The 72,089-nt window shown below is 37.4% G+C and overlaps 1 protein-coding gene and 1 long non-coding RNA gene across 2 annotated transcripts; one reads left to right on the top strand and one right to left on the bottom strand.

Annotated features, from left to right (window-relative positions):
- Nucleotides 1-13,694: 13,694 nt before the first annotated feature.
- Nucleotides 13,695-14,871, bottom strand: LOC127983374 (uncharacterized). Its single transcript, XR_008160436.1, has 3 exons — nucleotides 14,723-14,871; nucleotides 14,121-14,301; nucleotides 13,695-13,802 (listed from the first exon to the last, which is right to left on the bottom strand). It is a non-coding gene; the product is annotated as an uncharacterized LOC127983374 (long non-coding RNA).
- On the top strand, nucleotides 14,765-19,725 carry mycn (MYCN proto-oncogene, bHLH transcription factor). Its single transcript, XM_052585552.1, has 3 exons — nucleotides 14,765-14,910; nucleotides 15,509-16,159; nucleotides 17,999-19,725. The coding sequence occupies exons 2-3, from the start codon at nucleotides 15,514-15,516 to the stop codon at nucleotides 18,718-18,720; spliced, it is 1,368 nt and encodes a 455-aa protein (XP_052441512.1). The 5' UTR covers nucleotides 14,765-14,910; nucleotides 15,509-15,513; the 3' UTR covers nucleotides 18,721-19,725.
- Nucleotides 19,726-72,089: the final 52,364 nt, after the last annotated feature.

Below are 72,089 nucleotides of genomic sequence, written 5' to 3'. Positions count from 1 at the left end.
AAATGCAGAGCACCAATTCTGAGTATGGGTTACCATACTTGTCAAATGTCATGACTTTCACTTTTCCATATTTTTTTTTCCTTAATTGGCATATCATATAATCAACATAATTTTTTGTTTCTAAAATGGTTAGAAGAGGCAGTAGTTATGTAAGACTAAATGATTGTGTTTTTTGTTTATGCATGTGGTACAAGGCAATGAATGTGAACATGCAATGGTCTTTCCGCTAGTAATCCCAGCAGATTCAGCATCTTTCCAGTCCAGCTGCTGAGGCCAAAACACAACTCACTCTAAATCTCACACAAATGTTATGGTATGGCTTCAAAGAAAACTACTTTTAATTCTGTCTCTTGTGAACTTTCCTTCTGTTTCTCTTTTCCCCTCTCTCTCTGGGTGGTTTAAAGAGGTTTAATCATGCTGATTGCCATGATTATGGCCATCTCCCATGGGTCTACTCTCTGGACCTGGCCTCCACAGGAAGTCACACTGGCCACTGGCGATCTGTCTTCCTGTTCCTGCTCTTCTGCACACACACCCGACTGACCCATTCAGTAAAAGAACACACTTCCGCAAGCTTCCTATACTCACACACACTTCACCACCTCAGTAACAGAATCATTCATAAATCAAGACTTTAAGGTTTTAAAAGCATAAGGCCGCACAGTCAACTGCACTATTTTCCCATAAATTTCATTACAATTAAAATTTTCTTAGGGATAAAAACCTACCTCAACTACTATTCTAGACCTTTTACATTACTATAAGGTTACAATTAACTACAGAGAACTTAAATTCAATTACTATTTCCACTATTAATTTCACTATTTTTCACTATTACTATTAAATTCAGTTAACTATTATTATTAATACTCAAATTTAAGTTTCTATTTGCTGTTGAAATACAATCATTTACACAGTAGCTGTCATAACTTGTATCATAATATATTTATTTAAACATACATTAAATAATTAAGATATCACTAACAGGTAAAGTAAAATATAGTAAAGTAAATAAAATAATAACGTATATAGTCTAATATTTCACAAAATGTTTTTCACTAGACTTTATTTCTCTAGCAAATAACGAACTGTAGACACTGGTGACTTTCCTGAGGTAAATGAAATTCTACGTGACATTGCTTACAAGCTTTTTTATTGACATCTTTCCACAATTTAAACTGATTGAGCGATTACATGAGATGTTTGTTCATGTTCATTTCACGTTAAAAATAATAATAAAGATGAAGGGATAAACGCACTCTGTGCCGACATTAGAACTGTACACATGCGTATCGAACCAAAAAGTCCCATGCCGAAAGATTTCGGTAGGAATACATGTACTGTTACACCCCTACATTGCTTCCATTTTAGGGTTTATTGTTAAATTGTAATGGAAGCAAAGATTATCAATTGGATACGTTATGTTTATGGCCCCGTTTTCTTACACTGCAAGTGACTCAACTGTAAAAAGGAAATTGAAAATTCTCTGACTGAATTTAACTGAAGCCAGAATATTCCTTTTCTACAAAAATAGCACCAATCAAAGGCAGAGCATCAAGCTTTGCATTAATGTAATAAAGGTCAGCCGTACTCACTATGGGAGTTAACCAGACCTTGCTATGAGACGGAAGCTTTCTCAGTCCGTCTGTCTGCCTCTCCGCCCTCTTTCCTCTCTGTCTCTCTCTCTCTCTCTCTCTCTCTCTCTCTCTCTCTCATACCAGCTTATGTGAGGTTGGATAGTTGGCTGGGTAAAGCTGGCAGAGAGACAGGAATGCACAGAATGGGCTGTGAATCCAACAGGAGGCTGTTTGAAGCTCACACACATTCCTCACACACTCCGTGTGACCAGACGAGAGAAAGCCAATACTTGTCATCTCAGAGAAACTCAGACTCGTTGAATGGCTACACAGTGAAAGATGAATAGGAGCAATAAGGAAATGACTTCAGTCCAGAAGAATGTCTGATTTAATTGATTTTAGGATCACATGGTGATGAAGAAGGGGGGTCGGAATCAAGATGAAGACTTTTTGCAGAGGGGAATCGATGACCCTGAGAAGGTTAAAGGCCACCGGCTCAGGGCTAGCGCAGTCCCTCTGCACACAAAGCTCAGGGTTAAGAAGAGAAGCGAAGCTGACACATGAGTCAGGCTAACATTTGTCTCCAGTACGTGTACATTGGCATGTATGTTCCGACTGCGGTTTTGATTGGAACTTTGTGTGGTTAAGGTCGTGTTTTGGGTGTAAAGGTGTGTTCATGTTAATGTGAACTTTATGTAAAATGTTTTGCTTTCATTATGCAGGAATCATTGTTTACACAGAAGTCACTTTCACACCAAGCAACTTTCTGTTGGTCAGCACAGCGAATCTTTATGACCAACACGAAAACAGGATCAACACGAATTCCAGATCATGAAAAATCCTACTGAAACTTTGTAAAGTTTCAAAGACAAATGGTAAATGTGACCACACCATAAGTCATAATGAATATTAACCTACAGTATGTAGTGAGAAATTGAATTATATTATTATTAATTTTGGCTTAATGCAACAAATTTGGCCAATTTTTTATTTCTCTTTTTATTCACATTCTTTCCATTTACCATTAACTCAATTTACAAACAATTAAAAGTGGCTTCTAACAGCATTCATTTATAATGAATTTAATGGTGCTTTAGCTGTCTAATTGAAAAGTGATCCTATACTTTATTCTGACACCTATAGAGGGGGGTGTCGCAGATGACATAGCAGCAAATGCTTTTGGTAACCATCGATGCCATTGTCACATTGTGCTGAAAACTTTCTAACATAAAGCAGGTAATATTCAGCTAGTCATTAGTTTAGTTGCCTCCATGAATGGGTGACCCACATTGTGTAGTATAAAAAGTCTTCAAGTAAAAAAAAAAAAAAAAAAAAGGAGTTTAGTTTACAAAGAAAAATGTTTACAACAACTTTAATATTTTAAATTTCCCTCACATAATAAAAACATGTTTTGTTTGTCTTTGGATTGTGTAATGTGTATGAGACTTTGCTAGTGTGTGTGTGTGTGTGTGGGGGAGGGTCAGTTTAAACTGGTGACACGGGTCATCGGCAGTTCCTCATATCTGTCATCATCTATCTCCCCTGAGTCTGGGAGCTCAGCCTGTCCAGACAGATGGAGCGGCTTGTCATGTCTGGCAGGTTTCCTCACAACAGGTGAACACAGGGGACTCAGCGCCGGAGAGTTTTCTGCGTTTTTTATGTAAACACCAACACACACACAACATTATCAAATCTCATGCATTTCTTTCAGCTGACTGTAATTTTGCAGTTTGTTTTCTTAGACACTGTGTCAATGTCCATCCCAACCCATATACCTGAAAGAGCTATGTAGCTCTTAATGATCCAGCACTGATCTCATTTTTGTGTAAGAGTAATACATAATACTTGGTTTCATATAAACAATACGGATATTTTACTTAAGTTAGGCCAAGTGGGAACGGCCATCCAGTCAGGTCAGGAGAACAAAGGGCTTTCTTTGCTTTGTAGGAGAGGACATGGTTTGATCTTCATCTACATTCTTATGGCCATCTAGATGGGTAGTTTGTGTGTGTGTGTTGAGTGGAAAAAGTCCTGGACACATTCCTGTCAATACACTCATTTCACCCTATACATCAAAGTTCTTGTCCTGACAACTGTGGGGTGTTGCTTTGGAAGAGAAGAACATGATGACAACAACTGCACTCCACTGATGAGATAGATACACACACACACACACACACACTTAAGCCATTGTATGTTATTTGTGTCATGTTTTTGTGACTGTGTCAAGCCAAATTCCTTTCATCAATACTGATCAGACACACCTCTATTACACAATAATGGGACTTTGATTCATTTATTAAGAATTCAAATTCAGTTAATGCTTTAATATGGTTTTCTATAACATTTTATTTTTATTCTAATTTTATAAGATCATTTTTACAATGTAATATACAGAACAGAGGGAAAGCTGCATAGAAAAAGACCCTATGTTTCCATATGCTTGCACTCATAATAAGAGATTTCAACATGAAATCAAACATATATCCACAATTCTGAGCTATGATACAATATATATATATATATAAATTCAAATTTAAACTTTACACAACAATTCAGTTTTTTACTAATACTTTTATTTAGCAAGTGTGCATTAAATTGATCAAAAGTGATATTTAAGTCTTTCAGTATCATGTTTCAACAAAAATATTGGGCAGCACAACAAGTTTCAACATTAATAAGAATTAATAAGAAATGAACCTCATATTAGAATTATTTTCTGAAAGATGATATGACACTGAAGCCTGAAGTAATGGCTACTGAATATTCAGATTTGCCATCATAAATGACTATTTAAAATGTATAATTAACATTTACATTTTCGATAAAATTACTGTTTTCCAGTATTTTTTGTCAAATAAATGCAATCTTGAAGAGCACAACTTAACACTTTCAAAAACATCTCAAAATCTTACTGAGCCTGAAACTTTTGAACATTACTGCATCTCAACAGTTAACACATTTAAAACATTTCGGAGAAAGCCAATACATCTACAAAACATACTCTATGAGCTAAAAGTGAGCAATCTCAGAGCAAAAGTATTTCCCCCTGGGGCTCAAACAGCTGTAAAAATGGTTTCTAAAATGAAGTAATAAACATCAGACCACTTCAAGTCAATAAATGACATGACTACTCCAATTCAGTATTCAGTATGGTGCAATCTTCTCCATAATTCAGCCTGTGTCACAATGCTATACACACTCTAACACCAGCATTCACAGCACATCCAGTCAGTCTTGTTCTTTCACATCTTATCCTCTCTGATAAACAACAGACAAACAAGCTTTTCATCTTTAAAACTTACACAAAAAAAACGGCTCTTTACTTCTGTCTCTATTGGGTTCAGCGAATTCTTGGAAATCAAATGGAGACTTTTACTTAAAACTCCTGCCTCTTCTCTTCTCGCAAGCCTCTTTCAGGGAATATCTCAACAGTAACGCAAACCGTGATCAAATTGTTAAACTACCCAAGTCTGCAATCAAAAGTCGATGTGAACTCAAATTATTCTCATTAAGATTTCAAATTTTGTAAGACTGCAATTCATAAAACATCTTAAGAACGCATTGCATTTTTGCAACCACAAGGGGTGCTATAGCTTAATAAAGGCTATAAACTGATTAAATGTATACTTTGAATAGATAGTCCTTTTAAATAAAAGTTTCTACAAATCGCACAAATGTAAAATCAGGGCAAAGCAACAGTTTGCAGAGAATCTTGCTTAGCAAGTTACTTAAAATGTCAACCTGAATAAAAACACATGTGGTTTAACAGAACAGACAGTTGAAAGTAACTCTATCAGCCCCTTGAGAACTGAGGTTTTGTTACCACCACATCAACACAAGCTTGCAACGCGTCCTTCCAGGCTTTAGTGTAATTGTTTCAAATTGTTTTACAAGAAAAAACAGGCGACCAGACTAGCTCTCATGCGCTTTGCTTCTCTTTCATGTCTTGTCTCTGCATGCTGGTTCTTATTACAAATTGGATACTGATTTGGAGGGTTCTCAAGAGTATTAAAAGATAATTTAAGATAATTTCCGAAGATTATATTTTGATGTGTTGGATCCTTATTATGTCTTTTCACTTTCATCTTTGGGTTTGTGTGTTCGGGTTATTAGCTCCTGTTATTTTAGGTTTTTAAATACTTTACAAACTGTTCCAGTGGGTTTATTCTCACAGAGACATACACACAAGTATTATAAGAGCTAAAATTATGGCCGGATACGTTAGCTTTTAGAGGAGATCAGAGGTGGCAGGAAGGTGGCAGTCAGTCCAGACAAGAGTGGAGTTCTCAAAAGCCAGATAACCGACACACTCACACAATCTTCCTGTTTATGCCTGCCCTCACATCCCATTCACACTCTACCCAGCCCAAACCCGTAACACTTTCCTCTATGTGGACAATCTGCTCGGCTCTCACTGTGTCTTATCTCTCGCCTTCTCAAAGTTTTTGTTTCTCTCTCCTCTCTCTTTTTTTTCCGCTCCCACTTCCCATAAGCGAATGCGATCCGATGTGGGCAAGATTGGGCACGTTGGCAGGAAGTGTTGCAGTTCTGGTTTGGGCTCTTATTCTTCCTCTCTCTCGGTTTCTCAGTTTAAGGTGGTGAGATGTATGTCGGTGTTAGATGTACGAGAAGGGGGGACACAATGACACACTAATGGAGGCGCTGAAACATATTAACCATCCTTGCCTTTGTGATCAGGCAAATGTTTAGTCTCCTAATGACCCCCACTGATCCAAACAAACACTCTCAGATAAAGAGAAAACCGAGGGGAGGACAGAGAGAAAGAGATAGAGAGGGGTTGCCCCTCTGTGACCTCTAGGAACAAGCCATTGAGTTCAAGCGGGTCGCAGCCAGGGATAGCCTGTTTAAGTCTACAAAAAAACTGGATTATTACATCCTTAGTTACTATTTCCGAATCTTATCTTCAGCCCTTATCTGTAGGACATGAAGCCATGTCTTTTAAACCATATCATCAAAGTGCAGCACTTACTCATGTGTGGGGGGCTGCTTTCATATCTAGACATGTCTTATCTATTAGAAAACAAACATCTGTTATTGTTAGTGTTGTCTGTCAAACTGAAAATTCTGTCATCTTTTGCATCATTTACTCACCCTCACATCTTTCCAAATACATATGATAAGAATTATATAAGAATTGTTGAATAATGTGCTGGTCACTCTTTTCCATGCAAAATACTGGAGTTCCCAAGCTTAAAAAAGATACAAAAGCACCATAAAAGTACTATCAAAGTTTCATGGTCCATATTTCTCATGTGCTTTATTTGTGTGCTTTGTGTTAGAAACTATGATAATCTTACGTCTGCAGTTAACAAATAAGAACAGAATGAATAATTCAGAGCAGTTTCATGAACTGAATCAACTGATTCTTTAAAAAGGTCTCGAACAACTCACTTTCTCTAAGTATTTGAAGAATTTTCATCTGTTTCCCACACAAATGGCTTTAGATGACAAATAATATAGCAAAAAAGTCACCACTTATGATATTTGTGTGGTGCTTATTGTCATTTTAAAGCTTTTGAGTGTAACTATATTGACATTGAATATTTCACATTTAGTGAAGAAAGAAAGTCATTTGAGTTTGGAAGAACATGAAGGTAAACAATTACATAATTTTTTGGGAGCTATTTTATAATTACTCTTTTAATTATTTTTTTTTTTTTTATGATATTGGTTAATGGTATTTAATACAAATTTGATGATGGTATGTAAATAAAAGCAGATCAAGCAAAAAAAAAAAAACGTAAACATATGCAGACACACAAAGTTAACCTGCATTGACACGGGAGATTCATGGCAAGTTAGTGGATTATGCCTCATGGTTTTTACACTGCAACAATAGGGTCGTTAACCTGCCTGTCCAAGGCCAAATTTACACACACTCAGTTTACACACCGCCTTTAAAGCTTTCCGCTCTGGTCTATCAGGGCCTCTTAAACTGAACATATTTCGCCACAGCTTTAACTCAAACTGTCAGAGCAGTTAGACAAACAAGTTTCTAAAATGACTGACAGGTTTACTCAAGGGCCCTGGTTTTGTGGATCCATTCTCACAATGTGAACGAAATGGATAAGATTGTTCAGCAGACAGACAAAGATAAACACCACAGAGGCTTTCGACATCGACCTCCAAGCGTCCACAATACATTTCAGTGTCAGAATGGATAAACAAATGATTTACATCTGAGCATTTCCCATTAGTTCTTGAAAAGTCCCCATGTTGCAAGTGAGAGCTTGTGTTCAATTCCATCAAAGCAACAGAGACAGCATTCATGTGACAAGCAAAAATGTAAGATACTTTGTTTTATTATCATGACGGATTTATGTGGACATTTTGCATGAACAAACTGGTTGTGTGTGTGTGTGTGTGTGTACCTACTTAACTGTATTTTGGGGACAAATTTGTACCCAAAAGTGAGCTAAACCTGACAAAATCTCCTAAAACATCTCTTTGGATATGTCTGATTTGTAAAACTGGTAAACATTTTTTTTTTCTAACGTTTTTTATTGTCCATATATAAAATGTAAGATTAAAATACTTCTTTTGATACTTATTTTAGCAAGAATGGATTAATATATATATATATATATATATATATATATATATATATATATATATATATATATATATATATATATATATATATATATATATAAACACTATAGTGTTAGCAAAGATTTCTGTTTCATACAAATGATGAATTTTAAAAAATCTCACTGAACACAGATTCTGCATGGTAGTATATATATATATATATATATATATATATATATATATATATATATATTTTTTTTTTTTTTTTAAGATTTGCTATAAGGACTTAATATCAAAAATAATGTGAATAAATGTATAAGTATTGCATTTTATTACCATTTTTACAATACAGATGAAAACACTACATGAATACTGAAAGAATCCACTGAATTTATAGGTAAACTGGAATATTCCTATCTCTTAAGAGAGGTAAACCTAAGGTAGTCTCAAACTCGACGAGGGATGAAAATGGAAGTGGTGGTCTCTCACCTCCTCCACGAATATTTCTGCTCTTTTCAAATAAACTGGCTGGGGGTTCATCAAAGTCTCATTTGGGATGAAAACGTCTGTTCAAACAGGCCTTTGCGGTAATAAATCATTCTCAAATTGTGTGATACAGTGTGAAATACCAAGCACAGTGCAAACAAACCAATGAGCTTTTACACGGTCAATCACACACTCGTCAACTCTACCTGCAGTCTCAAATGCACGGCAGCGTGACCTGTGGAAATACCGGAGGGAGCAGAACAGCCTGGTGCCACGGGGTCGTTTAGGTTACATGCTTGTTGCTAGCCTGCCTTCAATTGTTGTTTGGACAGTGGCTTGAAGGATCTGAGCAGTGTTGAGAAAAAAGTAGGATGCTGAATGAGGCCAGGAGTGGAAAGAAAGAAAGAAAGAAAGAAAGAAAGAAAGAAAGAAAGAAAGAAAGAAAGAAAGAAAGAAAGAAAGAAAGAAAGACCCTATGTTTGGACTTATAGGGTGGCAAAAGATGGAATTCTTCAGCTGATGCTGTGGTAAAGACAGGAAAGAGTAGCAGAGATGTGAAATGAAGATTCTGTTTCTATTTCAGTCAGCTCTGTGGAATTTCCCTTTAAACTAAGAAGGGCTGCAGGATTCTTTAGCTCTATCTGTTATCTCTGTCCACTTTAACCAGAATGGAAATCAAACAAAAGCACACACCATATGTAGCAACATAAACACTCTAAAAAGACTCACACCCCTTTGCATGTACAGACATATACATATATATAGTCACCCAGAGAGATCTGAGACAGTCAGATTTGGGATTTGAAAATAAGACTATTACTATTATGAACCATATTAAAGACACATAGATAGATAGATAGATAGATAGATAGATAGATAGATAGATAGATAGATAGATAGATAGATAGATAGATAGATAGATAGATAGATAGATAGATAGATAGATAGATAGATAGATAGATAGATAGATAGTCAGACAGAGAGAGAGATAGATAGATAGATAGATAGATAGATAGATAGATAGATAGTCAGACAGACAGACAGACAGACAGACAGACAGACAGACAGAGAGACAGATAGATAGATAGATAGATAGATAGATAGATAGACAGACAGACAGACAGACAGACAGACAGACAGACAGACAGACAGACAGACAGACAGACAGACAGACAGACAGATAGATAGATAGATAGATAGATAGATAGATAGATAGATAGATAGATAGATAGATAGATAGATAGATAGATAGATAGATAGATAGATAGTCAGACAGACAGACAGACAGAGAGACAGATAGATAGATAGATAGATAGATAGATAGATAGATAGATAGATAGATAGATAGATAGATAGATAGATAGATAGATAGATAGTCAGACAGACAGACAGACAGACAGACAGAGAGACAGATAGATAGATAGATAGATAGATAGATAGATAGATAGATAGATAGATAGATAGATAGATAGATAGATAGATAGATAGATAGATAGATAGATAGATAGATAGATAGATAGATAGTCAGACAGACAGACAGAGAGACAGATAGATAGATAGATAGATAGATAGATAGATAGATAGATAGATAGATAGATAGATAGATAGATAGATAGATAGTCAGACAGACAGACAGACAGAGAGACAGATAGATAGATAGATAGATAGATAGATAGATAGATAGATAGATAGATAGATAGATAGATAGATAGATAGTCAGACAGACAGACAGACAGACAGACAGAGAGACAGATAGACAGATAGATAGATAGATAGATAGATAGATAGATAGACAGACAGACAGACAGACAGACAGACAGACAGACAGATAGATAGATAGATAGATAGATAGATAGATAGATAGATAGATAGATAGATAGATAGATAGATAGATAGATAGATAGATAGATAGATAGTCAGACAGACAGACAGACAGACAGACAGACAGACAGAGAGACAGATAGATAGATAGATAGATAGATAGATAGATAGATAGACAGACAGACAGACAGACAGACAGACAGACAGACAGACAGACAGACAGACAGACAGACAGACAGACAGACAGACAGATAGATAGATAGATAGATAGATAGATAGATAGATAGATAGATAGTCAGACAGACAGACAGACAGACAGACAGACAGACAGACAGACAGAGAGACAGATAGATAGATAGATAGATAGATAGATAGATAGATAGATAGATAGATAGATAGATAGACAGACAGACAGACAGACAGACAGACAGACAGACAGAGAGATAGATAGATAGATAGATAGATAGATAGATAGATAGATAGATAGATAGATAGTCAGAGAGACAGATAGATAGATAGATAGATAGATAGATAGATAGATAGATAGATAGATAGATAGATAGATAGATAGATAGATAGATAGATAGATAGTCAGACAGACAGACAGACAGGGAGACAGATAGATAGATAGATAGATAGATAGAAAGATAAATAGATAGATAGATAGATAGATAGATAGATAGATAGATAGATAGATAGTCAGACAGACAGACAGAGAGACAGAGAGACAGATAGATAGATAGATAGATAGATAGATAGATAGATAGATAGATAGATAGATAGATAGATAGATAGATAGATAGATAGATAGATAGATAGATAGATAGATAGATGTGTAAAGTCATCTACTTGCAAAGTTCCGGACACAGGAAACGTATTTCAAATATCTTGGATTCTATCTCACTAAATTCCTTTAGCAGTTGCTTGAACTTGCACTTGCAACCAACTGACTCATATGGAAACCTGTGCCAAATAGCTAATGGTAAAGGATGAAAAGATATATGATGACAGAGGGAGGGAAGTATGCCAGGAGAGATGGTATCTTGCTTTTATTCACTTAACTATACATTGACTATGAGTCAATGTAGCTGTGATAACAAGGAAAAAAATTAAACTAAAACCAAATCCACACGTACCCTTACCACGGCAGGACTCAATACTCATCCTTGCAGGTATGAGGAGTTATTTACTGGGATAGTTCCCTCATAAATGAAAACTGTCATAATTTTCTCACTTTCTTCCGCAAGCTGAGCACAAAAGGATAACATCTGTATACCTAACAAGCTATTGCATTACTTCAAAGAGGAGCCTGACAGCCTCAGCCCCCATTCACTTTCATTACATGAAAAGAAAGACTGGCCAGGATATAAAAAAAAAATCACTTTTGTGTTTCACAACAGAAAGTCATTCAGGTTGGAGCAACATGAGGAGAGAAAATGATGACAGGAGTTTTCATTTTTGGCTAAAATATCACTTTAAAACGGTTTTACTGTGTGAAGTAAGAGGCTAGGAGGTTGAAGGTTACTAATTGAATTCCACCAAACAGAAACAAAGTTGAATTCGCCTCTCATTTGTGAAGGAATTATGCCACTGTGGAGTCTGCATTGATTGACAGGTCTGGTGGTTAAAGGAGGAGCTGTAGAGTAAAGCAAAGTCTACTGGAGTTCTGAGTGTGTTTGTTCATTGAAAGGGAGAAAAAATTATGCGATCTAGACAACGGTGAGTGACACACAGGGAAAAACACAACAACAACAGATTGTATTAAAAGAAAAGCATTGTTGTTTGCAGTGTCTTTACACATTAATGCATGTATTTAAAGAGCAATAATTCAACCAAAGCACACAAATCAAAGTCAAGTGGACATCTGACACCTTTGAGGGTATAAACCTGCACATTTTGTGCACACTCTGCATACCAGAGCTGAGGAGCAGGCGCCCAGGCCTGACTTCCGATCGTGTGCACTATTGATGTCCTGGCCTGCGTGCTCTCATTGTCTCCCGCCATGTTGTCATTGAGGCTTTATGCTTTGCTTTTGTATTTTCTCTAAATATGAATGTTTTATCCAAACTGGCCCAATTGCTTAACCATCCATACGCTACTCCACCCTCCGCTTCGGTAAGACATGAAAACATGAGACTGAGCTGTATGAATGCACACACAGATCCACACACTCAGGCATCTTGACCAAGTATGTAACACTGGCAATTTCATATGTTTTGATAGGCAGATTTAAAACTGCCCGTTTTTAATGGAATAATACCTAAAGAGCCAAATGTGAAGCCATTATCACAGATGATTTACACTGAAAGCCATTTAAATGGTTTAAAATGAATCCATGAATCACCTTGATGTTTTTAACTGTAAATTTATAACTAGAAAAGAATATAAATCTGATTGAAGCAAACAAGGCCAGCACAGACAAATCGAACGCTGACTGACAGAACTAGACTCTCCCCTCCACACTCCCCCTCACTTTCACACAGGAAGCTCTTCCTGGGCTGAGGTCATAGAGACTGGGCTCTGGAGGAGCGCTTCAAATCCCAGACCCTCTCTTAAAGGCTCTGTCTTTCTCTGGCTGAATTCCCACAACAAACTGTTTTCACAAGAGAAGCAAACTTCTTCAATAATATGGGAGGCTGGGGCTAGTTGTCACACTGGGAAGTGGTTAGAAAGGTTATATCTAAATAACAAGAAGATTTAGTTTACTTTAAATACACATATATATTTCTACATGTTGGTTTCAAACATATAGTTAAAATAAATATTGGGAAAATGTTTGTATATTCTGTTCTTTAAGCAAACAAAGCTTACAAAGATCATGAACTATTTAATTAAATGCATAAGGGTTATTAAAATAATTTTCTTAGGTCTTTAAGAAAAGTTCTGAAATTGACTTTAAAACACATCCAATATAAGAAACAATAATTCTGCTTGACTTGCTATTTGTCTCATGCTATAATTTCAGTTCAATGTTTAAATGAATGAATAAACACTATCTCAATAAACAAATGTAAAGTGGACACTTTAAGACATCTTTGACTTTAAGAGTATAGTACTGTAAGATTATATTACAATAACATGTTATATAAATGTTATTAGGACAAAAAAAGGTGTTTTATAATTTCAACATGAATAAAAAACATGAATACGTTTTAACATTTGTATGCATTTTGAAATTATTGTAGGCCTAACCAATGTGCTTTGGACTTTTTCCCCCAGATATGTCAGGTCAATAAAAATAATTACACTTATGGTAAAGTTCCAAAGTCTTCAGGTAAAGCTGCAAGATGACTAAAATATAAACTCAAGAAATACTCACTTGATTTAAAAGTGACAACTATCTCCCCCATTACTTGTTGTGACCTAGAAGTGAAACGATGAGATTCGAAATTAATAAACAGAATTTTTACATTTTTTTTATATCATTGGGACTAAAATTTATTTTCATACTCCAAATACATACAACAACTCCTTTAAAGAGTGTGATGGATCAAAACGCCATGGCTTCAAACGCTGAGGCGGAGAACAATTACATAATAGCATCTTCTACCTACAACGCCCTTTCCACCCACCACAATCCCAACTTTAGAAGCAAATCAACACAATCTATATACAGTGACGTATCGACCGCTATATGATAAGAATTTTCGTGGATGAGCAGCAGCACAAAAGAAAACATACCTTGCTACTTGAATGTAAACACAGACATTAATCACGTGTCCACATGGCGGCAGAAGAGAGTCGACACGGTGATGTTATGCGGCTCGTCTCTGAACAATGAGATGCTGCTGAGTCGCTCTGATCCATTCACAACACGCTCCATCCTGTTTGAACGCTTATAGTCTGCAACTGCGTTTATGTTCTGAATAAAGCAAATTACACAGTACAGTAACAAACAAAAATAAAACCCATCAAGTCATTAAACTAAACTCTACTCCAGTCTCTTAAAAGTGACTTTTTTAAATTCAACCATCGTTTATACACCATCATGTTGTTCTAAACATGTTCAACTTCTTTCGTTAAACACAAAATATGTGTAGAGGAATATATAAAGGGACTCGTTTACTTTAACAGCTTTTTCTCACAATGAAAGTGACCGTGAACTGAGATCTGTAGCTTATTTTGTCCAACATCTCCTTTTGCGTTCCACTTAAGAAGTCACGCGTGTTAAGGACGTGATGATTTATTTATTTATTTGGAGTGATCTGTTATTTCATTATCAGCGAATTAAACACCTTAGCGCAAACTGATGCTCTTTCCATTGAAAATCAAACAGCACATACCTCGCCCGCGCCCAGCCCACCGGAGGAGGAGCCATGTTTCTTCTCTTCTAAACGCTAACAGCGAGAAAATACTTCACAGCCTCGAACACAGAAGCGCAGGACAGTCTTCAGTCGCTGGGGTAGATGTGCGACTCCAAACGGGGGCACAGTGACTGCGATAAAGAAGGGACAAGAAAACAGACGCAGAGGTAGGACGCTCACGTCTTTTAGCGTCAGTTAAACTAGCTGTTTCATTCACGCGAAATCTTGTTTCTAAACTATTTGCTTGTCTGCTCGACTTGCTATTGAAGGAGTTTGTGTCTTGTCCTATAATAACAGCGCAAAGTTTAAGTGAGTTAATGAAAGCTATCACAATAAACAATGTAGAGAGGACACTTCAGAGACATCTGTGGATTCAGACACTGCTGTACGGAACTTTATTACAACAAAATATTCTATTATAGTATTCTTTAATTACTTACAGATGTCTTTATGACAAAAGCTTTGTACAGGTTTTATTTATTTTTAGTAGTATTTAATAATTATTATTATTTCAAATATCTAGGCTGTTTGGTTGAAAGGGTGTGTTTTTAATGCATTTTCAGTTTCAAGTTTTTTTAAGAGTATTATATTGAATATTACTAATATCACACTACACAGTGAGATGATACTTTATTAGAAATTAGAATGAGAATCATTAATAAAAAAAATGTTTGCCTTTTTACCTTCCCAGTATCTTTTTGGGGACAAAAGCTTTTATTTTAAATGCTGTGGTGATCCTAAGACATCAGTTTGCGTCTTTCACAGGGAGAATGCCAGCTAAAACTATGAACTCCGATTTGGAGTTTGACTCCTTGCAGCCTTGTTTCTACCCGGACGAAGATGACTTCTACTTCTGCAGACCAGACGCTGCACCGCCTGGTGAGGACATCTGGAAAAAATTTGAGCTGCTTCCCACTCCTCCTCTGTCCCCGAGCCGGGCAGCGCTTCCAGGGGACCCAGGGGAGCTGGGTGCTGTGGCTGGGGATTGCTCTCTGATGGGATATGGATTAACAGACCCTTTGGACTGGGCTTCCGAGCTTCTGTTCTTACCAGAAGACGACATTTGGGGGGCATCAGACGGGGACCTTTTTGGCTCAGTTCTCGATAATACAGGCAATTCCATAATTATTCAGGACTGCATGTGGAGTGGCTTCTCAGCACGTGAGAAACTGGAGCGGGTAGTGAACGAAAAACTCGGGAAAGCCATCTCTGCTCCTACTGTTACTGAAGCTGGTAAAGACACGATAATCAAAACACCTGAAATGAGCCACTCTATACCAGAGTGTGTGGACCCCACCATTGTTTTCCCTTATCCACTCAACAAAAGAAACGGGAGCAGCAGCAGCCAAAGTTTAACACAGCTGAGGAGCCAACACTTGCCTCCAGTCAGTGCGGACGAGACACCAAGTGACTCTGGTAAGTGTCTCCTGACATGCCAGAAACTGTCACTGAATATGTCATGAATTATTTTTTTCCTATTTTCTAAAAAAAATCTGTATATGTATATACATATATATCATTTTTTTATAATTATGTTATATCATTTTTATTTTGTATTAATGACCATAAGCAATAAATTATGATAATGCTGCTGTTAAATTGTTTGGTAGTCTATAGTTTGGACTAGTTTGTGAGTGGTCATTGGGGTTATTGTTGAAGATCATATGACAGGCCCTGAATCGGATTAGTGTACGACATTCCAGACTGTTGGTCGCACACTCACAAACAGACACACGAGCACAAACATACACTATGTAGTAGTAGTGGGCGGCGATGGGGAGTTTATGTAATACTCTGTCTGCATACCCAGTAGATGGCGGTAATTTTTGATGTTGTCCATGATGTTGAGCCATTTGGCTGAATAGCTCATGATTAAAGATTTAATGCAGAGAATAACGTCACTGAGCCCTATTACACAGGAAAACATGTCCTTATCTGCCTTCCATTAATCTGGCTTAAGGCATGGAATCACAATCTAATTTGAGAATTTATTAGGTCACAGCATTGTGTTTCTTACGATATGTTTTGGGAAATAAATGTTATTTTTAAAAATGCTATTTTTATGTATAAATTGAGAGCACTTGATTGTTTAAAACCAAAGGCTCAGATGTTTGGGAGGGGGGTGTGAGCAAGGGCAGATTGCATAAAAGCCAACCCCCTAAATTCAGTGCCCCCCAATAAGTCGCTTCCCTTCGAAATGAGAACTTGTTTCAAATGCAAATCCCAAACGACAATCACACGTGGGTGAGAGAATAAGAGCTGGCACTGGGCACCAGCATGCGAAAAAGGAGGCATGCGCGTGCATCCACGAGAAAGGCAAACATGCCCCCCCTCCTTTCTGCCCAGTGGGCTGAGCTTGGCAAGCCGAGCATCTCCCATAGAGGTGCAGTGAATGATAATCACGAGAAAAAAAGACAAGGAAGGGGGAAAAAAGAGATGATGGGTCATCTCTCTTTACAGGGTGACGGCTTTGAACAAGCGGAGCCTTTCCTCCAGCTGTCTGCTTGGCGCCCCTCCAGGGCATCGGCTTAAGACGCCATCAGATCAGTGTTACTCGGCAAAGCCCGCGAATAATTGGACCACACGATTACAACGCTAGTTTTTCCCGCCAGTCCTGTTATCCCTTTTCGCGGCAAACCAGCGATGACTGTCTGCATTCTGTTGGAGACTAAATTGGCACATTTGGTCTCTCCTTAGTGCTGGCAGACAGTTTCCTGTAGGGATCTTTTCAAATGAGAGGCTGTGGGCTCCAGTAAATGTCAAACAGTCTTCATGTGTGGTTTAGCTGATAATCACATCCATTATCTCATAAACATAGCTCTCGGGCTTCACACTGAGGCCGTCTTGACATCTAAGCTTAACCTGAAATGTGTCACCATTTGAGAAAGCACCAAGCGGAATGTCTAACTTGACAGCAAAACAGCTTTTGTAAGAAAATATGACATGACGAAATGCTCATGTGCCTCGCAAACCCCATCATTAGACGCCATAAATAGAGGGTGTGTGTTAAAGTAGAAAGTCAAATCTAAGGTGGTCCAATCTGGGGAGAATCCAGCTCCTCTGTTTGACAGAGCATGTTCAGATGATTGCACTGAGCAATTGTCTCATCTGCCCACACAAAGACATTAACCCTAGCACACGCCCAGAGAAAACACAGGCATGTTTCCTTTAAGTGCACTTGTTCATACCTGTGCACCTCTAGAGGAATGGTTGCACAACAAACCTGCTAACCTAAATCTCTTTTTTTCCCTCTAGATGACGAAGATGATGAAGAAGAAGATGGTGATGATGATGATGATGATGAAGATGACGAAGAAGAAGAGGAGGAGATCGATGTCGTCACGGTGGAGAAAAGGCGCTCCATCACCAGCAAGATAACCAACACTGGTCTGTCTGCCGCCTCCAACCCTCAAGCGTCCGCAGGAGGGCGGCTGGGATCCGGGGTGAGCAAAGCCCCACAGGAGCTCATTCTGAAGAGGACGGCAGCAGCCTCCATCCACCAGCAGCAGCATAACTACGCAGCCCCATCCCCTTACTCCGACCAGCAAGACGTACCAAGCGCTCCCCCAAGCAAGAAACTCAGAATCGACAACAGCACTACAACTCTACGCACTGGCAGGAGCCAGAACTCTTCCCCAAACTCCCCTACTAATGGTGTACCAAGCCAGCGAATGAGGAAGAGCGACTCCAGTAGTCCTCGATGCTCTGATTCTGAAGACAGTGAACGCCGGCGAAACCACAACATCCTGGAGCGCCAGCGGCGCAACGACCTGCGCTCTAGCTTTCTCACTCTGCGCGACCAGGTGCCTGAGCTGGCACGCAACGACAAAGCGGCGAAGGTGGTCATCCTGAAGAAGGCCACCGAGTACGTCAGCTCCCTAGAGGCCCAAGAGCTCCGACTCCAGCACGAGAAAGACAGATTGCAGGCCCGACGACAAAAGCTCCTCCGCAGGCTTGAGCAGGCCAGGACTCGCTAACACTTAACCCTTGTTGGCCGATCGCTTTACAGCTAATTGTCGACGTCAAATGACGAACGACGGAACGCTAAGGCTAATGGCCTAAAATACATTCTAGGAACACTCACTGCTGACACTTTTTTGCACATTTTTTGACGCCGAGAATGTTTCAGGTTTACTTTGTCACCCCAATCACGCTACAATGGAGTTGGGTAAACCCAACTTCTCCTCAATGGAAAGACTCTCATAAACACAGCTAGTCTTCAAAACGTGATTGGGTCGACGAAATTTGTGTTCATGCCCTTCCTGCAAAAACAGACACTAAACAAATGACACGAGACACTACGAATGGCTATAATCTCTCACACCTCACCGGTGCCGAATCTCATGGATGTACCTCTGCGCACCTTGATGTCAGACACTTTTGTAAATAGATTAGATTTTAAAATCACATACACTCAGTCTGCCTTGTTTTTGTATATGATTATTGTCTTTTGGTTTTTATAAAGATGTCAAAAGCTGCCAATAACTAGACTGGAAGTTTATATACCTTTAACAAGTACTGTAAGACCTCGATTTGTGAGGATGTTTGTAATATAAGGACACATTGTTTTGTTTTTGGATTCTTTTCTGTCTTGTAATCTCTCTTATTATGACACGCTTTACTAATTCCTACATTTATGCTTTAGTGTGCTTCTGATACATACTAAATTTGATACTTATATATTTTCGTATGAAAATGAGTTCTGAGTAGATAACACTTTATCTTGTTTTTATCGTTTTTCCTACCTTAATTTCTTTTGTACAGAAAATTCTTTCATACTCCATTTATAAGGCTCCTATTCTTTGCTGTCTTTTTCTCTTTCTTTGTTTATATATTTGTAAGTATTGGGTTCATAGAACTGGGTCAGTGGGGGGAAAAAGTTTTTTTTTTCTCCTTTTCTATAATGTACATTTTAGTGCTGCAACTCACAGCACTTTGAAATACCTCATTTTGAAAAATAAATAGACATTTTGAAAACAAAAGAGCTTGTCAAAGGATGAGTGCTTCTGTGTCGCCACTAGTCCTGTCAGGAATTGAGAAATAAAACACTGAACTACATTTCAGACATGTTTGAAGCCTCTTTGTAGGCGGCAACATCCACATTTCATACACATCCTGAAACAACTCACTTAGTTATGACATTCAAGGGGATGTAAGTTATGACTTTGAAAGCAAAAACCCATAGTTAAATCATGCTGTCAAATAAAAATACCTTTCCCTCATTTCAAGCATAAATAACTGGACAAATCTAGTTTTTTTCTCAGTTTTTTACGTCAACATCAAGTCAAAACTGACTTTATTATAAGATACTTGAAACAAATCTAATATCTACGTACTTAAATTGACTCCTATTTAAAAAAAAAAAACATATTTACAGCATGTTTTGGACCTTTTTCCCAAATTTTCTTTTCAACCTTTCCTGTTTTTCATTCATCAAGCCATTCTCCCTCCATCTGCCTCCCTATGAAGAAAGATCTGGTTGACCAAGCCCTCTCTGACAAAGGAGAACGAGTATCTCCCTCGTTATTCACTCTCTCTCTCTCTTTCAGTTGATTTAGAAACCGACAGGGCACATCCACATGCACTTTCAGGCACTCATACACAAAAACAAACGCTGGCACACACACTCTCAGCGCGAGTGGATATGAAAGCGTGCGCAGCACACACTCAGACTGGCCTCCGCAGCTTCTCACCTCATTGTTCTTCGCGTTACCATGGAAACTGGAGCAGCTGCAGCGTGGCAGACTTCAAGTGTGAGTGTGTTTTATTCTATTTGTGCATGTGTGTGTACGTGTATGTGCAAATGGCGGGAGAAGGGGGCGTCTTTTGTGCGGAGGCCATCGTGACCAGTGCTTCTAATATCCTGCTGGACCGTAGAGCGGGCTTGTGTTTACTAACTTCAGTCACATGGCCTGAAAGCTGACTGAAGACCCGCCCACCAATATGTCACAATGAACCATTTTCTCTGGTCCAGAATAAACAGACAGAATAAGAGTTCAGTACAGGAGAAACAAGGTCTGGCAGAGCACAGAGAGAGAGAGAGAGACCTGCGATTATAAACTGGACCGTCTAGACTGATTGGTTACATAACAGTCTGTGTTGTAGATGTGTGCGTGTCAGCGATGTTTGGTCCCCAGGATGAGGTAACCATGGGACCCCACTGTGCCATCTGGCCGATGGCTTATCCTGCCTGGTTATGGAAAAAAACAAAAACAAAGCCTCGAGCTAAGACAATAACACACCACCATGTGTACACTGATAGAACTGGCCACTGTACAATACTCTGTATGTTATTTAGTTTTTCAAACCTGAGATTTACTCAGATAGAGATTGTGAAGCTTCTTTGAAACAATTTGTATATAAAACACGATTGTTTTTTTTCACTCAGAATTTGCTAGAAAATTGTGGCAAGTAACATTACATGTGAAATTTTGAGGTTGAAAACCTGAAATTGCATTTCTCGTAAAACATACTCCAATTATCTTTATTTACAACTTCGAAAAATAATTTTACAATGTTTAAACAATAATAAAAATAAACTTAATTGAAATCCGTTTACCTGTTTTCACCCTTCATGTGTTATATGTCACATATGTTCTCTCATATTTTTTCTTTTCTCCTGCACAAACATTAGTTACTGCTGTCTGATTGTTATGTATTGGTCTCAGACATGCATGTTGTCCTATAATAAACTTGGAGACAAGAGCTGCATACTATGTGAGTGTATGATTGTTTATGGTAGAGTTAAATATGTGTGTCTATATTTGAATCAGTCTCAAAAGGGGTTATGAAGTTCAGTCGGAAGGGACTGAGTTCAAAGCACAGATTTTGAACTGTTCTGATGGGTACTATCAAAAAAGTAATGCCTTAAAAACACTAATATATAATATAATAAATATATATATATATATATGCAGTATAGTGACATTTTAAAAAACCCCACCTTAAAAAATGTCTCCTCTGGGATCTGGAATGTTCACACATTTCAGTGTCCGCCTGTCAATCAAGCCTCCGCTGTATGAGGGGACCAGCTCTTGTTGTGGAGTCACAGGATGGACAACATATGGAAAACTGTAGACAGACTAAAGACAGGATTTACAACAAAAGCCAAAGTCATAACAACATGCTCTGATTCTTATCAACCGGCACCGTCAGAAATGCTCTAATCCATGTAACATGCAGAGTTGCCACCCAAACAAAAGGATGCCAGCTTTAAAATGCCCTTCACTGGATGGGCATTGTCTCCAGGGGGCAAGAGGAGAGGGGAGGGGGTGCCATCTGTTCTGGGTCAGGTGCAGAATGTGATAATATGTGTACTGTAGTGGTGAGAGAGAAGGAGAGAAAGAAAATGCATGCGATCAAACTTTACCAGTGTGTAGCAATTACCATACAGATGGCAGTGCCCCGTAAATGTCAGCCACCTCTCTCTCTCTTCCCTGTCGCTCCTTCAGAGAATCGTCCACTGTGTTTTCTTTGTTGCTTTTTAGCTCATTTTCATTTTAACCTCCAGCACGTGTGCAAACATAGCCTTTCATCCATGACACAATGAGTCTGACCCCAGTATCACACAACAACAACGACAATCCCCCCCACCCCACCCCACCCCCACACATACTGATTTCCATTTGGGGTGGGGGGGGCATTCCATAGATATAATGTTTTTTCTACTGTCCAAACTGTATCTGCTTACCCTAACCCTACCCCTTAACCAACCCCTCACAGAAAACTTTCTGCTATTCTATATGATGTATAAGCTGTTTTCCTCATGGGGACGTAAAATTCCCTTACAAGGTCAAAATTTCCTTGTATTACTATACAAGGAATACCAGGTGCACACACACACACACACTCACTGGCCACTTTATTTGGTACACTTTGCTCGTATTGGGTTGGACCCCCTTTTGCCTTCAGAACTGCTTTTATTCGACAAGGTGTTGGAAACATTCCTCAGAGATTTGGGTCTGTATTGACATGATAGCATCATGCAGTTGCAGCAGATTTGTCAGCTGCATATCCATGATCTGAATTTCCCTTTCCACCACATCCTAAAGCTGCTCTATTGAATTGCGATCAGGTGACTGTGGAGAGCATTTGAGTAAAGTGAACTCGTTGTCATGTTCAAGATGATTTGAGCTTTGTGACATGGTGCACTATCCAGCTGGAAGTAGCCATCAGAAGATGGGAACACTGTAGTCATAAAGGGATGGACATGGTCAGCGACAATACTGAGGTAGGCTGTGGCGTTTAAACGATGGTCCATTGGTACTAAGGGGCCCAAAGTGTACCAAGAAAATATCCCCCATACCATTACACAACCACCAGCCTGAACCATTGAGACAAGGCAGGATGGATCCATGCTTTCATGTTCTTTACAACAAAATCTGACCTTACTGTTTGAATGTCACAGCAGAAATCAAGACCAGGCAATGTTTTTCCAATCTTCTATTGTCCAATTTTGGTGAGTTTGTGCAAATTTTAGCCTCTCTTTCCTGTTTTTATCTGACAGGAGCGGCACCCGTTGTGGTCTTCTGCTGCTGTAGCTCATCTGCTTCAGGGTTCAATGTGTTGTGCGTTCAGAGATGATATTTTTTTGCATACCTTGGTTGTAACGAGAGGTTATTTGAGTTACTGTTGCCTTTCTATCATCTTTAACCAGTCTTCCATTCTGAACTCTTACATCAACAAGGCATTTTCATTTTCTCTTTTTCGGACCATTCTCTGTAAACCCTAGAGATGGTTGTGTGTGAAAATCCCAGTAGATCCGCAGTTTTTGAAATACTCTGACCAGCCCGTCTGGCACCAACAACCATTCCACGTTCAAATTCACTTAAATCCCCTTTCTTCCCCATTCTGATGCTCAGTTTGAACTTGAACTTTGGACTCAAGTCTTCACCACAACTAGATGCCTAAATGCATTGAGTTGCTGCCATGTGATTGGCTGATTAGCAATTTGTGTTACCAAGCAATTGAACAGTTGTACCTAATAAAGTGGCCGCTGAGTATATATATATATATAGAGAGAGAGAGAGAGAGAGAACGAGAGAGAGAGAGAAGCAGGACATCCTCCAAATCTGATTGAATTCTACTAAAACAAATGTTGCTTTTATTCGGTGTCTTGTGGAACTAAATGATGAAGACAATATTTTCTCTATTGTAATCACAATAATTTATTTTTATTTGATAATTTGGTGCTCAATTATTATCAATTATTTCTTGGTGTTCCAATATAAAAAGTATTCTTATTATTTACGTATTATTATCAATGTTAGAAATAGATGTGCTGCTTATTATTTATTATTTTTATTATTTTTTCTGTACTGAAACACAGTTTCCACAAATATTAGCTAAAAAAAATTCATAATATATAATAAGAAAACAGCATCAGATCAACTATAATGATATTTCACAGTATTACTGATTTTACTGTATTTTCCAGCAAATAAATGCATGTATCATTTCAAACTTTTTGACCGGTAGTGCATATAATTTAAATCGCTGCAGAATTCATAGCAATAACAATAATTTTTCTATTAACTGTGCAGTCAAAATGTCTAAATACTGTACATTAAGTGTTAATATTGATCATCTTATTTTCACAACATTTTGACTAATTTAGTTCTGTTGAAATGATGACCTCATTAAGATGCCTAAACTGTGATCGTGTCCAGTACTGGTTGGTCCATATTATAGAGTCCAGATGTTGCCAGGGGTTTTTAGGGTCATAACTCAAACTGCCCTGTAAAAGACTCTTACCTTTCACCCTGAGAGTAATGAGCGCTCTATGTGTGTGCTTTGTGCGTCAGAAACCATCATTCTTTCACAAAAGTTTGTGTACAAATGTGCTTGACCTGATTTATTATTTTTTTGCTGCCGTATAAACTAAACTTACCATTATAGAGAGCATTACAGCAAATTACACATAGCCAGGTCCATGACTAGCTTAAATAAACCACCAGGACAAATGAGTTAATTAAAGCAGTACATACTAAATGAGACAGATTAAGAGCCACAAAATGAAAGATATAATTTCTAAATAACTTTTGGCAGTTTAATCAAATAATTTTGAGATTGAACAAACCCATTTTTTTTTCGGCAAACAACTTTACGTTTAGTGGGAGACTCCTGAGAAGTCTCTTCAGAGGGGAATAACTGTCAGAACCAGAGACGAAATGCCCATTTCATGCTAATTAAAGTCCCATCAACTAGGTTTGATGTCCGTGACCTGACAGAATAGCACCTTTAACCTAGGGAGACACACACACTTCTGAACACTGGATGATATAGCGCACTGGAGATGGCACAGGCCTTTCAGCATTACGGGAGCCTGAAGAAAAGGGCAGAGGTTAGGAAAGCAAGCGTAACAATTCAGGGCTGGTAGGGGGCGGTGCTATTGTTCAAATGTCCTGATCTCTCCGGCTCTGACAGTTATCTGTCTGTTTGATCACAGAGAAGAAGTTGGAGCTTCTTAGACAAATGTAGGCCAGCCCTCAAAGGAAATCAACTTAATGAACCTCAGTGAGGCATTTAGTTTAATGTGTGTTTGTGTGTGTGTGTGTGTGTGTGTGTGTGTGTGTGTGTGTGTGTGTGTTGCGGAACACACTCAAGCCACTGATTTAGTGCTGTGTAAGTTACTCCACTGTATTGATTAGTACACTGTGGCTATAAACAGATATCCTCAAACCGTTCCTGTTTGGCAATTGTTCTGTAGTCAGTCAGTTATTCTGTCCTGGCTGATTGTATTTATGGTTAGGGTCTCAGAGACCCCAGTGCCATATGTGTAAGAAAAAAAATAAATTAAATAATTAAGTCCTAATTATTTTCCCACTAAGATGTATCATCTTAATTATACTTGCTCCTATTGTTATTATTGATGCAAATAGCTGTGATGCTTAATATTTTATGGAAACAGTGATGCATACAATTTATTCTGTTTTCTTTGATAAATAGAAAGTTTAAAAGATAAGCATTTATTTGAAATACAAATCTTTTTTAATATTTATACAATCACTTTGGTTAAATGAATGTGTCCATTCTGAATAAAAGTATTAATTTATTTCTATTTAGCTTTTGTTTTTTCATCTTATCTAAGTTTTGAATGGCAGTTTATTATATTTTCCACAGAAACAGTGATCAGTATAAACGTTGATGATGTTTCTTGAGCAGTAAATCAGCATATTAGAATAATTTCAGAAGATCATGTAAAATTGAGGTTAAATTTAGTGTAATGAAGCTGAAAATTCAGCATTGCGTCACATGAATCGTTTGAAAAGATATAATTGAAATTCAAAAAATATCAAAAAGTCACAACAGCATTTGTAAGTTTCTTTGGATAGAAACCATCTGCCAAATGAATAAATAAAAAAAAGCAGAAAGCATATACGGAGTAAAGAAAAAAAAAAATACAAGAGCATTAAATAAATACAGAATTATACAATAAATTTTAAAAAATAATAAATTAATTATACGTATTTATGTTTTCAAACATTTTTAAAAAGAACCCTTGAAACATCATGTTTGTGTTCATTTTTAAAATGTTATTATTTATTTATTTATTCAAATTTAGCAGAGAGCAATAGAGAACACAGACCAGCAAATTGTCAATTTAATTGATGTAAAAAAAAAATAATAATTCCAACTTCAAGATACTGGGTCATGGCAAATGACGCCAAGCTGCCGTTTTGGTGTCAGAGTGCTGCCACGCTAGGGTTGATAGGAGAATATAGGCCATTACCAACCTGTCAGTCCATCTGATGGATCACAGCACAATCTAATCACAGACGCCTGCTACCCTCACTGCACACATGACGCTAACACATATCCCCAATTAAGAGAACCTCAAACACATCTAGATTAGTTCAAGTGCCTTGTTTTAAGGCATCTGTTTCTCTTCCTGACCCCTATTCTATTCTTTTATGGTGCACTCCAGGCTACTTTGGTAATCATTCATTTGAGACAAACATCCAGGCCATTGAGGCCAATACAAGAACCAGCTGATAATATATACCAATTCAACTAATTAACTTTTCTTTCCTTTCTTATTGTTAAATCAGATTAATGAATTAGCCTACTTAATTTGAAGCACATATCCTATTTCCTCTGCCCGACAGCTGTTGAATGTGAAAACGACATTGTTGAAAATATAAATCGCCTGATATAATCGAATCACAGTGAGCTTTTTTCCCATATTTCCCACCAGTCAGCAACTCCTCTTTTATGATGCTCAAGGTTAATTACGTTGGAATTGCAGTCAAGCAAATAATTAGTCTGAATTTACGCAGAATGAAGACATTCGTGGCAGTACTGCTTGGTTGCTTTGATGGAAAGAGTGAGATTCAGTATGAAATGAGCCATATCTCAAATCTATGTAGCTGCTGATATAATTATGAGTGATGATGATTGATTCTTACTTTTGTAAGTCATTCTGAAAAAGAATCATCGGCTAAATGGCCTAATTATTCTTTCTTTCTTTTTTTCTTAACATGAATGCTACAATCAAATACTCCCATATTGTGTATTTATTGCCTTGCAAGCACCCTTCCCCCAAATGAGTGTTGATTATGTGTTAAAAAGCACATTCACAGCTAATTGCTAAACCTGTAATTGTAGGTTTGTGAGGTTGTAAGGTAACACATGGTGCCATTAAGACAGTTCAGCATGCACTTGGATGAGCACTCTGAAAGGAAGAAGACAAAAATGGCATTTAATTGGAACTTAGTGTTTTTTGCCCATGTTGTAACTAGTTCAGACTGGAGCAGTTTTGTTATTAACTAAAACCAATAAAAATAATTTATGTTCATTTAAATAGAAATTAAATTAAATTTAATTTAATTTAATTAAAAATTATATTTAATAACTTATGAGTTTTTTTTCCTTGGCAATAAAGTTGTTTTTTATATTAGGGTTTATTTATAATTTTTAAATGTAAACTGATTTTTAAAACTATGTCTTTATTGTAATAGTTATTATCCTTGATGTGAACAGGCCTTCACTGTAAATGTAATGTATATAAGCAATAAAAAAAATATGTATGAGAGAAAATTATTTTCTGCTCAAAAAGTAATATTAGGAATATTAACATCTGATCAGGAAGTTGGCCTCTTTAGGCTACCTGAAGTCAACATGCATTGAAAGATTATGTGAAGCACATACCCATAAAGTAATATATAGTTTATAGAGACATAGAGAATATGGAAGTATATTTATAAACAAAAGTTTTTGTGGTTTTTATTGTTTTCTGTTTTATCAACATACAGCAGCATGCATACATACAAAGTAATGTTTGTAGTGATGAAATCAGAAAAAAAGTGGGATCAGGTGGTCACAGGAGTCACATTTGAGATGCATTTGACTTCCAGGTGTAAAAGGCGATCTGTCTGGCCTGACCAATTGTGCTCTGATCATCAGAGATGGATTTTAAAGCCAAGTGTAAACAGTGGCATGTATTATCTGTATGTAACATCAAAGTTGATAGGGCCAGAATTGGGTAGCTTAGAGCTGCTGAATAAAGCACATTTCAAATCCAAGCCCACTAGGCCCCAGTCCATTCTAGAAGACTCCGGAGCGGATGTCACTGAACTTATAAGGACTTCAGAGCAGGTGAAAGCAGAAAGAAATCCAATCCCCTTCAAAAACACCCCTACGAAAACTCCCCTCAGAAATGGGACACCTCACCTAGTCTGTCATATCCAAAACTTTCTCTGACTCACCATTTAAAACTTAAAACATCAAAGTCCCTCCGTAACAATGAGGCACAACAGCTTACCCTTCAAAAGAACAGCAGAAAGTTTTTTTCTCTCTTTTTCCTCGCCTTCGCCCCAAACAATGGCTTGTAAACGACAAAAGGGAAGGAAAAATAAAGGAAGGTTATGAGGAGATTCGCCCTTCACCTGCTGGGAGTAATACAATCGCTTAACGACCATGACAGCCATTATAGGCCACGCTTTGGAGAAAGAAGACCACATGCTTTATGTCCGACAAAGACCTTAGATCCTGTCTAGAGTTGCACTGCCTTAAATGTACTTCCCCTCCGCTCCACCCATCAGTAATAAGTGCCCTCAGCGCTTTCAAAAGTCAACAACAGCGAGCAATGCTGTGATAAAGAACACACACACAAAAACAAATTATCACTTACTAGTCATCATCTACTCACTTTTGTGTAGTTCCAAACCTTTCTTTGTTGCATGGAATACAATTATGTGAATATCCAGGCCACTATAATGAAAGTGGATGAGATGTCAAGTCCTAAAACGACTAAAAAGCACCATAAAAGTGGACCATTTGATTCAAGTTCAGCATGCACTTGAATGAGCACTCTGAAAGGAAGTCTGAACAATTTGTGAATGAATCATTATTTTGATTCAGATCTGGTTGGTGAATCGTTAGTGCCACAACCATATAAGCCATTTGAATTGTTCTGATTTCAGTCTATTTCACCTTGTTTTACACACAAAGCTACTATAGGTTTTCAAGCAACTGTACCACAAAAGTTATGGACCATTTTTATAATACTTTATGGTGTTTTTGTGATCTTTTTGAATCGTGAAAGCTTAATTCATTCATTATAGTTGCACAAAAAGACATTACTAGACGCTATTCAAAATGTCTGCTTTTGTGTTTCACTGACAAACGAAAGTCTGGAACAACATGAGAAGGGTTTTAATGTGAGGAGGAGTGTGAGGAGAGAACATTTTTAATGATGGAAAGATGAAGGACACTTATATGAATGAAGATAAAAGAGAGGGGAGAGGTTGTGGTGTCAGGGTTAGGTGTGCTTAAGGGCATGTTAACAAAGGCTCAGCTCATTTAACAAAAGTGTGTGACATCCACGCATACACACACCCACATACATCCATAAAAAAAAAACATGTTCATTCACACACATATACAATAACTGTGCAAATGAACCTCTTTTTGGCCTTTTGATTTAAAGTATAGGCACAGTGGAGAGATGTGTTTCTGCACTTGCGATACAAAATGGGTCGTATACTGTTTTCAAACAGGTCTCCAACAACTGCAATTAGTAATCAAAAAGGTTGTCCTGCCCCGAAACTCTTGCCATTGGCTGTTGTTCCACTCTCATCTAGATCACTTGTATATGTCTCTGTACAAGCCATGATGAAGAAGAAGAATTATATGCATGGATATATTGTTATCAATAAAGTTAATAAGATATGGATGCCATGGGATATCTCCGCTATGGGAAATGTAAAAACATCTCACAATTTTGAGAAAAAAAGCAGATTTCATTCCATTTAAGCTGCTAAACTACATTTTAAAGATATGAAAATTAATAATGGATTTCCTCCTGTTGCTATTTCACTACCTCATGTGTGACTTCTGATTTGTCATCTGTCTTAAACTCCGAACCATGTTTGAGGGGAAAATTACCTTTCACCATGGCTAACACAAGCCAACGCTAGCGGCGGCCCTGAGAAGAGCCTCCCAGCAGCATAGCGCAGTGGAATAGTGGCATTAACTCTACTCTTTGTCCGCAGAATAGCTCCATTGTGAGGGCCCCCTATGAGCATGCTGACTAAGGCTACAGAATGAGTCCTCTTCTAAGCCTGACCAGGGGGGCAGGAGAGGGACGGGGGTCCAGCTTAACTCTCCACGCCCCCTTCCCCTCCCTCCTGGAGAGTTCTAGGAAATTCCTGATTCAATATAACTTTCTAAATACCTCCCCTTCATCTCTCCCTCCCTCGGTATGTCCGATCCTCTCATTCATGCAGTCACTCATTCATCCACCTTTCCATTCACTCACTCATTCACATGCCCTGTGGAGATTTTCAAAACGGTCAGACAAGTAAGAGCAAACATGAAAAAGAAAAATAATTAAGTTTTGAGAAATGAACTCTTTGTATTGAAAATATCATGTGTTATAAGCAAGTAATAACATATTTTCTTTACCTGTGAACGTACGAGAACCTCAATCATTAAGGTCACTGCACACATACACATATTTGCACATAAAAAAAAGACCTCATTGTAGTGTCAATCATGTTTACACACTGCCTCCGAAACTTTCGTCCATCATAAAAACATTCAGAAGTTTAAAAAATAAATGAGATTTAAGTATAAATTAGATAAAATATCAAAAATACATATTAATTCATGAATTTAAAAAATGCCCATAAAGAAGTATTCTAATGTCATTGCATTAATTGTATTTATTTTTTTAAATGAACACAACTGACTCATGTATACGAGACTGTACAAGAGTATTAGTATATGCATATGTTTGTGTTGATCAGAAAGCAACATCTGCTCACATTATTCTAGTGTTAATTGAGGAGCTTTGTGTTGGTCTTTTGAGGCATTCCATGGCTAAAGGTACTCATAGATGCCAACGATTGTTTTCTAAGAAAATAAAAGATATTCATTTGCCTAATGTGCATTTAATTGGCCCAAGTTACTGTTCAACTTCTTACCAAAATGCCCCATTAATTAATCTCAATCACACGACAGTCACAGTTCATAGTGCTTATTGTAGGCCGCTTGCTTTAGCTACATTTGCATCCATTTGCATCCAAACTCGAAAGGCCAGCAGTTCAATCCCATAACAGTCAAAGAGATGAGTTACAATAGCGAAAACTGCTGTTGTGTAAATCTAAATCACCCCTTTCTCTCTCTTTCTCTCTTTGATTAAAGTAATGGAGATTAATTCATCCTCTTATGGTGGTCAGTTTCTATAAATAACAAAATCAATCAGCACATTCATAGAGGCCTCAGATGCACGTCTTGAATCCAAATGTACATGCATGTTGTTCCTCACTTCAGTGTGGATAAAAGCCGCTGCTAAATGAACAAAAGTAAATGTGCATGCAGCCTTTTATTTGGAAACCCATTCAAAGGGTTCTCGCACAGAAGCTCTGGATGCAAGATTCAGTTTGGTTTAACTCTAATTACATGCTTCTGAAAGCCCGACTTCTCTGATCTTGAATACCACTGTGAACTCAATCGCTCAAAAAGACCAACCGAAACACTTTTCAGCAAATGCTTGGCTTTCACAGCCTTCTTGTTTTGAGTCGCAGCACATTTGCAGATCGCTCTAAAACATTAAGGAGAAAATGATTTGTGGCCCATGATTAAAACCACTTGAGATCAATGACATGGTTTATTACGCTGATCTGTAGCAGTACCTCCGAACGGCATGAGTGTGGATCATACACGGTAAATAATCCCAGACTCACACACAGTCATTGCAGTTCACACAGAGTCGAGCCATAAAACCACACTTCCGCTCACTAACCCTGAATCACTCCATCACTTTGTGACACATTTACCTGCTGATGAACGCGTGATGTGGTTCAAGCAAAGAGCCTGTGAAACAAGAATTGGATGAAGCTTGTGTCTATAACCTGAGATTTACAGAGACAATCAGCGGCTTTTTGAAACGGTTGCGGCCGGGGCGCAGTGGCAGAATTGGAGGCATGTGTTGGTGCAACGATGGGGTGGGTTTATGATCGTTGCAAGCGTTTGATGTGCTGTAATGAGGAAGTGAGTGACTTCCTGTGGTTAACGGGAGCGAGGGAGATGGATGACGGGGGAGGCCGTAAATGAAAAGCAGCAGTAATGCAGTTAACAGAGGCTTGGGTGTGCGGGTTAAACGTTTTTCAAATGTTTTAACTGCGTTCTCTCCGACACAACGGGGGGGTGAGGATATGTCAGGGTCAATAGGTGACGGCGAGATGTGTGCAGTCCGACAAGTCATTATTTCCTGGAAGATAGGGTGTACTTGGTTTAATTACATGAGACCAGATCCAGATGTATCTGGTTGGAAACTTTTGGAGTCTATTTAACTTTTACTGTCATCGTAAGCTTTGTGTTGAGTTCACGGTCTTCTGCTCTTTTCAGAGAGATGTCAAAGTTGGTAGCTAAAGAGATAAAGTTGATCTCTTAGCTTAAATCTAGGTTTAAATACAGATGTGATTATTAAATGAATGTATAGAATGGGCCAAGTACACATTAAGTTCCTGCTGTTGACATTTTCAAAAAATGCAGTGTTTTCTCATTGGTTGCCCAAATCACCCTGCTCCTTTCCTGAACACCATTTGCTATTGTATATGTCGTTTCAACTTTGACCTCTGTGATGGGAGCTGTAAAGTTTCACCAGGCCCACACAGAATCCACACAAGTCCTTACTGGCCTTGACGCCTTCAGGAATTTCAATTTATCCAATTTAGAATTAGACTAATAATTTACAGTATTCCATAGATCCTTTCCCAAAACCAAAGCACCAAAAAGTAATTTGATAAATCAGACTACACTGGCTGTGTTGTATGTTTTTGATTCATTAAAAAGAACAGGTTCATAAGAGTCTAAGTGGTTGCCACAGATTCAGCGATGGCTGCAAAAAAGCAATATTAAGAGACAATATCGCACAAATTCAGACTGTAACTGACTGTACTTTTACCCAGCTTTGAAGAAACCAAAATCACAATTTCCTGTCATTCTAAGATGAAAACCAGTGAATATCTAATAGAGTTACATAAAGTGAAAGTCTGCAATCACAAAGAACCCTTGCTGAGTCTCATTACTTATCAAGCCACACCATGAGATAACCTCATTCATACTCTCCAGTCAGTTCCATTGTCCCCGCTGGATTTTACTTTCTACAACAGTGAAGTGGAATGCAGCAGTGAGATGTCATAAATCTCTTCAGGATGATAACAATGTGTTTTAAGAGTCATAAAGTGGCCTTAAGTATCTTCAGCACCACTGAGGATTAGCCTGTAAGCATTAGATCCCCTGAGGCCCGACTCATTCATATGCAATGAGCGAAGACCCCTTACTGAACTCACACACAGTGCTGAAGGGCCTAGAAAGAGGCTATGAACCCTTGAGCATTCTTAAACTGGTCAACCGTGCAGCCAACCAATCAATCACCCAATTACCGATCAATCAATAAATCACATTTATGTTGTTATACGTAGTTTGTTGAGGAAACAGCCATGGAATTCGCCGTGTCATGGTGCAAGTAGGACACGATGCGATAAAATAACGACAAATGCACACAAAAGCTATGACCGAGAGCTGTGGGAACTAGCAGGCCAAATAAACCAATCAGATTAGTGTGTGAAAGAGAAAGTGCTATTTACATTGAGCACAAAAGTAAGATTAACTCTTGTCATAGATTTGCTCTGTGCTTGTGTTTGTGTGCACTCTCTTTGTTTACACATTGATTTGATTGGTGACCTTATAGATTCAACACAACTTATCCCTCCTCCGGGATTTCTGCATACTCACCCGTTTGGTAATGATGTCATTGGAATGTGCAGAGCATTGACCAAACATTACGAAATAACAGCAGATAACATTCTTCAAAAGCTGTCCTATCATACAACATGGGAATAGGCTGGGAATAATGTAGAAGCCAACAGATTAAATATTTCAAACATAGCTTGTGATAAAAAGCTGTTTTGCTTTGCGTAAAAGAGGGCTGTATCTTGTTATGCTTGCCACTGATTCAGCTGACACTGAAATTCCAGACGCCCTCCCGCCGGGTCACAGAACTTTAATTTTCCATGCTTTAATACCACACACATGGACATGGTCATATTTTTGGTTCATCGTTCAAATGTACCACACTTTGATTACATTAAAGGAATACTTCGCCCAAAATAAAAATTCTGTCATCCTCTTGTCTTCATTATATCTTCATTTATGTTCCACAGAGGAAATAAAGTAATAGAGGTTTGGAACAATATGAGGATGAGTTAATGAAGACAACATTTAGATTTTTGGGGAAACTACCCCTTTTACAGAAGTGTTCATAAGAGATTAATTAAAGCTGCAGTAGGTAACTTTTGTAAAATTATATTTTTTACATATTTGTTAAACCGGTCATTATGTCCTGACAGTAGAATATGAGACAGATAATCTGTGAAAAAATCAAGCTCCTCTGGCTCCTTCCAGTGGTCCTATTGCCATTTGCAGAAATTCATCTGCTCCCGGTAAGAAACAACCAATCAGAGCTGCGGTCCATAACTTTGTTTGTGTTCAAAATGTAGAAAAATGTATATAATAAGCGAGTACACCATGAATCCATTTTCCAAACCGTGTTTTTAGCTTGTCATGAATCACTAGGGTGCACCTATAATAAGTGTTTATATTCTGACTATTTTAGATTGCTTCGGGGGTACCGCGGTGAAGTGACCCAGTACCTTTGTGATTCTTCATAGACATAAACGGTGAGAAGTAGATCCGGCTACAATGTTCTTCCGCAAGACGCAAGCAGTTCTGTTTATTAACCGCTAGAGCGTCAAAAGTTACCTACCGCAGCTTTAAGGAAGATGAGCAAAATGCAGTATAAAAATCAATACTGAAGCCAAGTTATGAGTTGCTAATTTAAAATTATTAAATAACAATAAAGCTGAAAAATTATTTTAAAAAGATAATAAACTTATTTAGGTCAAGTCATTTATAGAGGAGGTTGAGCTGAAATGATGTACAAAAATGAAACAAATAAAATAAAAATGAACAGATAAGTACATTTTTTTAATGAAGAAATCAATAGAAAAAAATACAAGACAAATTATACATGCAAAAGTTTTTTATTCAATTCAATTCAATTCAATAAAAGTTTATTTGTATAGCGCTTTTTACAATACAAATCACTGCAAAGCAACTTTACAGAAAATTAAGTTTCTATGATATTTAGTAGTAGCTTATAAGTGGTGATCAGTTTATGTGCAAATGACAGGAATCTTCAGAAAAATGTATACAAGACAGTCAACCAGATCATGAATGTGATTGCATAGTAAGTAGCATTATTTGTTAGTTCTGTAGCATCATCTGAGGCCCTCTGAGGGGTCAGCATCATCTCTTCTCAGGTGTTCTGGATCCAGACTGGAGCTTACAGAGAAACAGATAGAGACTTTATAAATTAATATCAAAGGCACACTAGGTACATTTATACTAAACAGACTACAGAAAATAAATAAAATGAACAATTTACATACCTGGGTTACTGAGTTGAGCATTAAACAGCAGCATTTAACTTAATAATTCCATATTATAAATAAATAAATAAAACAATTTAAATCTTAAATTATGAATCATTTTATGAACCAACCAATTCACTTGAATGACTCACATTTTTGTGCTACGAAAGATGAACGATTGGTTAATCAGTGGGATAGTTTGCCCAAAAATGAAAATTCTTGCAGAACTGAATCAACCTCATATCAATCCTGTATGATTTTCTTTCTTCTGTGGAATACACTTTGGAATACTTTCAACAGAAGAAAGAAGTAAGCTTTGGAACAACATGAGGGTGATCAAATTATTTTTCTCGTTAACTCGTTCTCATTAATCTAGTTAACATTAAACAGCAACGTAGCATTTGGTTCCATTTCACCTAGTTGCCGGTCACTTCACATAACTGGTCAACCTGTGCAAAAGACTGCTTTTTATGTTTGTGCAAAGCTGTTGTGTTTCGAGTTGAATATATTGGATCAACTCAGTTTGGGACCTCAAAGTTAAGTGAACGTCTTTCATGACTCCCCACATGATCAGATATTGACACTTGACACTGTGAATGCTAGCCACTCCATGTCTTTGAAAAAGAGCATCAGAAAACAGCCCATCACATCCCTTTCTTTCCTCTGTCCTTTCATTCTCCCACATAGCAACTTTTTTCCCCTTTCTCTCTCTCCACGTCCGATAGCTTGCTCTCTCCCCCTCTCTGGATTCTGTGCTGTGGGTCCTCCTGACAAAGGGAATTGTAAGGATGAGCCTAACCGGTATTGGCCCACACAATAGGCCTGAAGAATGTGGAAAGGGACAAAGGGTAGCCATTGGCTGGGTTAGCCCTGGGGTGATAGATCCGAATGGACAGATGAACACGGGAGCTGCGCTCAGGTCTGCGAGGGACCGGTCAACCCCCCACCAGGTCTGCCCGAAAAGCGCCGCAGTCATGGCCTGCAAACAATCAACCAGCGCTAACTAGCCACCCCGCTTGGTTCTCCCCCACTCGTGGTGATTGATATGGGAAACGCAGAGCACACTGTCCTGTTATTGTGCTTTCAGACTGCAATTATCACCCTCGCCTCATGCAAATATCAGAGATTAGGTCGCTAGCATTTAACTCTGATTTTGTATACATAACAGGTTTATATGGGCCATCGAATACCACGGTTATGCCCAGCGCCCAACGAGAACGTCTGAAACGAATGCAAGAGACTAATGAAAGCCCTCGGCTGACATTAAAGAATGGAGGCATGGAAATGTGCTCATATGTGTTGCTGTAAGAGTGAATGGCTTCACACATTGGGATGATAAATTTAAAGAGAGGTGTGGATTTGCATGGTGGTCAGGCATGTGATGTGTGTGAACATTTTTGGGCAGCACATGTGCTATTCTTCAGGCTTTTACAGAGTACCTGAACAAACCAAGACACCATTAAATTAAATTTCATCCATCAAATGTAGCAATATACTGTATAAACATTACAAAAATGGTTCTCAACCATTACAATAACCCCAAACAACTAAAACCAAGGCATTTCTTTAATTTTAGATTTTCTTGCGAAATCTGGATTTCTAGACTTGGACAAGTAAAATCTTACACATGAATATACATTTTTATGGTAAAAAATAATTTACTTGGTAGTAATTGAGAAACATATAAATATAAATAAAACATATATATATAACATATATGTTTTGTATTTTTTCATATTTATTAAGTAAATCACAAACAACTTGAAAAGTCATAAGGCCTTTGAACATTGTTTTCTTCATTGCTGAACAACTTTTTGAACTGAACTGAAACAATAAAGAACTTTATTAGAGCTGAATAATGACAGTATTTTCAGTTTCTGTAGAGCTGGTATACAGCTGAAATAGAATTAATTTCATAAATGATCTATTTTACAACATTACCACTGTTAGTTCCTGTTTATTCATGCAAAGCTGCTATGAAACAATCTGTATTGTACAAAGCACTCTATAAATAAATGTGACTGGACTTGATAATGAAGGGCCTTGGAGTTGGAAAGGTAGAGAACCATTGCTCTATAGCCACATTAATCTATTTAATAAGCAATTTCTATTATTGTCTGATGCTATTTAAGTTTCATCACACCTTCACAGACTGCTAACCTGCGAAAAACACACAGGAAAAGGTGTCAGCATGTTCACACTCATACGGACACATCTGCTGCCTGCCAGAAAATGTAAAAATACTGTCCATACACATGCATGAGCATCTTATTAAGAGCATTTCTACAGTAGTGAAGCTGGTGATACGAGTTCAAATGGTATCACAGCTATACACAGAGCAAATCCAGAAACATCCTCCAGTTACATAATATTAGAGGAAGCATCTGCAGATGGACTTTTGTTCCACTGGCTCTGTTGTTTCCTTTAGCTGTGCTTAAAGAGAGCAACAAATCCAAATCCACCGAACTCTGCCAAACAGCACCTGGAAATGACATTCACTGCACTACAGTCTTGCATTACATTAAAAAACCTATTTGAATGCTTATACAAAAGAACAATTGGTAAGGCAGATTACATCAAATGCACATTCCGTTCAGTTCGATATACCTGCAATTTGATCCCAACATCTTAGGAACCGCATCACTACAAGGATGTGCATGGTTTAATGCACACTGAGACCACATAACGTGCTTTTATTGTACACTTAAGGCATTGTCTACATGGATGACTGAACTTTTGAAAAAAGGAGGTTATGTTCCTACAGACAGACCAGCATTTGTCTTACATTAGATCTATATTAACATACTATTTATTAATACAAAGCATTAATTCACAGTGCACAAATATTAATGTCACTAGTAATATTATTAAAATGTTTTTATTTATTATACATTTTAATTACTATAACCTTAGTTGTAGTATATGTGTGTGTATATATTTATATATATATACACACACACACACAAACATTTTTAGAAATAGTAATATATAATTATTACTTAAACTACTGTTCAAATTTTTGTGGTTGTTAAAAAATACGGCTGCATTTATTTGATCAAAAATAAAGTAAAAATTGTATATATATAAAACATTTGCACACAGATGTTCTGCTTAATATTTTATATTAATATTGTAATATTTATGTGGAAACCATGATACATTTTTTTCAGGTTTCTTTAAATCAAAAACAAAAACTTAAAAAATAGCATTTATTTGAAATCAAATATTCTGTAACATATTTTTTTTACTGTTTGATTACTGATAACTTTTGATCTATTTTATGTGTCCTTGCTAAAAATAACCTTTTTCCTTTTTTTCCAAAAACGTCTTACTGACCCCAAACTTTTAAATAATAGTGTACATAAGAAATAAAATGACTGCTAATATTACTGACAATATAATATAATGCAATAACCTCAAGAGAGAGAGATTATTTTTTTTATGTATCATTTGGTTGAATTTATGTAAAATTTCTGAAATGCCAATACTTTCTCATTCAGCTTTTTTGAGGAGCAACTTCCTCCTTGGAGAAATTGCTTCACACCCCACCTTCACTGAAGCAATCAATAGGAAGTGCTTGGCTCTTTGTTTGTCCTGCAGGTTATGAGAGATAGTGAATGTGGGGACGGAGTCATTCACACATAAAGGAGCTCCCACATTGTTCTTAACGGCAGGGCAGGAGGGGGTGAAATATCAGTGGGGTCCACTCTTATTCTCCCCTACACAGGAAAACAGAAGGAGGGTCATATATTTCCCTCTCAGACACTTTTACTGCCTCTGTTATGAGTGAGGACCAGCCTGTTCACACAATGGACACACACTAATGTCATATGTTAGAGCACATGAGCGATCTGTTAAGGCAGCATGTGTGTTTTTAAAGACAATACGGTGCATAAAGGTGTGAGTAAGAGTGTGTTTAATAAGTCAGGTGCATTTAAAAAGTCATGTATACAACTGCATGCATATTTAAGCAAAATCACACAGGCAAGAGTGGGGGAAAAAAAACAATTGCGATGATTGTGATGTTGCTTTTAAACAACAATTACAATAAATGTATATTGAGTAACTTACATTTCAACACAGTATTGCCAGCTACTTTGTTTTTGCTCTCTCAACAAAAACAGTTTGGGAAGCAGCATTTTTATTAAATGATTCAAGTTTTAAAGACTCACTGATAAAGTCACTTGTTTAATTTCTAAATACATTTTCGGTGAATCAACTGAAAAGTCAGTTATCACCACATATACTATGGCATTCATGTACTGAATGGTGGACTAAAATGCATGCATGCATAATAATAACAATGAAAAAAAATTATATTGCACAAAATAAATGATAAATAAAACTAAATAAATGACCAAATATATACTGCACAAAATAACTAACATATAAATATATGTGAATGATTAAATTACAAAATATTATGCTGCATAAAAAAATTAATTTATTTATCAATTAACTGTCCGATGTGGACTTAATAATTAATAACTTTCTAATGTAATGCATTCTTTAAAATTGTGGTCATAATAATTCATTACATTTATATTTTTACACTGTAGAAATAAAATTAGTGCTATTTACAGTGCCAAGTGTATACAGTGATACAATGCCCGAATGTAACAAGCTGTATATTAACCGACAACCAATGATAAATTGCTTCAGCGCTTACCTCATTAAATATTCATGAGCTTTGAGCTGTCAGAAACTTTCATGTGCTGTTTCGTTTCGGCATCTGAGAGGGAAACAAATTAAAGTAGTGATGAGAAACATGTTAACTGAAGTCTCATTTGGTTTTACTTCTCAGCATTGAAAAGACCTCAAGCAGAATTACATGGCATTTTCTGCATAAGCAGTTTCAATGTTGTGCACAGTATTCATCCAATCAATCTTATTGACCTCATCATTTTACGAATGAGAAAAATGTTCATTGATACTTTCACATGGTCTGATCTAACAGGTCTACCGAATGTCTTGAAGCAAAACCAGCGCTACCTCTAAAAGGGAAATACCAAGACAGTGGCCAGACGCTATCAGCCTTGAGCGCAGTGAATGTGTGGGATAACCGCATTAGGGAGATTTGATACCACTGTGGTTTGTAATGCTTTTGAAGTGAGATCCTTTTTCCAGCAGTGGTCGAAACACAATCCTCAGTTACAGACCCCGGAAGTTAAATTCTGGAATGCTTTTCAGAATGAGGTGTGAAAAAAAAAACTAAAGTAAAGCTCAATTTTGACAAAGTGAGAAATTAGATGTGTTGATGTTACAAAGGAAATTAGTTGATCAGAATGATCTAAGCACTGTGATATAGATATGGGAACAATGCAGTGATAATGTTATTTAATTTGCAGTTTAATGTACTTATTTTTATAGTAGTAGACTTATATTCCCAATATTTCCTCCCAATATATTATGGAATGATATTGTAAAAGATTTTGAAGGTCAAAACCCAACATGCTGTTGCATTAAAAATGGTCATTTGGTTCAACTTAAGTGCTGCTTAAGATATTTAGTTAGTTTGCATAAATTAATTGAGCAAACTTAAAATTTCTAATGCAGCAAGTAACATTTTTGGATTTTGAGGAAAACCTTCTACAGTAAAAATAAATAAATGAATAATAATAATAATAATCTTCTTGAACTGAACTGAATGTTATTAAATTATAATCAAATTAAATGAAAGTAAAAAATAATGCAGTTATGAAAAGAAATAAAGACATGTTAATAAAATAAATGTACCTAAAGATAAGATAGGAAAGTTTGAAGAATGGATGGTTGAATGATCATAAACAAAAAATCGAAATAAATAAATACAAAAAAAACTTGACTTTAACATTAACTTAATTTAATAAATAAAATGTATTAATCGTATTTAAATGTATTTATTTTACAGTTTGGAGAAAGGAAGGTAGGGAGGATGGATGAGTTGATGGATGATAAAATAAAATAAAATGAAACCAAGGATTAGCTTTTCCGAGAATGTGTGATAAATGGGGGGAAAACATGAAAGACTTTAAAATGAACTTAATTTAATTAGAATTTAATTTGATAATGTTTTAAGGGGTGATAGGGAATATAAAACAATAAAAGAAAATAGTAACTTAGTACCGAGCATTAAACACAGAACATAGTGGATATTTTTCCTATAAAATGAGGTACAGCATAATCACACTCCTCAATTCAAGTAGCACACATGGGCTTCATTGTACATGTGCGTGCAACTTCAGTGCATACATTTTAGTGTATGTGCATGAAGGGGGTCTACTTTAGTAGAGGTGCACATGAGACTCACAAAGCCCTCAACACATCAAGCAAAAAAAGAGGGCCACCAATGCAGAACTTGGGGACCATGGGAGTTTTTGTGGGACTTCGGCATCGCCCCCCATCCCGTTCTTCTTCAAAGTGCACACCGGCAGCTGAGGGGCGTGGCCCATTGAGAGAGGGCTGGATTTAGGCCTTTGTCCCTCTGGCTTCAGGGGCGAGTGACATCTTGAACGCTTCAAGAAGATTAAATAGCAAAGCCCAGTCGGAAACAGAGAGAGAGAGAGAGCGAGCGAGGGAGAGTGAGAATAAAGAGGAGAGAGGTAGAGAGAGGAATGGTGAGGGTGGGACCCAAGGGTTTGTAAATGTCCACTGGGGAAACAGAGATTTGGAGGAATGGATTCGGAGAGGAAAAGGGGAATGTTGAGGAGAAAAGAGGATAATGAGAGGAGGAGAGGAAAAGAGTGGCTTCAATGAATAGGATTAGACCAGTCTCACCGTAAGAAGAGAGAAAGAGAGATGGAGAGAAAGAATGTAGGAAGGACACGGAGAGCATGGAGGACTGTGTGTGTTCATCTCATACACTTCACATCACATACACAATGCATGATGGGAGGTACTTGACACAACGGTCTACACCACACTAAGTCTTTAATAACAGCATGGGCTTGTTAAAAACCATGCAAGAAACAGACGCTGATTAAACAAATAAGTAAAAGATGTCTGTAATGTACAGAGCATAAAAAAAAATTACTCCTGTAAAGAAATTGGAGTTGTGGTACAAGATACTGGAAAACAGCTAAGAAACACAACAGATTTGCACATTACACTGATTAATCATGCAATTCATTATTTTGACAGCCTAAAAATAATTAAATCAAAATTCTAATTCAAATTAAATCATTTAAACACCACATGGAATATCTACAAATTAAAATTAAATCTAATTAAATTATTATTTTAATAAAAAAATATTTATTGAAAGTGCTATGTAAATATTTCATTACTGACCCTTTTGATCAATTTAATGCATCTTTGCTGCATAAAAGTACTAATTTCTATAAAATAATGACTCCAAACTTTTGAACTGTATATATATATAAGAATAAGATTTTAAAACATTTTGTACTCTACAGTTCAAAAGGTTAGAGTCGATATTTTAAAGAAATTAATTATCTTTACAACTTCATATTCATTAAATGGTCCCACAAATAAATAAATAAAACCGTTCAAAAAAAAAAAAGCATGATTGTTTTAAAAAGACAAAAAAATAATCTTTGCCAACACAGGAATAAATAAAACTTTAATAAATAATAGAATAGAAAACATTTAAATTAAGCTGTACTAATCTTTTCCAATGTTACTTTTATACTGTTTTTTTTTTTTTTTATCAAATAAATGCAGTCATGGTAAGTATAGGATTTCTTCAACAACATCAGAAAATCTTACGCACCCCAGATTACAGACAGTGTATAACAAATAAAATTAAGTCAACAGTTAAAAGTGTTTTGAAAAGTACTAAACAAAAGAGCAAGTACCAAGCAGTTTCCTTTTAACTACTACAGCGCTTTTTACGCATCATTTCTGGTACCCTAGAACAAAACCTGATCTTTCACCCCCTTATAAAAACCAAAACAAGGAAAGCAAAACAAAACTGCCCTTCTCCTCCATTTTCTTCAGTGGCATTGGAAAGAGATGCACAGAAACGGCCACATTATTTGAACCTCACAGGCCTACACTAAGCCTGTATGTGTGGTTTTGTTGAGTGTAGAGGATGTTGTCGGCTCCTGGGCCGTACTGTTGAGAACGCCCCATCCCAGGCCAGAACACTTTTATCCTTTATGCGTGGGTCAGTGGACGCCCCCTGGGGGGAAACAACCCCCAGGATTAATGATATGCGTGACATGCATTGTGTGACCCCCTTGGGGTGTGGGGGTGATGTGAGGTTGGGTTATCTAAACTCCCCCTCTTCTTGCCCTCAGCAAAGCTAGTCAACCTGCTAAAGAAACTCAAGAATGTGCATCGGAATGTGCCGGAATATCTGTGTGTGACTGTTGTTATGAGCCGGAGAGACACAAAGCTCTTCAATAAATGACTGATGTCACTCAGACCGGACAGAATCTGTCATTGTCAGGTCTATTGAGTCAAGTACAAAAAAAAGGCATACAAGTAGAAAATATCTAATGAATTATACATGATTGTTAAGTTACTGTTAATTGGTCAGATATGTATAATTGGTATTGGATTTAATTTAATTTTTTTTAGTAAAATTGATAGATTTTTTTTTTCATCATTTGTTAAAATTTAAATTAATTTGATTCAATTTAAATTAATTTGACTAATTAACCAACATATGCAATAAACATGATTTGAATACATTTCATATAAAAGTTATTTAAATGCCTATTTAGATTATATTTACATTTAAACATAGGAAGAAAAAAAAACAATTAACAGATTTTAAAAATAATTTAAAAATATATAGAAAATATTATACATTTTTAAAAAGCATTCATTTATTATACCTATACTTTTCTCATATTGTGAGAATAATGTTAATGTGCCAAGGATTTATTTATTAAATGTTTTTCACTGCTTAAGAAATGATATAACTTGAAAATGATAATCTTGGTTTCCTGACTGCATATTCTTGGGAGTTTTTATTTTTGTAATTTTTTTTTGTATGCATTGTACACCGGTACACTGGTGCACATTATTAATGGATTCACACTTAAAGCCTTTCATGTTTTCTCCTCCTGTCACTCTCTCAGCATCCCTCCATCTGAGACGGCGCGGTCCCTCGTTCCGGTTGAAAAAGAGGGGTTGGGGAGAAAAGGGGGCTTCACTTCACATCCAGTGCAGCATGAAAAAAGGGTTTCTTCCCTTCACATGCAAATCTAGCATTACATAACTAGACAATCTGCTTGGGAGTCTAAAGCCCCTTTCACACTGCACATCGGACCCGCAATATTCCCGTAACATTGCCTGGTCACCTTCTGTGTGAAAGCAACCACGTCCCGGAATTGATTACCGAATCGAACCCGGGTCGGGGACATAGTAACATTGCGGTAATCGATCCGGAACGAGCGCTGTGTGAACAAAAGCCAGATCTAATTCGGTATCGAAGTGATGACGCGCGTTGTCGCGCGACTTTTTTACCGGCTGTTTTGAAGGAAGATCAACATTCGCGACGAAAACATATGTGCAAACTGTAATGAAGCAGAGATCAGTTAGTTCCTCACTTTCCGCGCTGACGCAGAGATCGTTTGTTTGCTTCAGTTAAAGTATAACGTGCCAAGCTTTGTCGACTCGTACATTACACGTCACGCGCTGATGTCACGTGTCGTTACGGGATCTTCAAGGGTTGTGTGTGAAAGCACGCACATATACCGGGTCATCACTGGCAGTGTGAAAGTGCCAAATCTAGCGACCAGGGAACAATTACAGGAACACTTTACCCCTGTATTTGCCGGAATGGCAGTGTGAAAGGGGCTTAAGACTCACACATAGTTAGACGCACACACATACACGCACACTGAATGGAGAATGATGCCTTTATCCTGTATGTAAACATGGCTGTTTTAGTTACTCTTAAAAGGTCAGGAAAAGAACACTGAGTTACATTGAGCTGAGATCAGCTTTAAAGCAAATTAGTTCTTTTAAACTAATATCAACAATAGGGCAAATTCTAAGCAGGAGAGATATAAGTGGTCTGCACTTCAGCACATAGGTACTGTACACTCACACTGACAGGTCTCCAATGTGTAGACAGCAGCGTCTAGACAGCATCTAAGTGACATGACACTATACTGAATTACTTGTTAATTAAACATAAACTGTCCTTTGGTTTCTTTTGTTTTTATACTGAGCTCATGAAGTTTTCTCTCCCCTAACACTCATAAATACTTCCTGCATTACATTTTTTGTTAAGACATTATTCAGTATGTTTATTTATAAAATTTTCCAAACATCATTTTACATTTTTTATAATTAAATCTTATGTTCTCAATTTAAGAAATATTTTCAAAAAAAATGTTATTATTATTATTATCATTATTAATAATAATAATATTAACAACAATAATAATAACAATTATTTTAATTATAATATACAATAAAAATAATTATTACAATAAAAATAACATTATTATTATTAAACATACTGTCTGTGATCATTCCAACAACAACAATTATATCATATAATGATAATAATAATCCATAATAATAATAATCATTATTATTATCATCATCATCATCATCACATATTGGTGATTTAAACAACAACTATTATTATTATTATTATTATTATTATTATTATTATTATTGAAGCAATTCTCTAATTACAGTTTTTTTCAGTTGCTAACAAGCATTTGTCCAAGCAGTTGTCACATTTTCAAAACTCTAAACACAATTAGCACAGCATCTATCTATTGTGGCCATACCATTCACACATTTCATGTCGTTTTCACACAATATGGAGTCATTGAACACATTTCCACAATGCTTACATTTTCTGAACAGACAAGCTATACCTCCCAACAAAATTATGGATCGTTTTTGTAGTATTTACAAATGTTAACACACAACATCCCTTAATAGCAAAAACAATGTTCCAAACCTTAGATATAGTATAAAAAAGTTTGCTTCTGCAATGATATCAGTTCAAAAACAATATTTGTTGATTTATGCTGATTTATGCTGTGTAAATTGGGCCAACCACAGCTGATTCCAATCTGGCTTAGACGCAATGGCAGGGGTTATTTTTTCTATTACATTGACACTTATACAATAAAAGGAGGACTTTGAAGAGTGATGTTTTTGGAAATAGAAACAGAAAAAGACAAACACTGTAATCATGCCCAGTGAGAGGAACAGGAGCAGTGAGAGATGCAGTGAGAGGAGCAGGAGCAGTGAGAGATGCAGTGAGAGGAGCAGGAGCAGTGAGAGGAGCAGGAGCAGTGAGAGGAGCAGGAGCAGTGAGAAGAGCAGGAGCAGTGAGAAGAGCAGGAGCAGTGAGAGGAACAGGAGCAGTGAGAGATGCAGTGAGAGGAGCAGGAGCAGTGAGAGGAGCAGGAGCAGTGAGAAGAGCAGGAGCAGTGAGAGGAGCAGGAGCAGTGAGAGATGCAGTGAGAGGAGCAGGAGCAGTGAGAGGAGCAGGAGCAGTGAGAAGAGCAGGAGCAGTGAGAGGAGCAGGAGCAGTGAGAGGAGCAGGAGCAGTGAGAGATGCAGTGAGAGGAGCAGGAGCAGTGAGAGGAGCAGGAGCAGTGAGAGATGCAGTGAGAGGAGCAGGAGCAGTGAGAAGAGCAGGAGCATTGAGAGGAGCAGGAGCAGTGAGAGATGCAGTGAGAGGAGCAGGAGCAGTGAGAGGAGCAGGAGCAGTGAGAGATGCAGTGAGAGGAGCAGGAGCAGTGAGAGGAGCAGGAGCAGTGAGAGATGCAGTGAGAGGAGCAGGAGCAGTGAGAGGAGCAGGAGCAGTGAGAGATGCAGTGAGAAGAGCAGGAGCAGTGAGAGATGCAGTGAGAGGAGCAGGAACAGTGAGAGGAGCAGGAGCAGTGAGAGATGCAGTGAGAGGAGCAGGAGCAGTGAGAAGAGCAGGAGCAGTGAGAGATGCAGTGAGAAGAGCAGGAGCAGTGAGAAGAGCAGGAGCAGTGAGAGGAGCAGGAACAGTGAGAGGAGCAGGAGCAGTGAGAGATGCAGTGAGAGGAGCAGGAGCAGTGAGAAGAGCAGGAGCAGTGAGAGATGCAGTGAGAAGAGCAGGAGCAGTGAGAGATGCAGTGAGAGGAGCAGGAGCAGTGAGAGGAGCAGGAGCAGTGAGAGATGCAGTGAGAGGTGCAGTGAGTTGAAAACTGGTGTACTTTGATTGACTGCATGTACCTTGTGAGGTGAAAACAAGTGTTATTCTTTGACAGAATAATTAAATTTTGAGTCAGATTTGCAGTGTTTTGATAAAGTTGGTGTGTGCAGAGAAAGATGTGTTCTATTTTGAAATGAAGATTTAGTATATATTTAACAAAATGTGTTTTTGAGAAGAAAATTATCCATTTGGCCAATTGTGTTTTGTAGGTGTGAGTCTGTGTTAAGAGTTTAGAGAAAGTATCTGAAGTATGGTTAAGCGCTTGTTAGCGATTGAAAAAAACTGTAAGAATATCTCTAAACGTCTTTGAAATTGAGAATTTCTGCAAGCATATGCGCGCACACACACACACACACGCTGGGCTTCTGGATGGGATGCAGTCAAGATAGAGAGAGTGGATATTGTGGTAATTGGAAGAGTCAATGACTCTGCATGCTTTAAAAGAAGACGACGCCTCCCTCCACTGCGCCTTTCATCTCCTAATCATTTATTCATCCTTTTTATTTTTGGATGAATGCTCACCTACCTCCTTCCTGTCTGTCTGTCTGTCTGTCTGTCTGTCTGTGTCTGTCTCAGTGTGTTTGTGTGCGTCTGTCTGTCTGTCTTTTCTTGTCTATCTCAGATAATGAACGAAAGATTGACTCGTTGCATCGGTTTTCATTTACTCAAAAATTTAAGAAGCTCCGCTAGGCTATTTTAGTTCCCCTCACACCACAACAAATAATTTCAATTAACAGTATTTAGAAAAAAACAAGAATTACAAATATAAGAAGCTATAGCAATATTAACGGACAAACCAAAACTAATTATTTATGCTAAAACGAAACTGAAACCAACGTTTGGTCTCTCATTCTACACAAAATCAAATGTTTCCATATTCGCGATGTAATTGAATGTCAAATTATTATAAAAAATAGCCTAGCTATGTTTACAGTGTTTATTAAAGCTTAATGTTTGTAAACATTGTGTCTGCATTATGTCTAGTTCTGAATGAAATAACTAAAAAACTAATACGTTTTATTTCTTTATTTATATTTATATATATATATATATATATATATATATATATATATATATATATATATATATATATATATATATATATATATATATGCGTATTTTAACCAGGCAGCAAACCTTTTTCAATATTTTGATAATTTACTGAAAATAAATAAATGACTTTTTAAACCATTTAAATGATTATAAATCGGTCAAAATTAGCTGATACAGTTTGCTGCATTCATGCGCACTCAGAAATCGTTGACTGTGAACGAATCAGCAGAGCTTGTACGAGTTTTTGTCATCATAGAATCTTTCGCAGACATTTCCAAATGTCGAAATTGGGTTGCGCATTTATCTGTGCATGATGGTGTCCAATGCCCCCGGCGAGCGAAGCTTCTCAAGGTTGGGAATAATCAAAGGAGAGCTGCGGTCCTCAGTTGGGCAGGAAAGGCTAAGCATGTAGGCGCTTGAGTGTCGAATGCACATGCACCGACACCGAGAAAAAATAGGCCCTTTTTGTGCTGTAGCATCAATCCTAATTTGGTTTTAATCCAGCCCTGCATTTGTCGTACTACTGGAATTCGTGATTGACTGACAGCAAATTTCAAATATTAAATGGAACGATAAAATAACGTTATTAACTGGTTAATGGCCATTTCAAATTTTCGATTCTGTTCAGAACTATACAGCTTTATTTCAATTCTGTTTCTGGTTCTGTTCCTGTCAAAATTTCGTTCGTTTCAGGTTTTCGTTTTCATTTCTTGAACCGGTTCAGAGCCCTGGATGTGATGAATGTGATTTCAGATTATTTGATTTTAATTAAATCAACATTCTGAGACACAGGTTGATTTACTAACTAAAGGCAAGGAATGTATAAAAATAAGTTGGTAATACATGATCAAAATGTCCAAGCTGATCTACTTTAGCTACAGAATCTCTGTTATCATTTGTTTGTCTTTTCCAAATGTTTTTTTTTTTACATTTGCAACCAGAAAAGTTTAAAACAACTGTTTTATTGCAACTGTTGATTGGCAGGTAAGTAGGTGGTCCCTTGGTGTTGTCTGGGACGCATTAAAAGGATGCATTAGCGTGCATATAAACTACAAATGTGATGTGGCCACATCTGATTATACTTCCTCCAAATGTGGGTCACGATCAGATCACGAACATTTAAGACCAAATTTACAAATGTCTGAATTTAAACCAGATAATCTGAAATGGATCTTAATATAAGGCATTAAAGAGAGTTATGCTGAACTACAGTTCAAGTCTAGAAATTCACAGTTCATTTTTAATAGAGATAGCCAAAAAATATAAGAATGCATGTTCTTTGTGATTTACATAAGTACACGCCTAATTTACAACATGCAAAAGCATAATTTAAATGTGGGAGTGTCCATCCTTTTTACATATATAATTATTCTTAGTAAATTATCTGTAATACACACATAGACTGCAAGCAAATTAGTAACAGCTGAGATCGCCAGTCAGGTCCACAATGACAAAAAGACTCAAAATCACAGTATTTGTGCTACGTATACGTACAAACCAGAAAAAAACTGCAAAACTCTTTCCATCACTCAGCAAGCTATAAAAAGAACACTTTTTTTTTGAGAGGGACAGAAGCTAGAGCTACATACAGCATTTGTTAAGTTTACACCTGTATCCAAGTCTGCCTGTGGATGAGTTGGCATCTGTTACACAAGTGAGTTTGTGATTTCTCGTCTCTTTTGATCCGGCATGTGTCAGTCTGAAGCCAAGAACATGTATCACGTTACCGTGGGTAAGAGGAACCTCCTTCACACAGCGCCGTCGCCAATCATCCAGCCGTTTCAGACCCCTCTGTCTGTGGCATGAGGAAATGGGGCTGAATTTGATAGGGTCTGATTTTTTCCCCCTGCACTGCCTTTTATCTCGCCAAGCTTTGGATTGTAATCATTACACATCAGGTCAACAGAGAGCACCAATGCACTGATTAGACCGGGCATCGGTTAATAGAGAGAGAGTTGTAGGGAAAGAGATCATGGCAAGAATGGCTTTCTCATTGGAGAGTGACAGATGAGATTTTTCAGCCTCAGATGCACTCACAGAAGACTAATCATTCTGACCGCATAAGCAATCCCGTCTGACGAGACTTTAATGCAAAACACACACAGAGGACTAACATACAGCGCATGCAGAAAAATGTATGTGTGCGTGGGGGAGGGGGGGTTGTGCTGGTTGTGACGTCACAAAATGTAAACGATTTCATGTTTTATTTTTAACACAACACTGGGAATTAAGAACTGTTACAAGGGCTTTTTAAACTCTTTTTAATCTATTCTTTAACAGAGGACTCTTATGAGTCACTTCTTTGTGATGAATCTGAAACATATGACATGCCCACCACATTCCAATTGTTTCTTGAACAGATGACTCATATGAATCAATTCTTTTTAGTGAATTAGAAGCACACAACTCCTTGGTGTATTCTAACAGATTCTTGAACAGATGACTCTTCTGAGTCGGTTCTTTTAAATGAATCAAAAACATAAATAATGTGACCAGCGTAGTCCAAAAGATCCTGAATGGATCACTCTCAGACTCATTTAATTAGTGAATCAAAGTGTAGTTGAACCAATTCCTTAACAGAATACTCTTGTGCTTCTTTTGAGCAAATCACATCATTTGAATGTTTTTGAAAGAAGTCTCTTATGGTCACCTAGTCTCCATTTATTTGTTAAAAATTACAGGTCAAATATATTAAAATTTAAAATAACTCTTTTCTATTTTAATACATTTAAAATCATCAGCCATAATGCCAATATTCAGTGTCAAGTGATTCTTCAGAAACGATTCTAATATGCTGAATTGGTACTCAAGAAACACTTCCTAATATTATCAATGCTAAAAAAGTTAAAATCTTTCTGGAAACCATGACACATTATCAAGGATTCTTTGATGAATGGAAAGTTCAAACGTATAGCATTTATTTGAAATAGAACTGTTTGTAACACTATTAAATATGAACTCTTTAATGCAGCCTTCCTGTATAAAAGTATTCATTTGATGAATTTTTTTTTTTTTTTTTTTTTTTTTTTAAATTCAAGGTACTAAAAGAATCATTAATGGAATCACAAGGAACCGAATAATTAAGTGGAACGGGACCAGAATATTTAAATTCTATACAATTCACACCAATTAAGATTCCTCATTATCAGACACATCACGATTTCATAAACAGCTATCCGATACCCCTGCTGCAAGCCTGTTCATGAAGAGACAATAAGTGATGGGGATGTAAACACAAGTGTGCCATCTGAGTCTGTGTGTGTGTGTGTCAGGCTGGAAGCGCATCACAGACACAAAAACAACATGCCAACCCTGAGTGGCCGTATCTGGGCAACTCTGCCACACAGCGCCTGGCGCCCTCCTCCTCCGCTCCTTTGTGCCAGGGCCAGCGCCACGTCAACTTCACACCACCACACACCACGGCCCTTGCGCCCTGCCTGCTGTGCCACCAGAGAGAAGGGCAATGTGGGATACGTCTCAATCCGCAGGGTGGTGCCTCCCCCCTGCGCTGGCTCTCCTCCCTCCTCGTGGCTCCTGATCCCCCCCTCTCCCGCTGTTCTCCCTCCTCTCGTCTCCCCTACTGTCAATGTGTCTTAAGAACACTCCCATCCTCTCATCTCTTTCTTCCCGTCTGCTTTTCTCACCGTCATTCACACCCGTTCCTCTCTCTTTCTGCTCCATCAACATCCCTCCCCCAACTTGCAAATGACTCCCTCAGCCTCCCACTCGTCTGACTCTGCCCGTCTTTTTATCTTTCCCTCTTTCTCCCATTCCGTTTCTCTATCTTTCCCCCGTGTCTGTCTTTCTGCCTGACAGATCAGAGGGGCATAAGCTTCTTTCTTCTAGACCACAGGAGTCCTCCAAAACCTCCCCTGCCAGAGAACATCGCAGTGAAGCTCCAACCACACACACACACACACACACATACACTAAAGCTGTCTATAGAAAGGTGAAGGATTCAAATAAAAGAGAGTATGGTAACTCAATTAGGAATTTAATGTAAAAACGAGTGGATAAGATCAACCTGCTTCGAGTAAGAGAGATCTGTCTGTAGCTGTCGTTTTTTTAGATTTGACTGACGGTGAGACAGTTTGCAGTCAGAGTTTGTGAAAGAGATCGGAAAAACAACAATGAAAAGATAGAAATTGTATTCTATATATGGGACAGTTATTCAATTAAAGGTACTTTGGAGGACATTTCTTCAAGCCTTTTCATCTTTTAATTTTTTTGTAGCAAATGTCCTGGAATCTGGAACTTATTATGGCCATATTTTTGACATTACATTTTTTTGTAAATTAATCTGGATAAGCTGCACAAGTTTGCTATACGTTAACGTTAGCTTGAAGTATAAAAAAATAAAAAGCAATGGAATGTTTCTGAACCAAATTCACAAATAACAAATGATGTTAAAAAAAAATAAAAAGAGAATAAAATAAAGTAAATGGATGAATGTAAAATGCTAATGATAAAATCAAATGATAGAGAAATGTTCCCTTGCATTGCTTTTTATAAAAACTTATTAACATTATAGTCTAAAACATAAACACAGTGATATTTGTCATAAAAAAATCAACTGTACAAAATGATATCAAAATGAATTGAAACAAAATGTTTTAAGCTATTATAATCTATCCTCTACCAACAGAATTATTATTTAAAAAGACAACTTTGACGTGATCATACGATCCTAAATACATCTTAAAATGATGATTCAAGATTGTAAGTGTTACAAAAACACACCCAGTAAAAAAAATCTCTAATCAATAATAAATCATTTTATTAATATACACATTTCATAAGTATAAAACTGAATCTGAGAGGGTTAAATCTGATCTCTCTCTCTCAGACACATTCACATACTCTGATCATCAGACCAGCTTTCTCTCAGTCTCTCCTTTGTTTCTCTCGACATGTCACTGTCTCCATAACTGAGCCCAATCCCACACGCAGTCCCGATAACTGATTTCATTATTTATTTTTTTATTAGAGAAAGGGACTGCAGATGGGCTGATTCTGTTCAGTTCATTTGATCGGCGATGATGGTGGTTCATCGCTGTGCCAGATCCACTCTCACCAGATGCCACATGACAGTTGGCCAAGAACAATACGAACTGGCAGCCAGGCCTAAAGTCTGTCTCTATTAATTCAAAATGAATGCTGTGTGGAGGAGACACTAGAGAAATGTGTTTGTTTGTGTGTGGTTCAGTCAACTTTTGCCCAAGGCAGAAAGAGTTTAGGCTTAGCTTCCTCTGTGAATGTCAGAGAGCTACGGGTCAGACACGCTCCTTGATCGATATCAGGATGTATCTGTCAAAACAGACAGGTGAGCTTGTGTGTACGTGTGCCTGTCTAAATTGAGGATAGGCTAATCGCACACAAGATTATGGGCTCTTTCTCTCAAGGAGGGGAAGTATTTGAACGGCACACCCTTCTGACGTGCTGACATTGAGACTGACCTCAGCGACCCCTGCTTTAGTGACCTTAATGCAAGCTTTGCGCAAAACAAGCAGTCTTCCCCACCTTACGTAAATTATCATTCATTAACAACAAAAACTCTTGACAGATATGCTAAAGTGACATACTTTTATATAAGTCCAAAATATCAATGTACCATTGAAAAGTAAATGTGTGAATATCCAACCCCGATCTCACGGCAATTCATACATTTTTCACAAGGTGACTTATTCGTACGAATTTGTACGACCACACTCATACAAATTCATATGATTGTTGCCAAATCGTACGTATTTTGCGAGTTGCACAATTCGTATGAATTTGTACGAATGACCTACACCTAACCCCGCCCCTAAATCTAACCGTCACTGGGGTCGTATAAAATCGTACGAGTGAGGTCGTACAAATTCGTACGAATAAGCCACCTCGTAAAATACGTACGAATTGGTCGTGAGATAGCGTTGGAATATCACTGCTTTAGAAACCTCTAGCAAAATTTTCAAGTGAAAAAGTAATGCGTTATGTTTGAAACAAATGAAGGCAAAAAGCATTTGCACCCTTTTTGGTTATTAAACCATAATGCACATCCACAGACGAACAGAGACAAACAAATCCAATCAAAAGCAATCAACTGAAAACAAATCATAATGCTCTATATTTTGGAATTACTTAATAAAAATGATTTAATTGCATTTATTTAAATTAATATTAAATCTTTAATTAATAAAAAAGCAGCAGCAAAAGCCTATAGGGGAATTATTTTAGATGAAAAAAATAAATCACCTTCACACAAGTTGGTTAAAAGGCTACTATAAGTTCAGCTCTACCATCATCTACCAGATCAGAAACCCACAAATAGACATGATGCATAAGTAAAATATCAATTTGAATTCTAATGGTCTTTATAAATGAAATAACAGTTAAAGAGAGTCAGTTCAAAAGTTCAACCCTTCCCCTACCTTAAATCTTATAGAGACGCCACATACACACACACACAAACACACCTGAACTCTGTCACCCCGCACACACTCACACAAACACACTGGAGTCCCCTGAGGCTGGCTTGCTTGCTTTTCCATCACGCAAATTTACAAGATCCTGAAATATTTTAAATGGAAAATTAGAGGCCTTTAATCAAGGACGCTTAAATGCAGCTGGGTGAGGAAGCAACGCTGAGGTTTAACAACAGACTCGCTCTCAAAATCATTCCACAGCTGCTAATAAAGCTTTGAGAATAAAATGTAGAAAGAAAATGCAAACTGAGATTTAGAGAGCTGTCCATCTAGCAAAAATATAGAGGTCATTCTGTGAATGTGTGCGTGTTTCTATACTCTGTACAGGTTTTTTGTCAGAGCAACTAACATCCCAGAAGCCGAGGTGTCAGCAGAATTGAGCCTGCATGTGTGTTTCTGCACTTTTGCCACAGTCAGCTTATACTCTCTCTCTCTCTTTCTCTCTCTCACGGTGGAGCAGAGTGGAAAAAAACACTGTGTCGGGACATTTTCCATGCATCTCCTTTCCCTAGTGACCCACACTGAATGTCACCTACACACACAACAACACAAACTACTCGCAATCACTGATCCAAAACAGTTATTCACTAAATAACTGTTGCATTTTTTGCTGTTGTTTGTTCAATCCAGCTTAAACCAGGCAGGCGTTATCCCACTGTCATTCTTTTCCACGCAAATAAAATTGAAATATGTAAAGATATTAATAAAATATATTTATTATTACCTGTGGAAAGCAGCAGCCTCAAGTCTCCTGTTCCAAGGACTGCATTCATTTAATAAAAATATGGTAAAAACTCTAATATCGTAATTTCTTTTACCACACTTAAAAATATATATATTTTTTTTATTTTAAAATGTGCAAATATGCAGGTTTGGTGCTAAAAACATTTCTCATTTTTTGTTAAGACTAAAATATTATAAATTGATATTCTGCTTAGAAGTTTTCTTTGATGAATACATAATTCACAAGAACTGTATTTTTTAAATAGAAATCTTTTGAAACAAAGTAGATGGCTTTACAGTTACTTTAGATCAATTAAATTCATCACTTCTGAATAAAAAATATTATTTTTATTTTATTATTATTTCTAAATTTTTTAATGGCATTGTACTTCATGCATTTTAAAGAATCAAATAATTTCTGGGTGCTTAAAAAACAACATGACAGCAAGTACTAATAAACAGTGGGTGCAATAAAATTTTAGTGTATTCCCCTTGCCATCTTTATTGTAATGACCATTTAAATCTATTCAAGTAGCTACAACTGTTCTCTCCCCCATTGTGTCTCCACACTTAGAGCTGCTAACATTTTTACTGTAATGTTGTAATTGCAAAGATAGAGGTGATGGAGACAGAGAGAGTGTCTTTGTCCACACATCTAGAGCTCCATTATAAATGCATTCAGTGTCCAGCAGACCCATTCAACATGTACAGGCAGCCAAAAAGGCCGGCAGTCAGCGTGTCAATACATCAGACTCAATGGCTCCTAAATGAGTGCATATGGAGCCTTGATTGAATAATACACAAATGCAATGAAAGCGCTCACATTCACTGTTGGAAATCACTAGGCGCCACGCAGGGAATGAGCGTTTAAATAAGTGGAGTAATTACTGATTTTTGCTTACATAATCAAATGAGTGTGATTTTATGCAGAGAGTTGTTTTCACAAGCGTTGCATGCTGGTGGGATAAATGGCCTGGTTGGCTGTGAAAAGTAGGTATTTTATGCGTTACTCTAACTCGCTCTCTTTGTTTCTGTGTCTGTCCTCTCATAAAGGCATTTATGATTCCACTGCAAATGTTTCAGATTTTCATATCAAGTTTGCATATTGCAAGTGTTTTGTCTGTCAGTTCAGTCAGTGCATCTATTCTACACTACTTACTTTAGGACTTTCTCCTACAACAAGTGTTATGTTCCTCAACAGGTGAACACTGATGATTTACATTTTCCCAAAAAATTCCTTATGTGCTAAGAAAGATCAAGATCAGAAGTTAGAAAAGAGTCATTGCAATTTTGTATACATACTTATATAACAATGAGATCACTGCCATTTGTACACATTCTATCCATTTTAAATCAAAAAGACATTGTCGTAAATGTATATTAGCATTCAAAAATATTTATGTATATAGTTTGGTTTGTTTATTTAATTATTTGATTGCTTGCCTACATTGTTCTGTATGTTTTAAAGAGAATAAAATGGAAAAATCTACATTTGAACATTTTTTTTTTTTTTTGCAAGGACACATAAAAGTGACTGTAAAACATTTATTATTTAACAAAAGATAAATGCTGCTCTGTAAATTTTATCAAAGAATCTTGAAAAAGACAATAAGACATACTACTAAAATGGGAAATTAAATGATTCAAGCTAAATGAACTGATGAATCTGATCTGTGCAGGAGAAGAATGTTTGAGGAATCGATACAGTATTGCCCTGCAAGCTCTGTAAAATCAGATTCAGTGTTTTTCTGCTGTTCAGAGTATAAATAATCAGGTTTGAATTGAACATGCAACATTCATTTGATTTGTGCTGCCAGTGTGAACAAAGCTTTCGTCTGACTCAATCACAGAACTGCTCATGGCCAGCACTATTACTCAATATCCACAGAGGAAATCTGATTTGTGATTCTCTGCTCTCAGCACCCATTCATTGAGCTCTTTGTGTATTGACTGCAGCTATTGTGAATGAATCATACTCAGAGAAACAGAGATGGCAGAACTGTTGTTTCAAGGGCAGGCAGCTGGAGTTCTGGTAAAGCAGCAATCCATTTCATTATATTATGTAAATTAACTTTATTGACCATGATGGAACTAAATTTCCCAGAATGTTCTAATTTTACCTAAGGACTCCGTTTTAGACCCAGAAACCTGAATATGGCTTTTTTTAAATGACCCATTTAAGTTGGTCATGTTAGATCATTTCAACAACAATATTTTGTGTGACTGTTAAATTCCTTTTTCTGTCATTCTGATTTAAATTGTAATGCTATTTGTGGAGTGCTGTGGCCAGTTCAATTCAGATTCACTCTTATGAACTGAAAAAGGACACATTCTTTAACTGTGAACTTGTGAACATGGGGTCATTGAGTGCAGCCTTACGACAGATGAGTCTGTGGTTTTATGACAGGCTGGTATTTGAGGAATGATTTGAGTTGAGCTATTTTCTGGTTTTCTTTCAATCAGTAACTCTTTACCAGCAGGAGAAGCAGCTCTCAAGATCATCAATCACACAGATATAGATTCCCATAGACACACACTGACAAATGCCCAACAAACCAGACTAAAAACCAAACACTGAATCCTTTGCTAACAAATTGCGCTAAAATGTGAAAAAAAGAAACTTACTCTCATTTGTCTTTCCTCCATTTCTTCTTCCCTGTCTATTTCTCCTGTCTGACCTTCATCCATCATTTCTTTCTTCCTCCTCTTGCTTTATGTCTGTTTGTCAAGATTATTTGTTTGTCTGGTTTCATTCATTCCGTCTGCTTTCTTGATTTCTGCTTTTCGGTATGTCTTTCTTTTCTGGTTACCTATCCTCCTCTCTACCTATCTTTTTTTTCTACCTGTTTGTTTAACTTCCTTTTAGTTTATTTTGTTTGTCTGTTTTTCTTCCTTCTTCTCTTTCTGTCTTTATGGAGTCCTTTGTTTGTGTCCATCTTCCTTCTTACTGTTTGTAACATATACTTACTTTCTGACTTCCTCCTTCCTGTCTTCCTTCATTAGGTCTTACCTACTTCCTGTCTGACTTCCTCCTTACTTCCGTTTGTCAAACTTCTTTCCTTCCTTTTTGTCCTTTTTGTTTTCCTTCCTTCCTCTATCGGTCTTCTCTTTCTGTCAGTCTTTCCTTCTTCTCTTACTTTTTGTTCGTCTGACTTCCTGTCTGACTTTATTTCTTCATTTCTTTTGTCTCTCTTCCTTCCTCTGCCTAGCTTCCTTTCTTCCTCCTCCTCTATCCATCAGGCTTCCTTCCTTCCGTCCTATCTGTTCATCTATCTTACAGTATTTTTAAATGGTGATGTACACTCTTAAAAATAAAGGTGCTTCACAATGCCATAGAAGAACCTTTTTTTGTATAAACGGTTCCATAAAGAACCTTTCACATCTGAAAAACCTTTCTGTTTCTCAAAGGTTCTTTGTGGCGAAAGATTATAAAAAAGGTAAGAAAGAGATTGTTATTTAAAGAGCCACACAGATGGGAAATCAAAAATAACCTGTATTACAGTGTATGATGTAGCTGTCCATCTGTGTAAACAATGTGCAAATAATTAAACCAAAAAGTACACGATTTATAAAGTTATTGGCTTCTAAAGTAAGGAGTCGACTCTGAATCGCTGAAACGAGTCATTATAGATTTCAAATCTTTTGCCCATCTCTATGTACGTCACTAGGAGCACTTTGCATAATAATCTCCGCCTACGTGTTGGGAGAAACGAAACTCCGACCTGTCCCATTAAAATGAAGTGTAACTCCGTGAATACTCAACGAAGAGACATGAGAGAGATATGTATAGAAAGCTTGACATGTCTACTTTAAAACTAAACAAGTGCTGCTAACAGATATTCTGTGATAAAGTAATCCATATGAAAACAACACGTTGTCTGTTTTTCATGTCTCCCTTCGTTATATCCAATGTGACCTCGCCCCCGCGCTGAACACGCTATTCAGATTCAAACTGAAGCGCGCGGCTTGAATACGCACACACAGAAGAAAAAGCAGCGAGACTGTTCAAGTTTTTTATTTTACTGTTTGCTTCGCGATGACAGGAATAAGACATAATTCACACCAAACACATGCTAACGCATAGTTTACCGTGGAGGTGTGTGCGGAACAACCAATCCAAACTGGTTATGTCAGTTGACCAATCAGAACACAGTATGCTACCGAAAGGTGGGGTTTAAGGACACTGAATCTTTTGAACAGCTTCGCGCGAACCGTTTGGGGATCTCTGAGAATTGAGGTAATTTTAAAATGATATTTTGACAAAATGACAATGTTTTTTAACCTTGGATGGATTTAAACCTAATGTACAGGACTTATAAACAGTGATAGGAAGCTTAGAATTTTCATCTTACTGGCTCTTTAAAGAACCTTTGACTGAATGGTTCTTCTATGGCATGGCTATGAAGAACTTTTTAAGCACCTTTATTTTTAAAAACGTATTGTTGCACAAGTCACTACAAATCTAACTTCCTTTCCGTTTCCATCCTTCCTCTCTGTTCTGTCTATAATCTTCTTACTTTGCATCCTCTCCATCTGTTGGACTTCATTCCTTTTCTCTGCGTTCCTTCTTTACTTATTTCATGTCATATCACTGCAGTTTTGCATTGCGATATCATTACACACCTAATGTTAACACGCCATTCATTCTGAAGTCAATGAGAAAGATCCGTCCCAGGATAATTAGATGTCTAGAAGGATTAGAAGGATTGAGGATTTTCCACCTAAGGTGCTTTGGGCAAACTGTCACAGTGAACTAGTCTAACAGTACATTAATGCTCTCTCTCTATTTCTAGCCTCACTGCTATTGTATGCAGAACACATAAATCACACCAGGCAGTAGAACCCAGGAGAGAGGGAATGGGTGTGTGTGTGTGTGTGTGCGTGTGTGTGTGCGTGTGTGTGTGTGTGTGTTCAGAAAGACTGCAAGACCAGCTCCAAATGAGGAACGGGTAAAGAGAGAGACAAAAAGAGGCAAAGAGAGGTCCCACTTTACACCTGGCTGCAGGTATTTTTTTCAAAGACTTGTTCTTCCTACTCAGTTTCTCTCTCTTCTGTGGTTCTCACACACACCCTAATACCTCTCTCAGCCCTGGCAAGTCGCTACAGATCCAGCATGTGAGAGTTTGGTTTGGGGTGAGCGCCGGTCGATCAATCACCTTGTGCGATGGCTGTATACAAGTCTGTTCTGCCATGTCATCACACAGGAATCTTTATGGAGGCAGACATCACTGTGGGCAAGTTTTAAATAATCATTTTTATAAAACACAGAAAGAGCAAGAGCTTTTATCTCCGAAGTGCTTCAGTGAGGGAGAACAACAGGATGAAACAACATTATAGATGGTGGGGAAATACACACTTGGCTCAAAGATAAAATGAGTTAGTGTATAGGAGATATAGGGGTGGACATCACACACACACACACATACACACAGCCAGTCCTTAAGTGCCCTCATTGCATGAATGTGGATACAGTCTGTGGGTGGTTAGGAGACTGTTAAGGCCACAGTAAGATAAATATCACCATTATATGGAGTAAGAACCATACATATCCCATAGATGTGTGTGAGAGATAATGAAAGGTACAGCCACTAAAAGCATAAACCCATGAAAGTTCACCAAAAAGCTAATTTCAAACTGGTTACATTCACACAGCAGCTGAATACGGTTGTCAGTACTGTTGTATCGGACAACTGAATTCTGATATTTTGAGGACTCGCATCTGCATTTGGGGAATCCAGTAAACCTGCAGTGTGTAAACGCCACACAATGAAACAGATGGAAATGAAGATGTTCACACTTTTCCATCTTGGCAAAAAAAAAGAAGTGCTTTTTCATTTTCTTGTTAATAAACAGAAGAACTCTCAGGACTTATTTGTACTGTAGAGGCTGTGTTAGCTGAAGAGCTTTAACACAGCTGTAGACATTACTGATGATGTTCAGTTATAGGCCCAATTTGTAGGCCAGTCTGGAAAGACAACGATATTCATGTTTTTAAACAAGCCTTTTTTATTATAGTAATTATTTAATTAAAGGTTAAAGTAACATTTCCAAAATACGCATGCATACTTAGCTATACGTTATGCACAATTGGTCTACAGAATGTGACAAAACTCAATTTGAAGACATCCCGGGATGCCCTCAATTGTGAAAAATAATAAATAAAAATATTAAAGTAAAACAGTATGATAAACATGATATATATATATATATATATATATATATATATATATATATATATATATAAAATTATAAAATAAAAAATACTTTATTCTTCACACAAAAAATAAGGTTTGGGGTGTTGGGCTACTCTGTAAGATTTATAATTCACTTTATATACAAGCAATAGAAATAAAGGGTATGTCCCCATTTAGGCAGCTAACTAAAAGTGTGTTTGTGTTTCACTGAAAGTGGTTGAAAAATGTGTAAATGCAGGTGCTATACAGAGTTCAACTGTACAGATGTAGGTATATTCATTGTAATCTCCTGTCTGTCAGACCGCCTCTATTGTACTGTCAGGGTAAATGACTAATGAGAAATCACACAAAACTGCTGTCGGCCCCTCACTCCTCTTTCACAGGCCCTGTAATAGTCTGACCCTCAGTCACACTAAATCTCAACACACTCTCCTCTTCTCAGTCATCTGTGAAGGGAAGCTTTAAATCTTCAAATGCAATGGACTGGATGGTTAGTTAATTGCACCTATTGCAATGGCAAATGGCAAATTACCTACATCTTATTATTTACACACACTCTCTCACACCTAAAAAATATACTCTACCCCATCTTCCCTATCTCAAAAGCTGACTTAAAAATATCACAATGCCCCTATTTTGTGATGTGACCTGAGCGGCAACATGAACTTTCCTCTCTGACCTCTAATGCCTGTGACCCCCAGCACTGCCCTAATGGAGACAGGAAGGTATTAAGGGGTCTGGTTGAGTGGGGGGTGAAAGGTGAGGATCATGGGTCAAGCTCTAAAAATTATCCGTCTCTATGGAAACACACAGAGAAGCATTATGGGGACTCGTCCTTTGATGTAACCTCAGCTATTTGCTTTCAATTTGGAGGAAAATTACCTGATAATTACTCCCATAATGAACTAGTGTGGATTGTTGGATTTCAGACTGCTTCATTGCATGCAACATACAACATACAACATGCGCAGGTTTCTGCAGGAATGACAAATGTGATTATATCGATGAACATTTGCATTTAGCATGCATTTCAACACTTCTAACATTGATGGAATGTGGTAAGGCTAGCTCTGACGTTTATGCCTTTTCACCGTTAATTACCTGAAGTTTAGTTAAAGAACAAAAGCACAGGTATATTCTCACCCTTAGTCCATCTGACTAATTTGACTGGCTTGCATGTTCATTACTGTTATGTCATTTATTCCAATTGAATTGCAAAAGTATTAGACAAAATCTTAATATTATTTAAACATATTTTACAAAATTTCATTTCAAATTTTTCACAATTTGTGGAAAAGGTATGAATTCAATTTAAAATAAAAATCTGTAAAATTTCAGAACTGAAGGGTCAAACTAAGGGATCTTGAACATTGTTATTCAGAATAAGACATTAATATGTAGGCTACCTAATAAGAACTAATAAACAGCCAATATGCTAATAATGTGCATGCTAAAAATCAGCTAGTTAATAGTGAGATTGGACTTGGCATACTCAAATCAGTTCTGAATCGCATACAATTTAAAATTTAAATCCATATGTTTATTCAGGCAATTTGTCATCAACACGGCAGGGTCACATCGATAGTTACAGAAATTGTGATGGATGGATGGATGGATGGTGTCAAAGCACACCAGAGGCTATGTGACCTATCAGAGGATTAAGAAACAGAGTGTGTGCATGTGTGTTGTCATTGGGTCAGTGAGAACACCAGGGGGCTGATACACTGAAGCATCGACGGCCCTGAGCGCATCAGCTGTATGTCTGTGTGTGTGTGACCTACAGGTCACAGTTAAGCCTGAGGAGGTATTACCAACATGCAGACTTCAGCAGATGAACTCCTGTCATTCCCAAACTGACCCCAGATCTGTGATAACTATGCCTCAAAGGTAGAGTTAACTCTGCAAAAACCCTTATAAGATCATAGTCAGCTCAGCATCACCACAGGCTGAGAACACTACAAGAACACTGGTTCCTAGACGTCCGTGCAAAATGACTTTATAATAAAGTAGGTGCACTTTTAAAACACTTTAAACCTTCGGATTTAGCACTAATTGGATGATCTTCTGGGTAATAAACAGATTGAAATCCTTTAGTAATCTGCTGAAGTGGATGCAAGGGTGAAGGGCCAACAATTGCCTTCATTCCCAGAAGATAAACTGATGATTCCAGGTGAGTGAATGAGAGTATGACATCACATTACTGAAAAAGCTGATGATAAGGGAGTAATGGGGCCATGATTTTGATGTAAAACTTTGCACCTATATGAATCTTCTAACTCATTTTAAAAAGTCTCAGCAACGTCACTGCAGGACTGTGAACCATTCAGAATTAAAAGGAAAATGCCTTGGAAAAATACATTTTTGATGGTACAGAACCAGATAAACAAAAGAAAGCAAGATTAATAGCTAGAAAAATAGATTACATAGACAAATAGGAAGACAGAAAATAAAGATAAAACAATAGAACTACAGAAAGAAAGACAGATAGAGCTATAGAACTACAGAAAAATGGAATGAATGTAAGAATGACAGAACAATAAAACGTCAGAGTATAATAGACAGAAAAACAGATATACAAAGAACAACATGCATAATTATTTACAGAAAGAGATAAATAGAACAATAGAACTAAAGAGATGGAATGACAGAATGATAGAACGATAGATATAATTATAGATAGATAGATAGATAGATAGATAGATAGATAGATAGATAGATAGATAGATAGATAGATAGAGACAGACGGACAGACAGACTAATAGATATATGGCAACTTGTCATTAACATTTTCCTCTTTCACATCTACAAAAAAGTATATGAAAAATCATGGAAGTTGTGGAACACATTAGCTGTGTTTGAACAAAAACACATTCTATTCCCCATTGTATGCACTTCTTCAGACAGACCTTTCCTGGCCTCAGTTATTACCAACTACAAATCCCAAATCTCAAAACCCCATTAGCCTCTGTATGTCCTTTGACAATAACCCAGCCTCACACACACTCAGGCCACGGCTCCATTATAAAGACCCTATGGACCCTCCTCCTGGGTCCTTAACATGGCGGCTTCTCTGGTTTTCTTTCTTTTTTTTTTCTCCTGTCTATCCCATTCTACCTCATGTGCATCTTGCTGTGCTGAAGGTATGGCCTTTTGAAGTGTGCTGTGCTCTAATTGGACAAAAATGTAGTGTGGGGCTAGCAGGGTCATTATTACCCACGCTAACCTCATTGATAGTGGGCAAGTCCGCTTGTCGTTAAGGGAACCCGCCATTCCCACGATGATGGGAGTCGTAGTGCTGGGGGTCTGGATTCCGTTAGCTGGCCCGTAAAAATCAAGGCCCATTTTAATCAAAGCATGGAGGGGTCAGTCCTGGCCGTCCAATTACAACACCAGATGTTGAACAAGGGTCACCCTGACCAGCTCATTAGGATTGTTTTGGTGTACAGATATTGAGAGGGGCCGCTTTTGTTTGGGCCGTTTGTGATTTTGCCACACATGGGCAAATTGGGTTCATTTTGGATCTATTATGTGGTTAAAGATTTAGCAAAAAATATAAATATATTTGTAAGATCACTACTGACTGCCCCAGGAAAAGGCGGTTTAGAATCTATCAATCAATTACGAAGTCAGTTCTGTCAGGACGACTATCATCAAAGATAACTTACAATTAGTATACATTTTAGGTTGGGGGTATGGTTCTGTTCTGTGCAACACTCCCTGGCCATTTATGCAGCGTAGCATGGATATGAGCAGGGAGGGCATAAATAACCCCCTAGGGTAAAATGAAAAGAACCAACATTAATGTTTAATGTAGCAGATATCATCAGTGTTCTAAGTGATTATTTCATATATCAACATAATTCAGTGGTCTGACTCAAGAAGAAATATCCAATGCCAAGTCCTGACTGGATTGGAGGAGGAGCTGGGGATGGAGGTGGGTGATTAGATCCTGAGCAAAGCGATAGATGCTGAATAATTACTGAAAGGACCTTATTAAAGGAATTATGTTTGGCTTTGTATTCCTATAGGTAGACGTTGATCAGCTGAGTGTCACCTGATGCGAGCTTGACTAACATGGCCTGCTAGAACAAACGCTACAACATATATGGGACACAGTCTCTTCAAGCAAGTCAGTTCACTTGATGGCCATCTTGGAAATACCCCCAGGCAGTTCTTTTCTATGTACATAATATGTATACATGCACTGCTCCTCTGTAATTCAACAGGGAATGACAGAAACCCTCAAATCAGCATATTTGAATGGTTTTTTGAAAGATGATGTGACACTGAGGACTGGAGTAATGGCTGCTGAAAAATATATTAAAACAGAAAACAGCTCTTTACAATTCCAATAATATTTCACAATGTCTCCACTGTATTTGGGTAGCATTCTACATTCCAGAAACTGGTGTGAACAAAACTGTTTAAGAGCGTCTCTGTCACTGCGAATATGAGATGAAAGGCTGTTTAAACACTTGATTTATCATCTGATGACAGAATCAAAGTATATAAAAGTGTCAGTTACAGAGCACATCTACATCGAATTTTCTCAATGCTATACTTTCTGACTACTCCAAAAGTTCTTTAAGTTTTTCTTGGCTGTGAAGCTACAAAGAGGTTAATGTTAAGCAACAATATTTCACATGGAATTCTGCCAAAATCCCTGTGAAGTCCATAATAAAATAAACTAGCATTGGCTTTTCCTTATCCATGGCAGGAGATTTTAAACATCCTCATTTCTGTCTCGTGCAGGATCAACTTTTGTCTGTCTGCACTTGAGCTTGACTGTCAAGCTTAACGCTGAATCACTCTAAAGCACTGTGGGTGGAGGTGGGAAAAGGACCAAGTTTCGGTGAAAGATTATACATATTTTAAATGCACAGGAAGGGCGCGATCATGAACAAATGCTCTTCCCAAGCTAACACTCCTTATATAAGGATACTACTTAAAAACCTATTAGGGAATGAAGGTGAGATTAAACTCTATCCTGTGCTACACTACCATTGAAAAATTAAAGTTTTTTACTTGTTTTTTTTTTCTTTTTAATACATTTATACTTTTATTCCGCAAGGATACATTAAATTGATCAAAAGTGACAGTAAAAATATTTTGGCTTTACGTTATTTTGACTTCTCCATCATACAACTCTTTAAAGATACACCTTAGTGAATGAAGGATGTGTTCGTTCACCAGTATCAGCGTAAATGGCTTTAGGTGACTTAACATCTGCGCTCACCACTCGTGTAACTGTTACACCACAGGATTTTAGCATGTAGCTTCTCCGTAATTTCCCCTGGAGGAAATCATTACCATTACTGACACGGCTAAAAGGAAACTGCCTTGCTTTTATCCTGTCAGCTTTGATCTGCACATCCCAAAGGGAATCGTATATCTACACACCATGTCAATCACTGTGAAAACACTTCAATCATTTCTCCCAGTGTTACTGTTAGCCACATTCAGGTAGATGGTTGTTTGGTTGATATGTTTAGCTACTATTTCAGTCTTCATTCCCTCTAGGAATACCCAATGCTCTTCATCTGATTTTAAATTGTTTCTCATTATCTCCTTCTTTTTAACGTCCCATTTCTGCTCCCTAGCTTGGGGATCTCTTTACACAAGAGACTTAGACTAACATGCGCATTTACAAACATGCCTGCGGCTTTCAATGTACAGTACGCAACTACTCGTATTAGTATTGTGGCCTAATTACTGAACAAAGCAAGCTGTGATTCATACAGTACTACTAACAGGGAAAAAAAGCACTGCAAAATATTAACAATACACTAACAATAAACACTGGTGATGAAATAATCTAGAAAAATATTACTGTTTTAAATAATAGAATTACATAAAGTTTGGGTTTTTGCAATCGTCCAACATAATTTTTTACTTAATCTTTTACATCTTATGTCACCTGCTAACGTCACTCTCTTATGCACATACAATAGATAGGAGAAGCTAGAGATTCCGGTTTAAAAAGATTTAAATGTGGATATTGTTCTTAAACAAATGCATCGCTTCAGAAGGCCTTTATTCACCCCCCGGAGCCATGAAGTACTTTTTATGATGGATCGATGCACTTCTTTGAGCTTCAAAGTCTCGACCACCATTCACTGGCATTATAAAGCTTGGAAGCGCCAGGGAGGGCATTCATTAATATAACTTTGATTGTATTCATCTAAAAGAAGAAAGTCACCTAATATATGCCTAGGATGGCTTGAAGTTGAGTTAATAATGGGGTCATTTTATATAACAAAAATAAACTATGTAAATGTGACATTAATCCTCCATTTGTGTTCTTTTTGATTGAACATTCTGACTAATCAAAATAAAAAAAAAAATTTTTTTTAAAAAGATGTTCATTTTAAGTTGCAATACAGCAAAACATTATTTTCTGCGAGCATTTCAGCAAAGTAGCAGCCACTGAAGCTTACCAAATTCTTTCACATTCATTCTTTAAAGGGGGGGGGGGGGGGTGAAATGCTCGTTTTCACTCAATCTCCTGTTAATCTTGAGTACCTATAGAGTAGTACTGCATCCTTCATAACTCCAAAAAGTCTTTAATTTTATTATATTTATAAGAGAAAGATAGTCTGTACCGATTTTCCCCGGAAAAACATAAGCGCCTAGAGGCGTGACGTGTGGGTGGAGCTAAAGAATCACGAGCGAAATTTAACAAGAGCAGCATCAGCAAAGGCGTCTCTATGTGGTATGTACTGAAACTGTATATATTTGCTTAGCGGTTTTGGAAAATGACTAAGTTCCACTTTATGTCGTCTTTTTTTTTTTTTTTTTTTTTTAAGCTGTACATGTGGAAAGTGCAGTTTGATGACAACATCGCATGTTGTTTACTTGATGTGCTTATGCGCTGATAGCTAAGTTAACAACTCAGATGTATTTGGAGCAGTTTTACTCACCGCATGCAGTTCCAACACACGATCGTGACCCTTTTTCGTTGGGACTGCATTATCCTTAAGAAATAAACGATGTGCAATCCGAAATGCAGGGAACAAACAAAAACACTTGCACAACTCCGTTGATGCTCTGTAAATATAAACTCCATCCACTGGTCCCTTAATGCTGTTTCTCTTTTGGTAATCTGTGCAGGGTTGTCTTGCCCTGGCAACCAAAAACACACTTCTTTTGTGACTTTTCGCGACGCTCTCGCTCTGATTAGGCTGTGCTCAGCCTCTCAGTGCTCTGCTATGCGGGAGCGCACGCTCTTCCGGCAGAAGTGCCTTAGGACCCATATAAGGAAATTTCGCTCCATCTAACGTCACACAGAGCCATACTCGAAAAAAACTTTCCGAAACTTGTGACAAACTGGAAGAGGTTTTTTTGAAACAAAAATACTCCTTCCAACGTACAACTTAATTTTTGAAACTTTGTCCATGTTTAGCATGGGAATCCAACTCTTTAACAGTGTAAAAAACTCAGTATGCATGAAATAGCATTTCACCCCCCCTTTAAAGAGGTCACATGATGCGATTTGATGATGTTTTCCTTTTATCTTTGGAGTATTACAAACTGTTTGATCATACATAAGATCCGTAGAGTTGCAAAGATTAAAGTCTCAAACCCAAAAATATATTTTTTTTAAAAGGCAAGACTCGTCCACGCCTTCCTAAAACGCCTTGTTTAAACACGCCCCCTCATTGAAGATTTGCATAACACTACCCAAATGTTTACGCAAAGAAATAAGCTGCAAGTTTTATTTTCGTTTTAGTATTGTTGCCGTAACTGCCATGTTGTGGGGATGGTGAGTGTTTCCAAATATGTTAAGGGTTGTAACATTTCCATCACATGCTTGAGGTATTTGGCCAATCACAACACACTGGATAGCCGGCCAATCATAGCAAACCACACTTTGCAGAACGATGAGCTTAGTAAAAACTGATGCGTTTCAGAAAGGCGAGGCAGACAGAAGCAACAATAATGTATGGTACAGTATGTGGAATTTTTTTGTTATCTTAAACTACGTAAACACATTACCTTATGCCAAAAAAAAATTAAATGTTCTTTTAGCAACATAATATGATCCCTTTAATTTATTGAAGAGTGTATATTTTTGCAATTAGAGCAACATAATTGGAATTACATCCTAGTTATGAAAATTTCTAATTACAGAATTGCTTTGAAATTTGGTATTGGATACATTATAGCAGTTTAATTATGTGTTGAATCACCTGGCCCAGTCCTTGAGCAATCTGGATGATGGCACACCCAGTCCACAGGAACCTCTGATGGCAAGCAATGTTCCCTGACATTCATTCACCTAATGATTACCACAGAAACCGTGTGCACTGATTGACCCTTCTGACTGCATAAGAGAGAAACAGAAGGAGACACAGAGAGAGAGAGAGCGATAAGACCGTGAGACCTACTTACCACACACTCCTAAATTTAGCCATCGCTGACCATTTTTGATACATGTGAGCTTTCCCATAGAGATTACATGTTGGATGTATATGTGTGTGCGCAGGCATGTCCCAGATTTAACTGGGTCTCTGCTACTGGGCATTCTGGTGATCTGCTAATGCAAGTCTCTAGCTTATATCTTTTTTGCAAAATAAGAAGAATGGCATTGTAAAACTTCTTGTCTTGCTTCTTTCTTTTTTCCAACATTTTGGTAGCAATCTAAGCAGTTAATGTTGTCTAAATATATTGATGTTCTAATGAATTTTATTAAATTGATTCCAATATTGATTCACAAAATCACAATGATTGACTCTTATAAACCTGTTCGTTTTGGTGAACAAACATTGTAGCCAGTGTACCCTGATTCAAATGAACAATTACTCAATTCAACTAAAAAAAAAACACAGCATGACCAGTCCGATTCACAAAATAAATGACTCTTATGAGTTCTTCTAATGAATAGCTCAAAAAGCCTATTCTATATAATTTGTAAAGATAACAAAGATAATTAATTTTTTATGTAAGCAAACTTGATTGAAATACAACCTGATACTTTGGAATTGAATCTGAATCGAATCAGGTTATTGATACTCGTCCTACACAGGAAATTAATTGCAATTCTACAATCCAAAAATACTTTGCAAACGTCCTTGTTTTTGTGTGTTCAAGCGAGGGAAGCGAATGAGTGTGTCCTACTGTGTGAGAAAGTGACAGCTTCAAAAGTGTGTTGCGACAGGCATGTATGCATGTATGAGCTCTCCGAATCAGTGTGACACGGTGCACAGGAGGGGCTGAGTGACCTTTGACCTTTAATGTCAGAATCAGCCACATCGTAAAACAAAGACGAGAGAGGCTTCAACACGCTTTCTCCTGGACTGCATCAGAAAAATCTATGAGTGTGTGTTTACCTAAAAAAATAAGAAGTAAACAGAATAAATAAGCAAAGGAATTTTTACTACACTGTGTGGCAACAGATGCCAGACTGTGTGCTCTCCAAACACAGATCCATGAATCGCTGTGTATGTGTTAAGTTGAGGGTTTTAGATTACAGAAATGGAGCGGTCTTAATGTCGCCTGTGTTATCTGTTCCTAAGCTCTTATTAGCTGTGTGCTTTGAAGATGTCCTAATAGCTCTGCTCCAGGGTCCGCTACAACCACAGAGCACCTCTTTCACTTACTGATTTATGCAACACGGGTTTTCCCATCACAAAACTCTTTCTTTCACATCAGAGAGACGTACAAGCACAGGTTGATTCATTGGATTAAGTGTGCGTTGATAAAACTTCCCCACCTACCATCTAGACAACAAAAAGGATCTACCCATGACCTATATACACACATTTTAGAGCAAAGGAGAAAGCTACAACATTGGCAGTGAATTTTGATGACTATACAAGTAAATTGTGTTCTCAAGCCATCAGATTCAATATAGAG

Source organism: Carassius gibelio, chromosome B20, assembly GCF_023724105.1.
Source record: "Carassius gibelio isolate Cgi1373 ecotype wild population from Czech Republic chromosome B20, carGib1.2-hapl.c, whole genome shotgun sequence".
In the NCBI taxonomy this organism is placed as follows: domain Eukaryota; kingdom Metazoa; phylum Chordata; class Actinopteri; order Cypriniformes; family Cyprinidae; genus Carassius; species Carassius gibelio.
Note: the sequence above shows the minus strand (reverse complement) of the source record. Positions and strands in the feature narration are given on the sequence as shown.

Excerpts from the sequence above, each read along its gene's own strand:
- mycn (XM_052585552.1), top strand. The coding sequence starts at position 15,514 with ATGCCAGCTAAAACTATGAACTCCGATTTGGAGTTTGACTCCTTGCAG. Across the intron at positions 16,160-17,998 it reads CGAGACACCAAGTGACTCTG|ATGACGAAGATGATGAAGAA; the intron begins GTAAGTGTCTCC and ends TTTTCCCTCTAG.